At 47.0% G+C, this 71,003-nt stretch overlaps 4 protein-coding genes across 5 annotated transcripts; 1 reads left to right on the plus strand and 3 right to left on the minus strand.

Annotated features, from left to right (window-relative positions):
- Window positions 1-17,535: 17,535 nt before the first annotated feature.
- Window positions 17,536-30,373, minus strand: LOC131284933 (putative aminopeptidase W07G4.4). The gene is made up of 3 exons (XM_058313792.1): window positions 30,309-30,373; window positions 17,911-19,288; window positions 17,536-17,840 (listed from the first exon to the last, which is right to left on the minus strand). The coding sequence occupies exons 1-3, from the start codon at window positions 30,371-30,373 to the stop codon at window positions 17,673-17,675; spliced, it is 1,611 nt and encodes a 536-aa protein (XP_058169775.1). The 3' UTR covers window positions 17,536-17,672.
- Window positions 30,374-31,998: 1,625 nt separating this feature from the next.
- Window positions 31,999-33,196, minus strand: LOC131287382 (protein BCCIP homolog). Its single transcript, XM_058316426.1, has 3 exons — window positions 33,029-33,196; window positions 32,841-32,967; window positions 31,999-32,774 (listed from the first exon to the last, which is right to left on the minus strand). Exons 1-3 carry the CDS (start codon window positions 33,146-33,148, stop codon window positions 32,116-32,118), a joined length of 906 nt encoding a protein of 301 aa, XP_058172409.1. The 5' UTR covers window positions 33,149-33,196; the 3' UTR covers window positions 31,999-32,115.
- Window positions 33,197-33,552: 356 nt separating this feature from the next.
- LOC131289993 (T-complex protein 1 subunit zeta) lies at window positions 33,553-35,676 on the plus strand. Its single transcript, XM_058319369.1, has 2 exons — window positions 33,553-33,751; window positions 33,969-35,676. Exons 1-2 carry the CDS (start codon window positions 33,615-33,617, stop codon window positions 35,428-35,430), a joined length of 1,599 nt encoding a protein of 532 aa, XP_058175352.1. The 5' UTR covers window positions 33,553-33,614; the 3' UTR covers window positions 35,431-35,676.
- Window positions 35,677-35,753: 77 nt separating this feature from the next.
- On the minus strand, window positions 35,754-37,743 carry LOC131286860 (CDP-diacylglycerol--inositol 3-phosphatidyltransferase). Of its 2 annotated transcripts, none has more exons than XM_058315864.1 (4): window positions 37,645-37,743; window positions 37,414-37,548; window positions 37,013-37,166; window positions 35,754-36,930 (listed from the first exon to the last, which is right to left on the minus strand). In XM_058315864.1, exons 1-4 carry the CDS (start codon window positions 37,697-37,699, stop codon window positions 36,594-36,596), a joined length of 681 nt encoding a protein of 226 aa, XP_058171847.1. In that variant the 5' UTR covers window positions 37,700-37,743; the 3' UTR covers window positions 35,754-36,593. The 2 variants fall into 2 exon arrangements, with proteins under 2 accessions (XP_058171847.1, XP_058171848.1); XM_058315865.1 differs by having other exon boundaries at window positions 36,584-36,917.
- Window positions 37,744-71,003: the final 33,260 nt, after the last annotated feature.

A 71,003-nucleotide genomic window follows, 5' to 3' on the forward strand; every position in this document is an offset into this window, starting at 1 on the left:
GTATTTTTCCAAGAAAAGATTACATGCTCTCCAATCCAAAGAGCCAGCGGAATCCCTCAACGCACGTGCATTTCGAGTGGAACGCTGGACAAACAAAATCATAGCTCGTCGTTTCTGTCCAGTCAGTCCGTCCAACTCTGTTCGGCTGAGTCCGGGTGAGAAACGAAAACGAAAAAAGGTGCTTTTACAACACCACCCAGGCCCAGGTTCACTGTGTGTGAACAAAATTACATGAAATGGTAATTAACGCTTAACGCCGTCCACCTCCATCGCACCATCGGTTCCCAGTGGTCGGTGGCGACGATTAGAGGATGCTTTTTAAAAACTGTTTAACCGTTTCGTTTCGAGAGCGTAAGAAAGAACACTGAGGAAAAAAAGCAGGGGGGAACAAAAACTGTATGAAAATAAAGGGTGGAAGAAGCACCTTCGGGGTCGTTTTCCATTTTTCGATCGCCCTTCCGCCACATCGGAGGAGGGTTTCATAGACACCAATTTTCACGCACGTGCGTGCAACTTTCCCATTATTTCAATCATTTATCAGATAAACAAGCTTTCATCGGCCACGGTTATGTTCCACGGTGTCTAAATTAAATTAACGAATCACACACTGATTATCGTAAGATCGGTGTAATAGATTCTACAATTAAATCTGCTTGATGTAACAGTCAAATTTGTAATGATATTTCAATCATTTCCAACCCTCGAGCACAGACATAAAATCGATCGCAACAATGCAACGAATGAGTAAGTTTATTACTTTACCACTCGCCATCGGTTCCGATTGCTTGAGAGGACGATCACACAAAGCACCATCGCGTGGGCTCTAAAGTGCATTGGAACGATGAGTTACAACCGAACGGTCGATCGGTATCTACGGGTTCCCGAGGGATTGATGTTTTAAAGGCCATTACATGGACCACCAAGCACCAACCACCAGGGGTGGGGAGCATAGGAGAAGGCAGCAAGCGACGGGCGAGCATCATTTTCCGCTAGATGAAGATGTCAGCAGCAACCGGCACCGGGAGCCGTAATCAACCCTGGCGGTCGTCGGTGTTGTCGGTACCCGGCGTCAATGCGTTCGGGATCCCTTTATTTTTTTCTTTGCTTTTACAGCCCCCGTGTCGGCACTGGAGCTAATTAATTACCCTATATATTACTAAACTCCCCTTGGAAGGGAAGGGAGTGCCTCCCAGGCGTGGACCGTAACGTCGCGTTTAATGCCTTTTTGTTGGGGGGCGGAGGAGGCGGGTAAAAACATCGAATAAAATCGAAGCATAGATAATTCCTCGTGTACACGGAAGCGTAAAAGGGTGATGTAAAAGTGGAAAAATTGATTTACCGAAACCGAGAGGAACGTATTTGTTGTGCGTTAGGTGCTTTGATGACATATCAGCTTTTCAAAACGCACCGATACCTTTCTTCATATCGATCTCGTTCGAGCGCGGCGGTGCAATATCCGGTTCCCGCTCGTGACACATCGAACGCCGAAACACGCGCTCACGATAAAGTTCCCTGAACCCTGAAGCATCGGAACCCGCGATTCCCATGGGCTCGAAGATGTCGAACCGATGTCTCAACACGCCACATTCCGCACCGGAGGAACACACCCATAAATCTCGCCTCTGTCACCGACGCACACCGAGGCGGCAAGGGGGGAAAACTGTGCTCGCAACAACACTAAGCCGATAACAACGCAGCGCCGAGACAGCAGCGTTACAAAATGCTCGATCGACGCGAAAGGGATCGAGCCTGAACGCGCAATACACAAACTAGTACATAAATGCAACCGGCGACGTCTCAATGATCGCATCAGTGCATCGTAATCATGGTTGTCGTTTTGTTTTAGCATTTTCTTTATGCTGCTTTCCCCTCCCCTTCCGATTGTGCTCTCCCTGTGTCATCTGCACGTCATCATCGTTTTTGCTCGCTTCCGACGGAGATGCATCAAAAACACATATTGCATTGATGAGTACCCTCGACTCCCCCCCACTTTCGGCTCTCCTCTCGATGGCAACAATTCTCATTTTCTCGCCTCTTATTTATATCGCCAGCCCCAGCCGGTTCCACACCCGGGTTCCGGAGCAAAACAACAACAAACCGGCGGTGGGGCAGACGGGGGAAAAGGCACTCGCACACTTCCCGGCCCGGGTTATGCTGGCACCGACGCTGCAGCATAACAGCGGAAACCCGACCAGGCCCCCGCCGCTCCGGGCTGCACGTGTACTGCAGCTCCTGGTCGGCGCGTCCAACCCCAAGGTCTACACGCAGCTGATCTGCGAGCATCAACAGCACTCCCTTCGCTTCTTTCGTTCTCTTTCCCCCTCTCAAACTCGCTCTCTTTCTCTCTTTCTTGCCTGCTCCTGGCAAAGGTGTTATTGACCTTTAATCAAGATCTATTAATTAATGATAAAAGTCGTGGTGTGCTTTTCTCACCAACAAACACAAACACACACAGAGCAACGCTTAACCCTTGGTGCAGGTCGGCTCGAAGACACACACTACATAGAAAGAAAGAAGAAAAAAAAACTGCGCACGCACCACGACATCATAGGACACAGATGCACGCAATGCTGCACCCCTTCCAGTGCTCCGTCGGCGGCTCTCCACCACCGTGGCTGCGGAGATGAAATAAAGAACCCGAAGCGATCGACTGCATCTCGAACGCCTCCCCCTCCCCCGGGGAAGGGGGAGAGGAGGAGGGGAAGGAAGGAAAAATCATAGGTTATGCTGCGAGGGACTAGGGGCTCGAGTAGACGGACAGAGTTAATGAAAGAGAGCGACAGTTCGAGAGAACCAGTCCGAGCGACGACATCGACGAGCGATCATCGTCAACCGCGGCGAAACTCCACCATACCCAGCGTCTCCATCGATCGATCGATCCGATCCGATCATCCTCAGAAGGGGAGAAGTGAGGCAAATCGGGGAGCGAAGATCTACCGACGATGGAGCCTCTATTGGGGAGGGAAACATGTATCAAGATTCTATTACCAACTTCCCTTTTGCCACTAACCATTAGTATTAACTGGAGGGAGAGCTGATGTGGGGGTGTCGGTGGGGGGGGGGGAGTACTTGCGACGATCGGAGGTAGATCGCAGACGGATGGAATCTAGGAATTTGTGAAATGGGCGCCTCCGCCCTTTTGTGCTCCACGTTCTTTCTCGTCCCACGTCGTTTGAAATCGAAACGGTTTTTCTTTTATGCTGAGCTGATTGAAAAGCGTTATGATATTGAAAAGGGAAAGAAACATACATTTTCCTCTTGATTAAATAAGCAGATTTTAACATATAATTATGTAAAACAATTACTTAAAATTAGGGAAGAAAATAGACATGAAGTAAACGATTAAACAACATTGTACAAGAAGTAAACTATCTATATATATAAAATTCTTGTGTCACGGTGTTAGTGTTTCAACTCCTCCTAAACGGCTGTACCGATTTTAATCAAACTTTGCACACACGTTTCCTAGGCATGAGAAAAAGTTGTTAACTATATCTCACGTCTGGGAACTACATACATTTTGAATTAATAACGTTTTTCTATCGTCATAAGTTGGTTTGTTTGTTTACATTCAACAATGACAAGTGTAATCTCAATATGCAAGTACAAACGGTCACATCAGCATGCCTTTTTACAGAGCTTGATGAGTTTATTTCGAACAAATTGTTTCTTTGTAAATTTTTCGAACAAATTGTTTCTTTGTAAAAATAATCTTTGTGCTTTGTCGGTAATAATAAACAATTTTGTTTAATTTTCGTATCTACTGCATATGGGAATGCAAACGTCAAAGAAAAGTTTTAAAATGTTGTTAAAATACAAACTTTGGCTGGATTTGATATCACATATTTTCAACGAGCTAATTTGCAACTCCCATGAAGCTGTATGTTTTACGACAGCATTTTTGAAATCTTTGATTTTTACAGAACATGGCGCCTATAGAATAAACAATCAAAATATGTAGTTAAAAACCAAATATGTTCAACTATTGCATGGCGTTCAAAAAATGTTTAACCGAGCCAGCTAGTAATATAACTACGTTCAACACTGAAACGATTTAATTTAAAAGAGGAATGATTTTATTTGCTTGTCCATCAGCGAAGCAACATCGAGAAATCATTTTGGCAAATGAAACAACACTGGACTTTCACCCGATCGCGCCATCGATTACTAACACTTTTCTCTTGCCCTCCCGAAGCGGTTTCCGATGCTTCCGGTTCCGTCGCCCGCCAACCGGTTCGCTTTTATTAAATCGTTTTATGCTTCCGTAATCGATCGCGAGCGGCCCTCGGGGTGCCGATGGTACTTTCCCGGTCGAAAACCTTCCCTTGGGAAGGGCCGCGAAAGTTCCGCACCTACGCGAAGCTGTCCAACGGAAACGATCGAGTTCCGAAACGACGTTTGGATCGCGCAGAGGAGGATTTTTAAATCAACGATTTGAACCGATTCGTGAGGGTAATTTGGGAGATGATGATGGATATGGAAGTGAAAATGTCGTCCGAACCCGGAAGCACAGTTAAATAGTATGATGAATAAGAACCAGTTCATATTATGGTTACAGGTAATTGGTTTCGTTCAAAAACTATGAAACGCAATAAACTTTCCGAACTTGCTTCAGGTGAGCTTCTGCCGATTGGAATAATAAATTTAAACGAAATGTAAATGTAAAAACGTCCACAGGGAGAGCGTCATAAAAATATGAAATCATCTCGCTTTTGAAGAAATGCAAAGTTTGCCGGGTTTGTAACTGGCGCAGCCAAAAGATCGACCATTCGCCCGGGGGATGCGACCGTCAACCGACTCGGTCCGCCCGATTACACCACCATCAAACGTCATCCCCCTTTGTAAGCGGAACGTCTCATTTGGAGGGTAATAATTTGACATGCGGAAACATTGAACCGGAGTGAAAAGTTCAAAGGACTTTCGCCACGGTGCATTGAACCCGCCACCGGGCCCCAAATCCCGGCCGTCCGGTGCTGCTTTCGCCACTTCCCGTTCCCGTTCCCTCCCCGTCCATGCATTTTGGAACTGCAGCGACGGAATGTCTTTCCCCCTTTTTTGGGGCGCGCTGTTTCGGCTGCAACATTTCGGCAGCATTATGTTTGCCTTTCTCGCCCAACTCGCTTCCCTTTTTTTTTACACACACACACACACACAAATACTCAAAGGGAAACACCCTTTCGGTCGGACCTTTGCGTCCTTCGTCGACGCAGCCCGTTTTGGCCGCCGTGCCATTATCGACGAGAAAGAGAGAGTAATTTATAATTACCGTCCGCCACCGATGACACCGAGAAATGGGCAGAGGGAAGAGCAGAGAGGGCGGGGGTTGGGGGACACGTAGATTGAATATTTCCGTCCAGAGTTCGTCCCAAACCGCAAAAGCAAACAAACGCACGGCGAGCGCAGCGTAATGATCATTCGCGCAAAGGTCGGGTTCGCCTTGGTATGGGTAATTGCAAGGCATGCAAACGCACCCCAACGGATGGCGGCAGCCAACAGGCTCCGACCCCAAAAACAAGAACGAACCCTCCACCTCGAATACAATCCAGAACAAGAAAAAAAAGTTGCCAAACTCAATTTGGGACCTCTTAATTGGTACGCAAAGAACTTTCCACTTTTCGGCGCGCTTGTGGTCGTGCAAGTGCGTTTTCTTTCGTCATATGGTCCGCGACGTCCCCCGGCCAGCAATTGCGCTGCGTTCTGGCTCTTGGCTGGTCGTTCTTCTCTGCCCCTTGCCCCCTGACCCCCTATTGAAGGCACACTGAAGAAAAAAAAAATGGCCAGCGGTTCACTTATTCTGATTATATTTCAATTTGGGTTCTCCCCGCGATCTCGCTACGAGTTGCTAAAAATAACGAAAAACGAACCGAAGGAGTTGGGCATAAATGGCCACACACAGATACACACACACACTGGTGGGAAGCAGGAAAAAATACACACCAAAAACATGACCAAACGTTGAGTTCTTTCACCGCGGAGAAAGGCGGCGAAAAAAATGTACAAAGTAGAATCTTTCAAACCATCCCAATGGGCCTGGGGGTGTGCATAAAACGTGGCAGATGGGGGGAGAGAGGGCAACGTATAGGTAGAGCGAGCGATACGGCGAGATGAGAAAAGAGGGGAAAACGGGCGGCGGTTAGGTGGTAAAACAAAGTAAATGGCCAATGTCCGGGACAGTGCTTTCCATCTCGTTGATTGCCAAAATGGAAGAGGGTAACGCTGATGGACATCAGAAAAAAGGCCTAGCGTTCAATAAGAAGCTTTACTTACCCTCTTACCAAGGAATAATAATGGGTTTTCCAAACGGGATGTTAATCAACGATAATAGAATGTTGGAAAACTTAAACAACGACTGATTGAATTTGACCAAACAATTTTAACTGAAATTCAAATCAAAACTGTTATTGCCATTTCTACAATTTTGAGTGTTTTTCTACGACAAATCAATCATATCTATCAAGGGTTGTTTCTTGTGCGTCACTCGTCGGATGCAAAAAGGCGGAAGATAAAATCGCAACACTTTTCCCACCCGGTGTCCCGGAGAGCTCGCGAACGAACTGCGTCGGAACGGACCCAGAACAGAGGGCCACGCGGAAATTGCGAACGAAAAAGTACGCCAGCACCCCAAGCGAGTACGCATGACGTTCGGCGGGTAACCTAAAACGGGTAAAAACAGAAAGAAAGACTAAGAGAGGTAAAAAAAAACAAAACGGCTTGCTGGAATACAAACGAGCTTCATAAAGAAATGTATCTCTTTTCCATTTACATACTTTCCCCACCGATGTGGCGAAAGCGAGCAAAGGAAGGGAGGGTGGGGTGGGGGTTGAGATCGAGCCTCCGCACCCTTTCGCGGAAGGCGCGGTGGATCTGCGAAAGCAGAATTGTTCCTTTCGCCAAGGTAGATGCGTGCGTGTGTGTGTGTGTGTCAGTGTGGGTTTGTGTGAAAGGGCCGGAAAAACAGTGCTCAAATCCCCGTGGGCCAAATTCGCTTCTGACCCGAAGAGCTTTGCCCAAGAGAGAGAGAGAGAGAGGGAGAAAGAGAGACACACGATCGCGAAAGTCGCAGCATGTGAGGCGAAAAATGAATATCAAATTGAACAAGTTTGAAACAAACGAAACATAAAAAAAAACGAATCAGCAAACACAAACCAAACAAAATAAAAAAAAAAACAGCACACACAGAATCTTCTCACTCACCTCACCGACGAGATTCTTACACCGATCCGAGAGCTGCTCACGGAGAAATGCGAACGTTGCACGGCAAACCAACGTCGACGATCGCGGCGAATGGGGCGCAAAGGGCGCGGGGAGGAAGGGGTGGCGATGAAGTGTTATAAAATTTATGCTCCCCCTCTTGGCCGCGGATGTGGCGAGGGGCTGGCGCCGTGAGCGGGCGCGCGCGCGGGGAGGATTGCTCTCGGGACGCGCGAACGGCGAGAACGGGCGGAAGAAAGAAAGAAGTGGGTAAAAAAGAATCAACGACTGCGCGGTCATTGCACCGCGTGACGTCATCGGTTCAATGGCAAATTCTGACCCACATCTGGGGGCCACCGTTCCCGCCCCAGGACCCCCCCCCCTCCCTTTCCTCTTCGAACCGCGACCCATCGACCGTCCGCCACTCGTCCAGCGACGAGGCGAAAGGTACTCTTTCTCTCGCTCCCCCCTCCCCCCCACCAAAAACAAGAGAACTCACCCGATCTACGGAGTTCGCGGGATCGCGAGATCGTGCACTCACGCATCGTGGAGCTCCGCGTGGAGCATCCATAAAGGCCGCGCTCACCAGCGTGATGGAAAGCGCGCGGGATCGCGAATCTTCTCTCGCTCTCTCCGCGCTTCGGAGACCAACACTCGGAACGACGATCGGTTGTCGCGATCGCGGATTCGATACAATCTCCATCATCTTCGCACGGCTCGCGGTCGCGCAATTTTTCCCCTTTTTCCGTGCGTGTGCTGGGAAAGCGGGTGGCAGTGAAAAGGGCGCCGGTGCGCGAACGAAAAGGCTCCCGCTGATGCGTGCGTGGCTCCCTTTAGCAAAATCAGCTGAGTTTGCTTGCCGTGTGGAGGCTGTGTTGGAAAAGGGGCGATGCTTTAACGATCCACACGGAATGGTAGGATGGAAATGTGGAAAGCGAAACAGAGGACCACGAAGAAAGAGAGCGAGAGGGAAAGAGCTGACACTGGGAGACCTTTGACAGCCAGCATCCCGGAAACGTTTTATGATTGATCGCTGCTGGGCGGCACGGAATGATTTCAGCGGCAAAGAAATTGCTGATCTCTTCGTTAACCAACCCCAACATTGGCTACAATGACGATCAAACGGACAAAAGCGGGCAATGGTAACAAAAAATCAGACACACTAGAGTGTACAAAATCGAAGGAGAATTGAGAATACATTGTTTATCGTGTTTTGTTCGAAGCGTGTTGTTAATAAAACTTTGATGAACGAAACAGAAAAAAGAGACCGTTGGTCTTTCTGAATTTCTAAAACTATATATTACTAGCTTGAACGCCGAAGAAGGGTTTGAGAAAAGAATTATGGTTTTAAGTCTTTACTGGAGAGTGGTGTTATAATTTAATAGTTACAATAACAGCATCCTTAATATGGTTGATATTTCATCGATTTCCCCGTGTTGTATTAACCTGTTGTTGTGTAAATTAGAGTAATATACCATGACATATGTATACATGCTTGTTTTGTTTTGTGCTAGTAAAACTGAGTTTCAAATGTAATTTAGAAGATTTTATCAAAAAATTGTAATCAACCAAACCATCAACTACATCTGCAGTTCTTAAACATAATCTGTGGAAAGGTTCAGAATCGACGGATCAGTAGTGGTCGAGTTTTTAGTCTGCACAAAACTCCATACATTGCATTGCATTGTGTGCACAAAACTCCAAAACTAAAATATATTATAGATTTTCTGATATTAAAATTATGCACTACAGATGAGTATTTCCTCTATTGATTACTTCTGATGATTAATTAAGTTAAATCATATTCGATATGTGGTCAATTTTACTAAAATTAATACAGATTACCCGATTCCACATGTCATTGCCTCAACATTGTTGTGCTTGAACATTATTGAGCGATTCTAATACCTTCACGGAGTGAAAATCATTTCCAAAGCAAACAACTTAAATTAAAATACTTTTAGTTGCAATAGAACAAATATTGCCCGAATTACAGAAGATGCTCTTTTTAAATTGATTTGGAATATTGGCACAAGGCCTTTTACCGAAGAGAGTTTCTGTGACCGAAAGACGGTGTATTATAGATTTACAAGGAACACAACTACCACAAAAAATAATATTATATGACTTAAATATAAATTCATGAATTGTTGCATTGCCTTGTCGTATGAGAGAAAAAAAAGTTCAGACCTTTTCTGATACATTTGTTGATGAAAATCTCAAAGTCAGAAGCTTGTCAAAACTTGATGCTCCCATCGTTCTGCCTTCGCTCGCGAGAATGCGCGATACAAAACGCTGCAAACAAGCATCTACATATTCCAACAACCGTGATTGATTTATTGGTAATGGCTGCCGTCGGCGGGAAGGGGAGGCAAACGAGCTGGACGTGGAATGATCATACGGTAGAGAGCATATCACAATAATTACACCCGCCTTCGGTGTTTCCCGGACGCTTCCAGCCAGCCGCGTGGCGAGTAAGACATCCGATTCGCCACGCGGACGGTGCCTAACGATCCTAAAATAGCAGTTTGCGGTGGAAAACGATGCGGCCGATTAAATTGCCCTTCATTTTCCCAGCCCATGTCGCCGCGGCCGCAAAAGCCTTAAACAGCTAATGAGCATTTGCTCAGCGCTTGTTAGGGTATGAATGGCGACGGACTGTCACTGACGGACCGTGAAATTGGGAGCGAACTTTTTTTCCGTTGGGAAATATTCAAATTTTATTACATTTTTATGAAACATTCGCAGGGCGCGAGGCAGGTTGGGGTGGGAATTTAAAAACCCGTATTCCGGTATTAAAATGTTGCTGCCACGATTTCCACTCCAGGAATGGCCCATTAGGAGCACAACTTTCGTAGCTCCCTTTGGAGGAACCATTTGTGCGATTCCGTACGATAAACTGATCATCATCCGCGTGTCAAAAACTACAGAAGAAAGAACGAAGCGAGACACAGCCGTGACGCGTGTACGCATCCCCAATGGTTTCGATCGTACCCTCGGCTCCTCTTCTATTTCACTCTTTGTTTGATTTGCTTCTGCTCTTCCCGGGCGGCCTCTTCTCCTTCTTAACCCCTCCACCAACCTCTCGGTGGCACGCTCCATCCATCCAAACGATCGCCGCGGACAGGTTCTGGGCCGGGAATGGCTACGCACTTGCTCCTCCTTCGCCCGCCTCCCCCCACGCCCGCTTCGCAAACTCCGCGGTTCCCCCACTGGGCGGTCAAACTCAGCTGGTTGGAGCTGTGTCGAGATCCCCGAACCAGGGATCTGGTGTGGCAACTCCAAACGAAAAATTTCGGCACACCCGGCCACTTTAACCCTCCCCTGCCTCTGCCCCTCGGACCGGGGAGTTCCGCGGGCCCTCCTCTGTCCTCGTGCCATCGGCGACGTGATTTTTCAGCCCTTCTTTGCCTTCAGGGCAACCCTCAGGCGACTCCACCGTCTCCCATCTCGCTCTTTCGTTCCCCATTCACTTCCATCGCTCTCGGCCTCTCTACTTTTCTTTCACTCTTTCTCTCCTACTCTCTCTCTCTTTCCAACGGGACAGTGAAAGGGGGGATGCTTCCGAGATGCGGGTGGGAGGGAAGGCGCGTAAACGCTCTATGCGTGAACCGATGCTCTTCGCGCCGGCGTGCCAGCGGTCAATGCCCTCACGCGCGCGTCAAAAAAGTAGACAACGTTTCGATACACTTTGGCTACACCCCTTCCCTTCCCCGCCGTCCCTCCGCCCGGTTCCAGCTCTTTCGGGAGCTCTGGGAGCGCGTGCGCCAACGGGGGCCGCCCAGCGAGCATCGATTATTAGCATAAAAATCGATCGACGGCACGACACGGCCAAAGCAGCCCGGGTCTGGGCGTACATCGATCGCTCCCCCCACCCATCCCCCCAGCGGAAGTGCAACATGGAATCCGGCTTAGATCATCGCCTGTCGCTGCACTCATTGCAATGCACGATGGCTAACACTTCCTGGCTTTCTGGCGTTTGGGTTTACTCCATCAATTAGTTCGATAACAAGCATGGAAAAAAGTGGAAAATAACCGTGGACTCTCGCAGACCGGATCGAGTACAAGTAATGTATTGGTTTTGGAAACTTATTTCTGTAAACAAATTACCCTTCAACTCCCGTTGTCTAAACTCAATTTTTCATAATAAAAGTTGTTGAATAAAAAAAAATAAATTTCCTAAATCGATAATTTTATAAATTATAAATTAGAAATTTTACGGCCTAGCCGTTCAAACTAAAACTCAAAAATAATTAAGTGGTTGGTAAAGTAAATCAAGAAAATACCATTTTACGGTTCTATTTGACATAAAACTACCGGATCCGGTTTCACATAAAACTACCGGATCCAAAATTTGTCAATAAATGTATCAACATTATTATTATTTAACAAGACTGGGAAATGTTTGATAAAAAAGTTGAATGAGAAAAGAAAAAAATGCCGTAAATTACTGATAGCAGCAATCACAACGAGCAATTAAAAAGTGGTGAACAAGGATTTAAAAACACATCAAACGACCGAAAGTAAAATTAGAAACCAATAACATCAAAAAAACCCATAACGGAGCGGCCACGATTACAAGAAGTTCGTAAGCCGTTGACTTGTTGGTGAGGTAATAACACGCGTGCTTATTGGCATAAGCGAAACGAGATGCAGCGGATAAGTGCATGAAGAAGCTACAGCGGCGTCGTCATCGGATAAACCTGCCGCAAGGTTAGGCGAGCTGGACGGAACGAGGCAAACACGCACCACGATGTGCAGATCCTTCCGCGTGCCACGGACGACCTGCTTTCGCACAGCATAACGACGGGTGGTGAGAAGTGGTCAAAGGGGGGGGGGAGGCTGGGTATTACATAACAGCGCATCGGGAGTCGTTGCATGTGGAGGGGAGGGGGATGCAACCGATCTACCGAAAGGATTCTCGCAGTGAAACCAACCCGAGTGCTCCTCCAGTCCATATATGTGCGCCAGGGCAGGCTGTTATCGCGATGGACACTCTCGCGGCACTCAGTCGGGGCAGCCTCCCCGGTGCAATCCCCGGTGGCTCCATCCGCGATCCAGCTGGCTCGCTGGAGCCTCATCTGAGTGGCTTTAAATCGCTGGCGCGCGCATCTCGTTTGCGCTGCATTCGCCTTCCCTCTCTCTCACTTTGCCCCACGAAAGAGTCGCACTATGTGTGAGTGTGAGGGAGAAGGGGGGAGGGGGGGGTAGATTGGTTGGAACAAGCGGGGGAAAAGCGAAAGAGAGAGAGAGATGAACGGGAACGCACGAAACGGAGCATTTTCCGCGGGCGACTTCCAGAAAACCAGAACCCGAACGCCGACCGGCCTCGGAGGTGAATGCACTCCCGCCGCCCAGCGTGGTGGGCCCCCGATGTTAGTAGGTCACTGCTAGTGCCGGTCAATGCCCCGCATCGTTTTTTTTTTCTTTTCTTTCTTCCCGAGCTGGCCAGCGGCGTTTCGCGAGCCGCGCTGCTAGTTTTTCCTTCCCTAGAAGTTCGGTTGGCGGGTGGGGGGCGGGTGGGTTTTCTGCGTTCCTCCGCATTCGACGACGATTCGATTCGGTTTCTCATCATTCTCGCGGGACGCGAACCGTGCGGTTCTATTTTCTCCCACCCCCTCCATCCATAGCATTACGCGCCTGCGACGTGCGATTCCACTCCTGTCCCGGATATGCTCCCGGAATGGGTGGAACAAAAAAAAAAAGAAAGGACGGCAGGAAAACAGCGGGGCAGCGGGGGTTTGCGACCCGGGCGAAATCGAACCGGGGATGAAAAAGCAACGTTCCGTACGTTTTTTCGCGATCGCTATCTATAATACATTTCATGCATCCTGCATCATTCGTCTTCGTACACACATATGTCCCAACACAGCTTCGGCGGGAAGGGAGGAGGGAAATTAAAGATGGCCACCCCCCCGGGGAAGGAAGCTGCTGTCGCTGGGGGTTTTCATTGTGTTTTGGTTTTTGCTGCCGGCGAGCGGATGCATGACGATCGCTGGATGTCCGCTCGGAGTCAAATTTCCTAGCGTTCTAATGCTGCTCTCGACGAGACGATGCTCCGATCGGCTGCTGTTGCTTGCAAGATGATGCTTGAACCGGTGGCGATCTTGGAAACTGGCTCGATTGACTTTTTCCGCTTGGGATTTTTTTTAGTATTTTTGCCCCTCGCTCCTATGATACTCTCTTCTCCAAGTGCTCCCGAGGACAAAAAAGAAGATCCATTCTTCCGCTAGATGGCTATAAAACGGTTTTAGATGTTTTTTACTCCCATCAAACGTTCGTCTATGATTCCTCTCAATTTCATTCCAGTTTTTTGTCCCCTAGCAACGCAACCGTTGATCGTGATCGGTAGCGGTCGGATTTTGCAGAAACATTATCCGTTTTTAAAATGCCTCGATTTTTTGTCGCTTCGCCAACCAAAACCGTTACCGGGTCTTAGCGTGATGCCCGCTAAGCTCAACCCCTTGGGGTGTCAGTTGTTCGGGATGAAATTGAGCGTCAAAATGGTCGGCGATTAGTGGAATCCGGAGTCCGGAAGGAAATCCGTTTTGGGGAAGCCCAGTTTCGGGCTCGGCTTCAACGAACGAACCTGTCACACGCGATTAGTCAGATGTGCCGAAAGAGCAGGCATGTCACAACAGATGTCCTTCCCGCTCCCCTTCCCGGTGGCCGGCCGGAAGACCGATGTAACCGGAACCTAATCGACGGTGGTCAACGTGAAAATTGTAATTGACGAAACAGTACGATTTTCTGGATCATTTGCGAAGCATGGATCGGATGCCATATTGGAAGCGGATGAAAAGCGGGCGATCGTTCATGATCGGAGTGTGGAGTAATATTTAATTTCTGAACCAATTCTCAGTAAGTCCGATGGAGATTTGATGTGATAAATTTTTGGTAGGTTTAAAAAATCTTTATGTTCCTTGCGAAAGTATTTCCAATTTTCCGCCAATAAAAAGGAAATTTTATCCGAGCGAAAGAGATCTCGTTGCAATCTAATCGGCTAGCAAGAATTTCTAATGCGCTGGCGGGATGCATTAACCTCCCGGCCATTCCACGGGTTATTGACTAGAACCGATGGACAATTTCCCAGCGTCCACCAAGCTCCCTCTCTCAGCCTCGCGCAGACTTCCTTCAGGACGCAGCGATCGCCGACCAACGCCATAAAGCAACAATGTCTATAATCATCTCGTTTTGCCATAAATTTATTGATATTAAAACAGCCACGTAGTTCCCGTCTCGCACCCTCTCTCCATCCCCGCCGACGGAGGCACAGAGTTCTGTGACCGCAAAGGGTTGGACCGGTATCGGCGAGCTTCAGTACCTGGCTTCGGCAGCAGCAGCAACAACATCGACGCAACAGCTTCCGCATACAATATTTCAAACTCTCTTCCAGTTCGAAGGCAGAAGGTAGAGCCGGGGCCTCAAGAAGCCATCGAGCCTCCCGGGGGCCGTCCGGAAAGGGTCGCTGGTTCTACCAAGCGACACATCGACCGGTCGTCGCCTCGGTAGAGAGTCGTCGCCAAACGCGGGAAGACCGCTGTTCGGGTTCGAATCGGTCGATCGTGCTGTGCGGGGAACCTGTGGCCCTTTGCTTTACTTCCCTCCCCAACCGTCACGGGGCGAGTTTTTGTTCTCTGCATTCGCTCTTTAATTAAAATTATACCCATCTACGGATCGCTAGCCCTAACACAAACACACACACACACACACACACACTTCTGCTGAGGTATGATCAGTCCGGTTCGGTGTGATCGTCGATCACGACGACGGAGGCGAAGGCGAACACAATCTCGTCGCACCGTCGCTTCCCCGTTCCCTGGCGGGAGCAGCAGAAGAGAGAAGATGTTTGCATCTTTCATCCGTGCATTCCCATCAGGCCCGTTCGCCCGTTAGAATGCCCTCTCCGGGAACATCGACATCGAACCTTTTATGGAGCTCGTTCCCCCCCTTCGTCGGCACGATGTCCAAGGCGCATCGGATCTTGAGAGGGGGGTAGGGGAATGTTACATAATTCTAGTCCCTCCCAACGCCTTCTTCCGCCTCACGGGCTCTGGGTGGGAGTCGCTATCATACATCATCCGGCCCTACCATTAGAACGTACCCCGGTACGTTCTTTGTTTTGGACGAGTTCGTCGCACTTTTGCACCACCACACCTCCTCACCCGATGCACTTTCCCAGCGTGGAAGTATGCGGGTGGTGGGGGGGGGGGGGGAGTGGGGATAAATCATTAGCGAAAGCAGGATGCGAAGGGTGTCTATGGACGATGGAACCGGAATCACGACAACGACCGCGATGATTCCGAACAGATCCTAGCCAGAGATCGATCGAGCAACGAAGATCGCCCTCCTCCACATATGAACCGAGCTTCTTAAGGATAGTTCGCTTCTTTTTCCGGCCCAGCGAAGGGCATTGGCTGGCCTACATAAAGCGGACGAACACAACTGACGCTCCCACGGTTCGGAACCAGTTTCTTGCCTGCTCCTCCCAGTTGCCTGTTCCTCTCCCAAGCGGAAGGGTACACGACAGAACCGTGCAAAAGTAACGTTATTCCCACCCGCGTTTCCTATACTCTTTCGTTCTTGCGGTGGGACCGATGGTCGTGGACCACGCCCGACCGATCGGCCGACCCTGCGCAATGCAATGCGGAAATGCACGCGAAATCCCAGGGCAATAGTCGACAGGGTCTTTGACGGCAGGGACGGAAGAAGGTTCACGCTCGCCAGCATCAACGGAGCTCGCGGTTCGTGGCTTGTGCTGTTGAACTCTTTCGTTCGACTGGGGTCAACCGGTGACAATCGGTGAGAGTTGTGGAGGAGGGGCACACCACTAACGAGCGCATTAGAAAGCTAAACCCGGAACGAGGGACGCCTACGCCGACGCTTCCCATACGGGACACTCAGTTGCAATGTAAATGTCAATGTACTTTACGGCGACCGGAGAGAAATCCTGAAACCCGCGGGATGACCATCACTCCCGGATGGATATCGTACGCCGGTGGGACAGTTTTGGGTCTGTTGCCCTAAAGCTCTTTGTTGTTCCTTTCCCGTGGAACCCCACACAGATGGGAGGCAGAAATATAACTTTCCGGCACTGAAGAAAGCACTGAAAAGAAAAGTACAACATAAAACATCTCACAACTAAAGCACTTCCTCCAGCTCCATTCCAACTGTACCTTACCGACCGTCGTCGACGTCGTCCATACCGCCACCCCTCACGAGCCCCCAAACTATCCGAGGGGTGTTTGTTGAAATGTTTTATTTCTGCTTTCCATTCGCGAGGTTCAATTTCCGCGTTCAATGAACCTTGCAGCGATGTTGCACCACTTTCACCGCAATACCAGCAGCAACGGCAGCAGCCATACTGGCCACAACGGGTACCGGGCGCGAGAGGGTGCGAGTGAGACAGCAGATGATTTCCGCTCCGCGATTTTGGTGTCTCCTAACGGAATCAGACCGACTGATGTTGCCCGATGCTGCTCTGAGCCCCGCGCACAGCATGATGATATTGTACTCTATTTCATTATACCATTTCATACTCTCTTTTTTGTTGTGCTTCCCACTTCGGGCCTCTCTTACGGCAACAACGCGGAAGGGGGCAGATGCATAACACCGTCCTGCTACAGGTCAGCTACCCACCAACCGTACGGGTGTCACTGATCCGACCACATCTTTCACATGGTACAGGAACGACCACGACATTACTCCCACGACGCTAGACGCACCCCTTGGGAGAAATGGTACGGGGTCCGACCATCCACGAGTCATGCAGCAGCAGAAGGAGGCGCAGATTACCCTTTGTTTGGCTCGCAGCACGCTCGTTCCGTTGCTTTTCCCTTTCCGGTGGGAGGCAGCAGCACAACCGCAGTCGTCATGGCTCGCGTGTGTAACCTTTCCTCAGAGTCTCCATCAGAGGAAACCGTTAGATTGGAGCGCCAAGATAGGTTACCGAAGAAGAACACTCTCGGGCGAAGAACGGACGCTGAACGGAAATGGTACAGAACAAGAATTCTGCTGAATGCGGAAATTGTCATCTAGCGGCGTCGATGGTGGGAAACGCTCGGCGGAGACTCTCCGCGGGTCGATTACCGGTTGGCGTAGCAACGAGATTTGCTGATTGGGGCTGGGGCGGGGAGCCACTTTAGAACCGTTGGAAAGAAAAGTTCAAGAGGTCGTTGCACGCTCGCGAGTGGAAATAAAACATGTCTTGCTAGATTTGCGATTGAACTTCCCGGTTGAACTACGGTTTGTGAGATTCTAAGCGTGTGATAACATGGAAAGAGCAGACATCAAAGCTTGTTTTGTAAAAACCAACACCATGATAGATTCATTTATTTCATTCCAGATCACACCCATCATCAACTGGGTTACAACACTGGGGGACAACTGGCCGTAAACGTGATGTATCTTATGCTCCTCCTCTTTGAGTAGGGAAACTCCTGCCAAATACTGCAACACACGGGACGGCAAAGGATTCGTCCTCACTGAAGGTGAGTGCGGACGAGCGCCAAGATGGGCGAACCAGTTGGCGTATGTGGAACATCTCCAGCACTGCCGGCGATGTCCAGATGTGAATACTTGATCGGAGTGGCGTTTTCTCGCCCGCACTGGTCCAACCCGGAGGCCAGGATCAAGAATGCCGCCGGTCCCTAAGATTTGTGTTAAAAGGACACCGTTAATAATAGTCCCAATTCTCCTATATTGAGGTTAGAAATTTACCTGATGACCCCGAGGCGTGCGGCTCGATGGGAGATTGTTCGCCTGCAGGATATCCTCGCCAATGCCTTTTCCCTTGTGGAAGTCAAAGTCTTCCTTGCGGAGGATGGAAATTTCGAACGGATCGCCAATGTTCTCACCCTCGCGCTGCAGCGTGAGCCCATGGTCGGCCGTCCGTGCCGGACCATTGTCCATAACGATCGCACTATTACCCACGGCCAGCACGGCATGACCCGTCAGCGTCGCAATGGTGTACAGATGCGGCTCGGGCAGTTTCTCGTACAGCACGCGCTCCTTCATCTCGCACAGTGCGTCCGCCATCGCCATGCGACCCTCGGCGTCGGTGTTACCGACCCGGATGCGCTGCTTAGCCCGCGACGTTATAATCTCATCGGACACGTAACACTCCTCCCCAACCGAGTTGCGCACCATGCACATGACGCCGACCACGTGCACGTCAGACGGTTTCCGCAGTTCCACCACCTTCATGAAGCCCGCCACCGCGGCTGCCCCGCACTTGTCGCGGCTCATGCCCGCCATAATACCCCCGGCCTTGATGTCGGCACCGCCAGTGTCGTAGGTGACACCCTTGCCCACCAGCATCACCGTCTTGCGGGCCGGATTTGGCGGTTTGTACTCGAGGAAGATGATCCGCCCGGCGTGACGCTTGACCGTACCGGCCGCCCGATTGACCGCCTGGAAGAGTGGGTACTCGCGCTCGAACACAGCCGGATCGTCGACGATTTTCACCTTAATCGTGCCCGAACTGAACGCCTTCTGCACGTATTCGGCGACACGGGGCGGTGCCATCCGTTCCGGATCTCCATCGCCGATGTCGCGCGCTACAAACCGTCCGGCCTCGAGCATGAGGGCCGATTGTAGCCACGCATCTGCACTAGCAACGTTCGGCAGATACACTCCGAGACTCTGCACACCATGGCCCTTCCCGGCGGTGGCGCGGACCTCCAGCGGTTGGTACAGCTGATGGAGCGCCCCAAGCAAAGCCACCAGCGGAGCATCCACAAAGCGCTCACTCGATTTCGGCAGCACCAGCAGGGGCGTCTTGGAGCCAGCTTTTATCGCACGGCCAACGGCAGCCTGGGCAGCCTCCGCATATCGGCGCACATCGTCGTAATCGGTCAGATGGCCCACAGGGCTGTACACGACGCGCCTGTTGAGCTCTATACAACGAAAACAGCTCAGTTCCGACTCGAACGCCTTATCGAAAGACTTCTGCTGGGTAAACAGTTGACTCAGTGCGGGTGACACCTCGTTCAGCTCCGAAGCGCTTCCATCGAGAACGCAGATCGCATCGTAACCCTCGGAATCGAGCACGCTTCGCTCGACCCTACTCAACAGCTTCACCCGGCAGGGAAGATGGCTACGTCCATAAAGAAGGAGGAACCGAAGAAACAAATGAGTCATGGCAGAAATGTATTTGCATGCTACGGAACTTCTTCAGTAAAATAATAATAACGGGGGTTTTCAACTAACCACGGGGGACTAAACTACTTGTTAGAATTATATACATCTTATAAACATTATATAAATCAAGAATTATCAAAACAAATTTCTGTCAATTATTTGGGTAATCGGGACTTTTGTTAGATAATACAATTATGAAGGAACATCGAGACAAAATGAACTTGTTTTCGTTATTTAAAGTTGCTAATAAAATAACTTATTTTTAACGAGTTGAAATCTGTAATGCAAACTTGTTTCTACTGGAAAGCTGTGAATTTGGGATCCACGGATTATCCATTCTCACAAAAATAAAACTCTTGTTCTCTCTAAAGTTCTCTCTTGTTTCTCTATTTTCTACCCAAGTATACTTGTTTATTTGTTCAACACAATTCAACTGCTTACGTTATCAAAACGACAATAGTAATTATGCAAAATAATCATTTCATTTATAGTCAAAACAAAAATTTTCTGCTAAGTCAACTCAAATAATACCACAATCCCTCACTTCATGAAGAACTAGAATATTTTAACCTCAGTTGGGATTGTCCATTCTGCAACCGTTGTCTCGTCCTACAACCCGGAGGGATTCTTTTACACCGTACAGACAGAGTGTACAAAAACACCCTCACCCGGTGCTTACGTTCACCCGCAGGGAAGGAACGAGTCGTGCCGCAGGTTCGAGAATCTAGGTCAACGGGAACCGAAGTGACCGAAGTTCAAGGAGCCCGAGCGAAAGAAGAAAACCTTCGACGGTGCAACGGTACAATGTTCAACGTCAGCAAAAGAGTGCGGCCGGTCTCGGAGGATGACACTCAGGGGAACTACACCAGAACAAACCCGCCGTCGATCCTGCCCGCCCTCCGAGTGACTTTCTACCCCCATCTTCACCCACGACTGGGGGGGGAGATCATTGTGTAAAGAGATCTTCCACTCTCAAGTGTTTCATTTCTTCGCTACCTTCTGGCCTTTCGAGCGGCGGCAAACCGCGCATTGCATTGCGCGCATCTTCCATCTGATCGTTCGTGTGCGTGTGTGTGTGTGTATGTGTGTACGTACCGCGGGTTGTGTCCCTCGCACCGAGAAGGTTCGCGCATTAAGAAACCCACCGACAACGAAGACACCTGAGCCAGTGCTGTGGGGCCACAGATTAAGTTGGTAGTTGAAGACCGGGCCACCGCTTCCCAAACGGTGGAACTCCGACTCGAATATAAAGAAACCCTCCCTTCACCTCCCCATCTGTTCTTCCGCTCGCAGGGTTCTCCGCTCCGGCACTTAAATAGCCTTAAATCGACGATTCGCTTCCGTATCTTCTGCCCGATCCTTCCAACGCGCCTCGCGCTATCTCTCTGCCTCCATTCCACCACTTGTTGTTCTCCTCTCGCCGATCATTCCTAAGATCCGCGACCGTTTCGCCATAAAAATGAACCAAGAAGGTGGAGGGAAAAAAAAACACATACCACCGTGCGTCCCTTTCAACTTCACCATGGATTCCCACTGCTCTCCTCCTACCAATCCCCCGACGCCGTCGATCGACGCCCGAATCGGTCAAAGCGAACGAGAGAAACAGAAAAACTAGGTTAGGAATATCTTCTGCTAAGTCTCCCCCTCCCCCCATCGTGCTTCCTCTTCGCGGGTTGCTTCCCCACCGCGTGCCGCGTGTCTCGTGACGTTCGTCGTGGTTCTTTGGATGCGTTTCTCCACCACCAATAAAAATAAAAAATAAAACTTATACCAGACGCGTCATGAGCGTACATTTGCTGTAAAGAAGAAGGGACAGAGTAGGTAGTGGGGGAGGGTTGAAGGGGGCCCAACTCAGAATAGCGGTTCGAGGTGGCCGCGAGATACACGGAGTACACGAACGGGGTGAGCGGAAACGAGAAAGAGCGAAGGGAACGGCGCAGTGGTGGATAGAACGACTGCCGCTGCCCAAAGGCCAGACGAAGTGGTGGCCGCGATGTTTAACGGTAAATTTGATGATTTTACCGCGTTTGCGTTCCTCCACTTCGCGTGGTGGAACGTTTTGTCCATCGTAATCTCGACGATACGTACGCTAATCTTAGATGTAAGTTTTTCTCAGCAATACGTTCCGAGTGACGATTGTATGGAGGTGATCTTTCAACCTAGCGATCGATTTCCAGATTGCTGTACAGAATTCAAATAATATAAACCTTGCATGAACTAGCTTAACAATTTAAATTACCCAATATTTCACAACCAAAAACAAAGAATTACCCGCTTGAATGAGGATTTTTAAACTCAATGCATTGGATTACCATCTCCATGCAGTGAATTTCAATGAACCCCGACAAACGCAAATAAGATGTGCCAAACGACACATAACCGGGGTTCTTCCAGAGACACGTTCGACGTTCGTTAAAAAAAGGTATACACGCAGCAAACTCCCTGGTGCAAGCCAATTAACCTAAATTTAAGATGTGCCCCCCACTCACCGCAAACCTTCCAGACTGACCCCAAAAGGAGAAACCATATAATTTTTTGGTCCCATCTTCTATCTGGCGGTTTTGAGAAAGTTCTGCCGGACAGACGAAATTCACGTCACGAAAGTGGGTCACAACATGTTTGGGCCGTGAAGTGGATCCTGGTTGATTTGGTTGTAATAAACGACAAATAAAACCAAAAACAAAAAACAATCGAATGTAATGCGCCTGATGCTTGGTGAATAATGATCTTCTTGTTTCAAATCCAGAATCGTAAAACGAACGACGTATGTGTAAAGAAAGCGAGTTCGTTGTCTGGTAAAATAAATAAACAAAGGTGCTAAGTCTATATTTACCAGCAATAAACAAAATGTTAATACGCGCCAATGCTCGTACTCGATTTGTAAACAAATACTTTGATAAGAAGGGTATGTCGTAGTTCGAATTCTTTTTGGGTCTTTAATGAAGGTATGAATAAGTAAGCTTACATAGACGATTTGGTCGCTTTTATTGAAAAAAAAAACTTGAATGAAAATTGTTTTATATGCTGGTGATAAATATCGACAGAAAAGATAAGTGCGAAGACTCAATTGAGTAAATATACGAACTATGCGTATTTTAATCAAAACTAGGTAAAACGGCCCGGTTACACGGCCCAGTTACAGGTCCCAGTTCCAGGGCCCGTTGGCAGGTCCTAGTAACACGGCCCGTTTACAGGGCCCGGTAACACGGCCCGTTTACAGGGCCAGGTTACAGTGCACGTTTACAGGGCCCGTTTACAGGACCCGTTTATCGGACCCGTTGACTGGACCCGGTCACAGGGCCCGGTAACACGGCCCGTTTACAGGGCCCGGTAAACGGCGGTAACACGGCCAGTTTACAGGTCCCGGTTACAGGGCCCAGTGACTGATCCCGGTTACAGGGCCCGATAACACGACCAATTTGCAGGTCCCGTTTACAGGGCCCGGTAACGCGGCCCGTTTACATGGCCCGATAATACGGCCAATTTACAGGTCCCGGCTACAGGGCCAACCCTTATGGATGTAGTTTTATTATTAATTTTTTTAAATTTATTCTGCGTTGGTTATTTTCATCTCGTTGCCACCTTTCCCAAGAGTAAAAGTAATGTTCGATTCGAAATTGTCCCCAAAATCACGAAAACGTTTCATTTCCTTTTGTATGCCCAGAGAAAACGGAAACTATTTCAGTAAGATGGTGCAAACATCATCACGCATAGGGTACATGGTGTACACGGTGGTGCAAACATTATCACGCATACGGTATTTGGTTTCCCTTAGCAACAGCATAGCGGTTAAGGGGAAATTCCGACGCTGTAAAGGGGAACCTAACGCGTCAGCACAGTGCATCTCATTTTCGCCCTCCCATCGCTCGCTCATTTCTCGCTACTAGGTAAAACGGCCCGGTTACACGGCCCACTTGCAGAACCCGTTTACAGAGCCCTGTAACACGGCCAATTTACAGGGCCCGGTAAACGGCGGTAAGACGGCCCTTTTACAGGGTCCAGTAACACAGCCCGTTTACAGAGCCCGGTAGCACGGCCTGTTTACAGGGCCCGGTAACACGGTCCGGTAACACGGCCCGTTGACTGGTCCCGGTTACAGGGCCCGGTAACACGGCCCGTTTACAGGGCCAGGTTACAGTGCACGTTTATAGGGCCCGGTACCAGGGCTCGTTTACAGGGCCCGGTAAAACGGCCCGGTTACAGGGCCCGGTAACACGGCCCGTTTGCAGGGCCCGGTAACACGGCCCGTTTACATGGCCCGGTTACATTGCCCATTTACAGGACCCGTTTACAGGACCCGTTTACAGAGCCAGGTAACCCGGCCAATTTACAGAACACCGTTACATGGCCTGGTAACACGGCCCGGTAACACGGCCCGTTTTCAGGGCCCGGTAATACGGCCCGTTTTCAGGGCCCGGTAACACGGCCCGTTTTCTGGGCCCGGTATACGGCCCGTTAACAGGACCCCGTTACACGGCCCGGTAACAGGGCCCAACCTTATGGAAGTAGTTTTATTATTAATTTTATTCTGCGTTGGTTATTTTTATCTCGTTGCCACCTTTCCCAACATAAATGCAATGTTCGATTCGAAATTGTCCCCAAAATCACGAAAACGTTTCATTTCCTTTTGTATGCCCAGAGAAAACGGAAACTATTTTTGTACGATGGTGCAAACATTATTACGCATACGGTAAATGGGGTACACGGTGGTGCAAACATCATCACGCATACGGTATTTGGTTTCCCTTAGCAACAGCATAGCGGTTAAGGGGAAATTCCGACGCTGTAAAGGGGAACCTGACGCGTCAGCACAGTGCATCTCACTTTCGCCCTCCCATCGCTCGCTCACTTCTTGCTATTGCTATCTAATGCCAACGTCACCTTTAAGCGCAATTTTAGAGTGGACTAGGTAAAACGGCCCGGTTACACGGCCCAGTTACAGGGCCCGTTTACAGGGCCAGGTTACAGTGCCCGTTTACAGGTCCCAGTTACAGGGCCCGTTGACAGGTCCCGGTGACAGGGCCCGTTTACGGGGCCCGTTGACTGGACCCGGTTACAGGGTCCGGTAAAACGGCCCGGTTACAGGGCCCGGTAACACGGCCCGTTTGCAGGGCCCGGTAACACGGCCCGTTTACAGGTCCCGGTTCCAGGGCCCGTTGACTGATCCCGGTTACAGGGCCCGGTAACACGAACAATTTACAGGTCCCGGTTACAGAGCCCGTTTACAGGACCAAATTACCACGGCCTGGTAACACGGCCCGTTTATAGGGCCCGGTAACACGGCCCGTTTACAGGGCCCGGCAAACGGCGGTAACACGGCCCGTTTACATGGCCCGGTAATACAGCCAATTTACAGGTCCCGGCTTCAGGGCCAAAGCTTATGGATGTAGTTTTATTGTTGATTTTATTCTACGTCGGTCATTTTCATCACGTGAAGCACAACCTTTCCGAAGAGTAAATGCAATGTTCGATTCGAAATAATCCCCAAAATCATGAAAACGTTTCATTTCCTTCCTATTACAAACTTTGAATGAAACTGTGAAGCAGATTTCCGCTTTGCTTTGTTTTATTTTCCAGCCAAGTAACCATCGATTATCAATGTAACCATCGATTACCAAAAAAAAATGTTTCCCCTCCATCCTGCATCCGTAGTATCCTTAGCGACAGCACAGCGTTAAGGGGAAATTCCGACGCTTAGGGGAAATTCCTACGCTTAGGGGAAATTCCTACGCTTAGGGGAAATTCCTACGCGGTAGGGGAAATTTCTACGCGTAGAAATTGTCTGCATCTCACTTTCACCCTCCCTTCACTCGCTTTCCACGGTATTGCTATCTAATGCCAACGTCACCTCTAACTGTAATTTAAGAGGGCGACTAGGTAAAACGGCCCGGTTACACGGCCCAGTTACAGATCCCGGTTCCAGGGCCCGTTGACAGGTCCCGGTAACACGGCCCGTTTACAGGGCCAGGTTACAGTGCACGTTTACAGGACCCGTTGACTGGACCCGGTCACAGGGCCCGGTAACACGGCCCTTTTACAGGGCCCAGTAACACAGCCCGTTTACAGAGCCCGGTAGCACGGCCTGTTTACAGGGCCCAGTAACACAGCCCGTTGACTGGTCCCGGTTACAGAGCCCGGTAACACGGCCCGTTTACAGGGCCCGGCAAACGGCGGTAACACGGCCCGTTTACATGGCCCGGTAATACAGCCAATTTACAGGTCCCGGCTGCAGGGCCAAAGCTTATGGATGTAGTTTTATTGTTGATTTTATTCTACGTCGGTCATTTTCATCACGTGAAGCACAACCTTTCCGAAGAGTAAATGCAATGTTCGATTCGAAATTGTACCCAAAATCACGAAAACATTTCATTTCCTTCCTATTACAAACTTTAAATGAAACTGTGAAGCAGATTTCCGCTTTGCTTTGTTTTATTTTCCAGCCAAGTAACCATCGATTATCAATGTAACCATCGATTACCAAAAAAAAATGTTTCCCCTCCATCCTGCATCCGTAGTATCCTTAGCGACAGCACAGCGTTAAGGGGAAATTCCGACGCTTAGGGGAAATTCCTACGCTTAGGGGAAATTCCTACGCGGTAGGGGAAATTTCTACGCGTAGAAATTGTCTGCATCTCACTTTCGCCCTCCCTACGCTCGCCTTTCACGCTATTGCTATCTAATGCCAACGTCACGTCTAACTGTAATTTAAGAGGGCGACTAGGTAAAACGGCCCGGTTACACGGCCCAGTTACAGGGCCCGTTTACAGGGCCAGGTTACAGTGCCCGTTTACAGGTCCCAGTTACAGGGCCCGTTGACAGGTCCCGGTGACAGGGCCCGTTTACGGGGCCCGTTGACTGGACCCGGTTACAGGGCCCGGTAAAACGGCCCGGTTACAGGGCCCGGTAACACGGCCCGTTTGCAGGGCCCGGTAACACGGCCCGTTTACAGGTCCCGGTTCCAGGGCCCGTTGACTGATCCCGGTTACAGGGCCCGGTAACACGAACAATTTACAGGTCCCGGTTACAGAGCCCGTTTACAGGACCAAATTACCACGGCCTGGTAACACGGCCCGTTTATAGGGCCCGGTAACACGGCCCGTTTACAGGGCCCGGCAAACGGCGGTAACACGGCCCGTTTACATGGCCCGGTAATACAGCCAATTTACAGGTCCCGGCTTCAGGGCCAAAGCTTATGGATGTAGTTTTATTGTTGATTTTATTCTACGTCGGTCATTTTCATCACGTGAAGCACAACCTTTCCGAAGAGTAAATGCAATGTTCGATTCGAAATAATCCCCAAAATCATGAAAACGTTTCATTTCCTTCCTATTACAAACTTTAAATGAAACTGTGAAGCAGATTTCCGCTTTGCTTTGTTTTATTTTCCAGCCAAGTAACCATCGATTATCAATGTAACCATCGATTACCAAAAAAAAATGTTTCCCCTCCATCCTGCATCCGTAGTATCCTTAGCGACAGCACAGCGTTAAGGGGAAATTCCGACGCTTAGGGGAAATTCCGACGCTTAGGGGAAATTTCGACGCTGTAGGGGAAATTTCTACGCGTAGAAATTGTTTGCATCTCACTTTCACCCTCCCTTCGTTCGCCTTCCACGCTATTGCTATCTAATGCCAACGTCACGTCTAACTGTAATTTAAGAGGGCGACTAGGTAAAACGGCCCGGTTACACGGCCCAGTTACAGGGCCCGTTTACAGGGCCAGGTTACAGTGCCCGTTTACAGGTCCCAGTTACAGGGCCCGTTGACAGGTCCCGGTGACAGGGCCCGTTTACGGGGCCCGTTGACTGGACCCGGTTACAGGGCCCGGTAAAACGGCCCGGTTACAGGGCCCGGTAACACGGCCCGTTTGCAGGGCCCGGTAACACGGCCCGTTTACAGGTCCCGGTTCCAGGGCCCGTTGACTGATCCCGGTTACAGGGCCCGGTAACACGAACAATTTACAGGTCCCGGTTACAGAACCCGTTTACAGGACCAAATTACCACAGCCTGGTAACACGGCCCGTTTATAGGGCCCGGTAACACGGCCCGTTTACAGGGCCCGGCAAACGGCGGTAACACGGCCCGTTTACATGGCCCGGTAATACGGCCAATTTACAGGTCCCGGCTTCAAGGCCAAAGCTTATGGATGTAGTATTATTGTTTATTCTACGTTGGTCATTTTCATCACGTGAAGCACAACCTTTCCGAAGAGTAAATGCAATGTTCGATTCGAAATAATCCCCAAAATCATGAAAACGTTTCATTTCCTTCCTATTACAAACTTTGAATGAAACTGTGTAGCAGATTTCCGCTTTGCTTTGTTTTATTTTCCAGCAAAGTAACCATCGATAATCAATGTAACCATCGATTACCAAAAAAAATGTTTCCCCTCCATCCTGCATCCGTAGTATCCTTAGCGACAGCACAGCGTTAGGGGGAAATTCCGACGCTTAGGGGAAATTCCTACGCTTAGGGGAAATTCCTACGCTTAGGGGAAATTTCTACGCGTAGAAATTGTTTGCATCTCACTTTCACCCTCCCTTCACTCGCTTTCCACGGTATTGCTATCTAATGCCAACGTCACGTCTAACTGTAATTTAAGAGGGCGACTAGGTAAAACGGCCCGGTTACACGGCCCAGTTACAGGGCCCGTTTACAGGGCCAGGTTACAGTGCCCGTTTACAGGTCCCAGTTACAGGGCCCGTTGACAGGTCCCGGTGACAGGGCCCGTTTACGGGGCCCGTTGACTGGACCCGGTTACAGGGCCCGGTAAAACGGCCCGGTTACAGGGCCCGGTAACACGGCCCGTTTGCAGGGCCCGGTAACACGGCCCGTTTACAGGTCCCGGTTCCAGGGCCCGTTGACTGATCCCGGTTACAGGGCCCGGTAACACGAACAATTTACAGGTCCCGGTTACAGAACCCGTTTACAGGACCAAATTACCACAGCCTGGTAACACGGCCCGTTTATAGGGCCCGGTAACACGGCCCGTTTACAGGGCCCGGCAAACGGCGGTAACACGGCCCGTTTACATGGCCCGGTAATACGGCCAATTTACAGGTCCCGGCTTCAAGGCCAAAGCTTATGGATGTAGTATTATTGTTTATTCTACGTTGGTCATTTTCATCACGTGAAGCACAACCTTTCCGAAGAGTAAATGCAATGTTCGATTCGAAATAATCCCCAAAATCATGAAAACGTTTCATTTCCTTCCTATTACAAACTTTGAATGAAACTGTGTAGCAGATTTCCGCTTTGCTTTGTTTTATTTTCCAGCAAAGTAACCATCGATAATCAATGTAACCATCGATTACCAAAAAAAATGTTTCCCCTCCATCCTGCATCCGTAGTATCCTTAGCGACAGCACAGCGTTAGGGGGAAATTCCGACGCTTAGGGGAAATTCCTACGCTTAGGGGAAATTCCTACGCTTAGGGGAAATTTCTACGCGTAGAAATTGTTTGCATCTCACTTTCACCCTCCCTTCACTCGCTTTCCACGGTATTGCTATCTAATGCCAACGTCACGTCTAACTGTAATTTAAGAGGGCGACTAGGTAAAACGGCCCGGTTACACGGCCCAGTTACAGGGTCCGTTTACAGGGCCAGGTTACAGTGCCCGTTTACAGGGCCCGGCAACACGAACAATTTACAGGGCCCGTTTGCATTGCCCGTTGACAGGTCCCGGTTACAGGGCCCGGTAACACAGTCAATTTACATGGCCCGGTTACAGTGCCCGTTGACAGGTCCCGGTTACAGGACCCAATTACAGGACTCGATTACAGCGCCCGTTTAAAGGGCCCGGTAACACGGCCCGGTTACAGGGCCCGGTAACACGGCCCGTTTATATGGCCCGGTTAAAGGGCCCGGTAACACGGCCCGTTTAAATGGCCCGGTTACATGGCCCGGTAACACGTCCAATTTGCAGATCCCGGTTACAGAGCCCGTTGACAGGACCCGTTTACAGGGCCCGGTAACATGGCCCGTTTACATGGCCCGGTAATACGGCCAATTTACAGGTCCCGGCTACAGGGCCAAACCTTATGGATGTAGTTTTATTGTTGATTTTATTCTGCGTAGGGCATTTTCATCACGTGAAGCACAACCTTTCCGAAGAGTAAATGCAATGTCCGATTCGAAATTGTCCCCAAAATCACGAAAACGTTTCATTTCCTTCCTATTACAAACATTGAATGAAACTGTGCAACAGATTTCCGCTTTGCTTTGTTTTATTTTCCAGCAAAGTAACCATCGATAATCAATGTAACCATCGATTACCAAAAACAAAATGTTTCCCTTCCATCCTGCATCCATAGTATCCTTAGCGACAGCAAAGCGTTTAAGGGGAAATTCCGACGCTGTAGGGGAACCTAACGCGTAGAAATTGTCTGCATCTCACTTTCGCGCTCCCTTCACTCGCTTTCAATGCTATTGCTATCTAAGCTCATGGCATGGTGTAACAGTAATTTGAGAGTGGATTCTGCAATCATGTATTGACGATCAAATGTACATATAACCATTATTTTGATAGTTTAGGAAATAATCATTAGAGTAGCATACAAAATACCGTTTTTGTGCGATGTTATATAATTTGTATTACATAGCAAAAACGACCCACGTGATACCAAGACCCTAACGGGAGAAAATAACAAACATCCCCCATACGAACGTACCACATTAAATTCTCGCAACTATCAATCATTCTATATCCCGTAATCGCAATCAATCATCACTCATCAGATGGTTTATCAGCTACACCGAATAATATCCAACATGATGGCCAAAAGTCCGCCCCACGATGGTGGTGGGTCGTTGACCGACCATACCAGCTGTGAGACCCCCACGAGCGGGGGGAGAGCTAGCGAAACGATCCAGCTGTCCGGCTTTACTTTCCCCTGGCGAATAATGTTTGGCAGGCAGGGTAACGACCGGCCTGGGATCATCTTTTCGGCGAAATTGAACGTCCTCCCTTAATCTACCTCAACTTCTGTACGCACTCCGCGCGAGTAGCGGCCGGTACTCCGAGCACCGTTACCGAGTACATTTCGGTTAACGGAGAATTTACGAAATTGCGGAGCTGCCGCGTGGTCTCCGGTGCTCGCTGGCTGCATCAAACGGATGGGGGAGTGCTCCGAGCAGCGGATCGGAGGGTTTAAAGCAAGCACATTATTTCGCGATTAATTTGGCCAGATAGCCGACGCGTTCTTGAAGTGGCTTAGCAACAGCGAGATACTTTACGCATGTTTCGGCACTTGAGAGGATGGTTTAGCAGTAAAAATTGCTTATCTCGTCAAACTCTAGCCATCCTTACACGCCGGACGTAAGTTCGGCTTTAACGATCCTCTACTGTGCGTCTTTTCAATACTCATAGCCATCTGTTTGACTAATATATCCCATTATCCTCCTTCAGAGCCAGGCTCGTAGAATCTCTTCATTCATAACCCACAAGTAAGTTGTTAAGTCTACTGGCAGATAAGTTGAATATTACAATAAACATTAAACATTAAAACAACTTACCTTTCAACGCTCATAGTTACACCACTCTCCGCTTCGATGTTGTTGGAGACCTCCGCTGACACCAAGCTGGGCACCACAATCGCACCGTCAGTATTCAACGGGCGTCAACACTCCACTGTATTTCTTGTAATCTACAAACTGGAGTCCCGGCCGTCCAGCTGTCCGGAAGAGATAATGAAGAATGAATGGCAGCGTTAGAAGATTGATAGCGATGGCCGCGCAAGTGTCCCGATCCAGTTGCTATCACAAAGTAAACAATTGCAAACGCCCCTTCATGCTTCTTATAAAGATTTGTTCGTGGTAAATGACCCACTTGTTCATTCTCGCCGCCTGGATCCTTTTACCATCGGTTGCATGATCTAGGGTTATTTCATTGGTATATTTTATTCGACGCAACACGTAATGGTTTCAAGAACACGTCGTCACCACCATCGTGCACCTAAAATGACACGAACAGCTGATAGAACCTCGAGCATCGGCAAACACGATCAGGTGTGAGTCAAGATTTCTTTTGTTAAGCGAGGGCAAAGTTAAACTAAATGCCCTGAAACGTAATTCATAAGGGCACTTACTCATTCCTTCCGCGACGTACTCCATTTTGAAGCAGCAAGTTGGCGATGCAAAAAATCGTATGACCTTTTCATGTTTTAGTTTTTAATTTCGTAAATAAAGTAAAAACGGTTCTACTCAACGCATTGTGCATCATCATTGTAAAATATGAAAATTAATTGATTTAAAATGTTCAACTGTACTACATTCAAATATTTTGTTTTACTTTGCATTGAAGGGTTAACAAGAATTGCATCTGCCGACGTCATTTTAAGTGAGGTTACGTTTATCCATCGAGGATAAATTACATCTTTTGCGGTCAATAAACTCTCCATAAAGATTTAATCTTGAAACATACCTTACCTAGAACCGTGCGAGATGGTAGATGCGGTATCTTTTCGGCTGATTTTGCACTTTCTTCACAATTTACAAACGAAAACTGGATACACTCGAGCGTACGAAACGAACAAGCAAAATCTGCTGACTGGCGAACTCGCGGTGTCAAATAACCAAAACAATAAACAGGCTTGCTTTGCTTGCTTTTTTCTTTCGACATCTGTCAAGCAGACTAGGAAAAAAGGAAAAAATGTGATTTCTGCGAAAACATTCAAATCGAGAGGAACTTTCGTTTATTTCGTTTTACAGCACAGATTAGACACACTCACTAAAATAGTTTGCACGCGGAGAAAAGATGAAATGAAAAATGCATACACTGCTGCCTTACTTGGCGGTGACCGATGCGACCAGATTCTTTATGGTCGACACGATGCCGGGTAGTTTGCTCGCCTCGATTAGAAGCACCTTGCGGAATGGTTGCAGTTCATCGTCCTTCTTCTGCCACTGACCAGCCAGAGCGGTCGTCGTTTCCTTCTGTACGGAGTAATCGAAGCTTGCACAAGAGTCCTTGATGAAGTATTCCTCTTCGTCGTTGCTGTAGATCACCTCGGCCGATTTGTCCCCGGCGGCCGCTTGCTGATAGTATTTCACGAACATCAGGTAGTAGTCGAAAGTGTAGGGCATACCTTTCGAGCGGGCGCGCTCCATTTCGTTGAGTAGATTTTCGCACATCGGTACGCAAACGGCGGCCGGAATGTTGATAAATCGTTCGTTCAACAGCAAACCCGTCGTTTTCGATCCGCCTTCCAGGGCCTCGCGGAACTGTTGAATTACCAGTTCGGTTGCATACTTTTCTGCCTTTTCGAACAGCATTTTCTTCAGCTGGCGGACGCAAGTCAAGTCCTGCTTGTTGGATAAATTGATTACGGACGTCACACCAAACACCACCTGGCTGGGATCTTCCATATCCGTATCATCGTCCTCGTCGTCTTCATCACCATCGTTGTAGGTTTGCTTTAGGACACTTCCCACGTAGTTTTGACCTGAAACCGATTTAAATTACATTCTTCTTCTTCCGATCTCCGACCAAGACCTCGCAGCATGCATACCAATGATAACTCCCGCCATCTCGGCCAGATCGATGTGCGCTTTCACAAACAGTTGGCCAAGCAATTGCTTTATGCCATCCAGATCCGGATCAATGGGATTTCGGCCCTCGAAGTCAACGGTAATTCCCTGCAAAGAGTACCGATTGTTCAAAATGTTTCGTACCATGCACCACGCGGATTCGACTTACTTCGTCACCCTCGTAAACTTCATCGTTTTCGTCATCACTCGATTCTTCACTGCCGCTCTTGGTGTCCATACGACGTTCATCGTCCTCTTCGGCCTCTACTTTTACCTTTTTGCTGGTCATTTTGCTAATTTTCTGAGAAAATGTACCACTAATATGCTTTATTTACAAACGAAATGAAAACACGCGTGGTTTTTGTCGGAGAAAATTTAGGCAAAGTAAACAAACCGCGAGTTGAATACTTCACCACGGAGAGACCGGGTTATCTATTCGGAAGTATATTATAATTGAGTTATTTACAAACATGACCTAAACCTGATCTAAACATGGGCTTAACTTGCAAGTTTAACGATAAAATTGTTGTAAAAACTTTATTTTACTTCAAATACCATTCAAGCATTTGATTTCTAAAAATTAACTAATAAAAACTACAATAAAATGTAAACTACAAGAAACTTCTTTGTCGCCAAATGTCAAAACTGTCAAAATATTCAGTTCACCATTTCCACTTTCCAAAAGCGGTGTTCTTTTTTCATCGGTCGGGTGGTTCGAGAAGGTTTTCGTCGAAAAATAATTGTAAATTACAGAAATGGCATCCATTAGTTTGTTGAATCCGAAGGCTGAGTTTGCCCGTGCTGCCCAAGCGCTGGCGGTCAACATAACCGCTGCGAAAGGCATTCATGATGTGATGAAAACGAACCTCGGACCGAAGGGAACGATGAAAATGTGAGTAGATCGAGATGTAAATTGGGAATGCACAACTGCTCGCAAGAAACCGCATTGAATGAATTCCATCAATGAAAGAGCCTCTTGTGGTTGTTTCTTCTGAAAAAGGGTCACGTAAACGATCCTTTTGCCTTCGATTGAGCCAGATGGCGAGTGGTATAGAATGAAAATTTATACATGACTCACCTGACCCTTTCTAACCTCACTTTCTGCGTAGGTTGGTCTCCGGTGCCGGCGACATCAAAATCACCAAGGACGGCAATGTTTTGCTGCACGAGATGCAAATCACGCACCCGACGGCTTCGCTGATCGCTCGGGCCAGCACCGCCCAGGATGATGTTACCGGAGACGGAACCACTTCGATCGTGCTGATCATTGGTGAGCTGCTGAAGCAGGCAGATCTGTACATCGCCGACGGTCTGCATCCGCGCATCGTTGCCGACGGTTTCGATCAGGCTCGCCAGCAGGCACTGGAGATCCTGGAACAGATTGCGCACCCGATCGAAGTGAACCGGGAGAATTTGCTCAACATTGCACGCACGTCACTGCGAACGAAGGTTCATCCGGACCTGGCCGATCTGCTGACGGACGTTTGTGTTGATGCCGTTCTGGCCATCCGCACGGAAGGTAAACCGGTCGATCTGCACATGGTGGAGCTGATGGAGATGCAGCACAAGTCCGCAACGGACACGCAGCTGGTGAAGGGTATCGTGATGGATCATGGCGCTCGCCACCCGGACATGCCGAAACGCGTCGAAAACGCGTTCATTCTGACGTGCAACGTGTCGATGGAGTACGAAAAGTCCGAAGTGAACTCGGGCTTCTTCTACAAGACGGCGGAGGAACGCGAAAAGTTTGTGCTGGCCGAGCGCGAGTTCATCGAGGATCGCGTCAAGAAGGTGATCGAGCTGAAGCGCAAGGTGTGCCCCGAAGGTTCGAACAAAACGTTCGTGGTCATCAACCAGAAGGGCATCGACCCGATGTCGCTGGACATGCTGGCCAAGGAAGGCATTATGGGGCTTCGACGGGCGAAGCGTCGTAACATGGAGCGTTTGGCCCTTGCCTGCGGTGGTATCGCTATGAACTCCTTCGACAACATGGACGAGTCGTGTCTCGGCTATGCGGGACTGGTTTACGAGCACGTGCTCGGTGAAAACAAGTACACGTTTGTGGAGGAGTGCAAGAACCCGCTCTCGGTGACGATTCTCATGAAGGGCCCGAACCGACACTCGCTGGCGCAGATTAAGGACGCGATCCGAGATGGACTGCGCTCGATTAACAATGCGGTGGAGGACAAGAAGCTGGTCCCGGGGGCTGGTGCGTTCGAGGTGCGTGTGCACAACAAGCTGCGCGAGTACGCCAAGGGCGTGAAGGGCAAGACCCGGCTCGCGATTCAGGCGTACGCGGACGCAATGCTCGTCGTCCCGAAGGTGTTGGCTGTGAACAGCGGTTACGATGCACAGGACACCATCGTGCGCCTGCAGGAGGAGGGTCTGTTGAATGAGGAACCGATCGGACTGGACCTGTCCACCGGAGAACCGATGAAGCCGGTCGATATGGGCATCTTCGACAACTACATCGTCAAGAAACAGATTCTCAACTCCTCCACCATCATCGCGGTCAACATCCTGCTTGTGGACGAAATCATGCGTGCCGGCATGAGTAGTCTTAAGGGTTAAACGCCTTACTCGTGAGAGACCGGGCGAGCAAAGCGCGCCCCTTTCCCTACGCTACCCTCCCGCTTAATTCGAGCGTCGTTTGATGTGTCTTGCGTATCGTATTTCATTTAACATTGTTCATTTAAATATGCTCTAAACCACACACACTACTTACCCTTAACAGTTTAAATGCGGTGCATTGTATTCGATAACCACACTCGCAGTAATAAACGCACCATGCTTCATTTTGTCTTGTACAAGATAACTAAAAAACCAGGTGGCATTATGGCGATTTGAAAGAAAACGCAACGCGAACGCGGGCGGTCATTGATTGGAGAGAGGTTATTTATTATTATTCTTAGACACGGGGGGTTTCAATCACATCGAAACATTAAGGACTACTACTCCAACTCTCTCTATTTCCGCTAGATGATGATTTATGTTTTTTGCAAAATATCTGTACTTGAGTCGACGGCATTACAATATCCATGAGTAAGTCTCGATTCTACAACATCTATTCTACGCAAAATACCATCGATACGACGAGCAGTGTGCCCTACAATAATAAATATAGGTTTGTTTTTACTCTTCATTTGAAAGCAACCACAAGCTACCGCCATTAGGGATAGGGTTTTCCTTTAGTTCGAAAATATGATACTTTCTATGGGAAGAGAGGGGGAGGAAGTCAATTCAATATGTCTCACACAGGTGTCACCTGGAATGTGCCGTGCAATTGTGTTTTGTCCTTTCTTGACTCCTCTTCTCCACTCGTTATCGTTCTAGCAACGACGTGTTGCAATTCAGGTGCGGTGAATCCTTTTTTATCAGCAAAGGGTTTATAAAGTTCAGCTACTTTTTGTCTACGCCACTTAAATACACAGGTTAAACACATAAAATTGTCCCATTTTCGTCCTTTGGCATGGTTAATGGATAGCAGTGAATAGTAGAAGTAGGTTAACGACACGATTTGAACGTTTTTTCCCCCTTTTAAACACTGCCCGCTCTAGTGTACCACTATGGCTACGGTTGCCATGGGGAGAGAGATGCTTTGATCCATGTTCTTTTCTGGCAATTAAATGTTCGTTAAATGTAACAGCAGTTTAATTAGTACGCGATCCTACTTGAACCGGGAAGTGTGTGCTGTTTCCGTTTTTTCCATTTCCAACCTGGGTGCAGTGCACGCCTTATTGCGGTTTCTTGTTCGACTCGCGCTCCCGTTGGGCAGCCCTCTCGGCGACATCGATCACACCGATATTGCAGCTCGCCACAAATCCGTGGATAACCGAGATGCCCGTTTTCACGACCGCCACCGGGAAGGACACGATTGCCAGCAGCTTGAACGAAGAGAAGCCGAGCAGCAGCGGACCCGGGGTGAAGTGCAGCAGGTACAGCGCGGCGTAGAACAGCTCGTTGAACAGACACATGAAGCCAAGCACGGTGCGGTTGGTGTAGTAGACGCGCATAATTGGATTGCCGGACATGTCGATGAACTTGTGGGACGTTTTTCCCTGCAGGACGGTGCTGGAAGAGAACAGGTGGGTTTGAAAATCGATTTTATGCAACCGTCTAATCCCACAGCGAATCGCCGCAGGGATTTGCTTACGTGTGCAGGTAGAACCAGTGGCAGGCCACATCGATCGCCATCGAAAGCTGGAACCAAAACATGTACTTCGGGTAGAAGTAGCTCAGCGTCACCAGGAGGCCGCATGTTCCGCATCGGTCCGTTAGCTGATCGAGCATGGCGCCAAACTTTGTCGCTGTTAGGTGAAAAAAGAAAAAAAAAACCCTATTAGCTATCACTCTTATCATCGACACTTGTATCATCGTGTTTGTGCGGATAAGATATCCGGTCAGTATAATCCAGATAATGAGGTTCATCGATTCACCACTGTTATGCAACCGCAACGATGATTGCCACGCAACTTAATCCCAAATTGTATCGATTTTTATTCCGCTTCCGGGGAGCCAAGTGCTTTTCCGCATTGGCAGTTCCGCAACACTTACACTGATTAAAATGCCGCGCCGCATGTCCATCGAGGGCATCAAGGAGCACGCTGATAATGTAGCACCAACTTGCGATCACGTAGTCCGTGGGCATATAGTAGAAAGAAACGATAGCCAGCACGATCCGTGCGTAACCTACAGGAGGATTAAGTAAACAAACACGCGAAAAAATGTTATGCTTATAGTTCCACCCTCACTTGGAATGCGAACAGCTTAAATCACCATACTTACCGATAATGTTTGGTACGAATAGGTAAATGTTTTCCTGCTCTCTCTTGACTTCCATCGTGATCAATTTGACCGTGGGCTGAACTTGCTGGGAAACGTTTTTCACCTTTTCACGGTGGAACTGCGCGGTAGATTTCCCTGCTTCGTGGTCGGTTGACAAGCAAATGTTTAATGAATAGGGTTTTGCAATGTTTACGCTAGATGGAAGTAAAAGAGGGGGGTGGAAAGAGCGGGGATGATAACGAAACTGACAGCAGTAGTGTTGGGTCCTATGAATCTTTCGACGAGATTCATTCACGTGAATCTTTTACGGAAGATTAATTAAGAATCATTCATGAATCTCTAGGGATTCATAAATCTTTAAAGACTCATGTATTCTTAGGGAATTCCTAGAGATTCATGAGTCCCTGAATATTAATGAATCCCTGAAGATTCATGAATCCCTAGAGATTCATTATTTCCTAAAGATTCATTAACATTCATGAATCCCTTAAGATTAATGAATCTTTCGTTCAGCGACATACATTACACAGATACATTAATTTTGTTGAAAGATTCACTCCGATTCATAAACCTGAATCTGAATTACACAACTCTAGACAGCTGCGTAGGCTGAAACCAAGGTTAGTTGTACAAGCTGCATGGAAGCACCTTGGTTAGAATTTGAACAAACCGTTGGCATGACCATGTTGTTTATAATTTTTTAGTTTCTCACCTGATCTGATTAATAGACCTCTCAAATGAAAAGTCTTTTTGAAAAAATAAGCTTTGTACACTACATAATGTCCCGCAGATTTAGGTTTTGATAAAAATAAAAAATAAATAAAAAATTAGTATCGACTATCTAGTCCTAGACATGAAGTTGAGAGATAACATATTGTTAAGATACATCGCTTATTTCAAAGTAACACTTTTTCATCGTTTTGATATAGTTTTTATAGTTTTAGTTATACTAATTTGATTTAAACTAGTTAAAACTCTAACTCAAAGGACTTTATTTGACACAAATTCGTAAGACTTGTTTCGAATATTACTTGCTTGGTAACTACATGACAACAATCGATACATTTGCAACACCTACCAAATATCATAGGAAATGCATTAACGCAAATCTCTGTCAAAATAATGGATTCATGCTTGTTCTATCTCACCATCCTCCACGCATGGTGTTGGATGTGATCATGTTCCACAGAATAAACTGACGGTGCCGGATGGATGGATCGTTCAACATTCAATTAGTGCATATTATTCCACAGCCCTGTTGAAGGCTTGTGGTTATGCTCCATCGAGCGTCGAGCGAGGCGTGGGTAGCCAGTCGGAACCATCGGTAAGCATTGATTAATGGCCTCGGGAATCCGTTGCTCGCCCCAGCAGAGCAGCTGATTGCTGGAAAGGATTTAGTCAATGGAAAGACGCTTCCACGCTCGTTTGGGCATCTTTACAGAGCGAATGTGTAGGTTTTCTGCTAAATAGATGAAATGAAGTACACAAACGCCATGGGGGAGTGTGCAAATGTAAGCCGTGGGTTATTTTTTGACTTGAAAGCAAATTTTATCATGGTAATTCCATGAATAACCAGGGGAGTCAAACTGAATTTATTGGCTTTTGGGGTGGTTGTTAACAACTTCTCAATTTGCTTTAAATACTTTGAAAAGCCTACATCTGGTTGGAAATATAACGATTAGAAGCAAATTTACACCTACTAGTATGCATGACTCTGATGTAGAGCGATGTAAAAACGCAACATAAAAAAAGTACGAAAAACCGTTTCCTAACACTCATCGTGTAACGTGCTTCAGCCACCGCTTCCATCACTGTCCTGTTGAAGTAATGCCAAATAATCCCCGCTTTATTTATCTTCTATCGGCACTAGCAATTTTTTTTTCTTTACCATTCGTAATCGGCATTTTGGGGTCATGATGCTTTTTTGCCATCACTTTCATTGCCTACGTTTTGTATTCGATTTTCCGGCTTGCGGCCAAAAACCCAACGCTCGGAAAGTTTTGCAAACCACGCGCGAAGGGTCGATAAAAAATTCCGATTTATCGACGTCGGGGTTTTCCGCTCCCAAGAGGTGACCACGGGGACGTGGTTTGGGTATGGGATATTTTATCTTTCCCGTTTGTTCAAATAAAAATATCAATCTCTAACCGCAACAGGACGCATGGACGGCATGCTTGAGGCGGGAAAGTATCGACAGTACTCACGCACGCACGCACGGTACACAAATATTGTATCCACTGTTTCCTTCCGCTCGCAAGTCCCGCGCGCTCGCATGCATAGGGGATGCTTTGTTTTGCATAAATCGTCCAAATAGATGCGTACGCCATGTGAGTACAAGTTGGTGGAAAGCGAAAGAAAAACGTGGGAAAAAATACATAGATTGAATTCAAAAGCGAGTAAGGGCGAGTAAGGGAAACGTGGATGTGGACGGTGGACGGATTTCCATGACCTGGCCCAACGATTCCGGTCGGTCCGCAATGTCCGTGGTATTGTCCTGTTCGGTGGGTGTTCCGTAGAAAAGCCGCGTTTTCCGGCCGAGGGCAGAGAGCGCATTGCCAGCAGCCAAAGCCACCGGGGCAGGGGAAAAATGGGTGGCCAACTGTTCGAAAGGGGAAATGGCACACGCTGCGCTGACGCACAAGCGCCGATATCGTTCGAGGCAGGTTGGAGAAATGGCACCCAGGATTTCGGTTTCGTCGATTCCGGTGAGTTCCGTGCCCGGTGTGTTCGCGCCCGATCGGAATGTCGCAATGTCACCTAAAGTTTTGGCCACCGATGAGCGCGGCCTTTTCGGGCGGCCTGCTGATGATGTATTTCGTCGGAGCGTCAGCAATTCGGAGGGTTTGCTGCAGCTGGCGCGCGCAAGGACTCGACCACTCTTTCAAGGTTACGACGATGGCAGTCGCGTTCGCCATATTCTGTCCGTATCAGTTGTTGCAAATGTAGACGGGGGGGCATTTGTCACACACCGGTGGAAGAGCGGCGTTTGGGTTTTGTCACGTTTGCGTGCCACAAGGTCCTGCCCGCCCGGCGGTGGCAGGGTGGGGAAAGTGAAACGTGGAACTGGCATGGCTCATCCTAGACACACGACGAAAAACGTTCACCATTTTCGACCGGAAACACGTATTCCAACCCGCCACTACTATTACATCGATAAACCCGGGCTGCGATCGGCCCAACGGGAACGGGGGGTCGCAGTCCGGCGAGGCAGAGGATTTTAAAATCCGCAATGCAGCACAATGTGATTGTCCTGGTTAAGGACTCGTCCCGGTTTCTGGTCCCGGTTCGGTGAGCGCATCCTGGAAACGAGGGGGGAGGCGACCGGTTGGGGAAAACCTCTCACCGAACCACAAGATGTCGGCAAACGGTACTGGCCTTCATTTACATCGCACCGGCCATCAGGCCTGCACGCTGGAGGTGATGATCAATCTTCTCGACCGAATCCCAAAAGTGCCACATGGCCGACCCTTCCCCCACCCCGGAAAGGAAGGAACGTGGAAGGAACTGGGGGCCCAACTCTTGGGAATCGAATTAGATTCACTTGTGTCCATACCGGTTTTCACACTTGCCGACTTGCCTTTCAAGCTGCTGGGCCGATGCGTTTTCGAGTGCGGAAGGAAGGCAAAGGCCTAGGGGACAAACTATTTCATAAATTAGAAAATGCAATTTTCATGCATTTGTTAACAAGAGAGCACGTACCGGTCGGCTTCGAGGGCATATGGACCCCACGCCGTTTTCCATTTGCAGCCCGTTTTTCCCCCCGACGCAAGTGCTGATACATTTTCCGCTCGGTATGTATGAATGAAGGGCTTTTGAGAAATCATTTTACACGTTTTTCATTTCAGTTTCCAAGCAAGATAAATGTCCCGTGGAAAAGTGAAGAGTTCTTCAAGTAAATTAATTTGTTTGCTTTAGTAATTTTGTATCAACAGATTCATTAATTGACACTAGAGTACATTGCTTTGGAATCATGCTTGAATGCTTTTTAGCGGTCATTTTGACAGCTTCGTCGCTGTTGAAGATTTTTCTAATGCGTACACGATCACTTTTTAGTATATTAGTTGACAATCTTTTAACGTTTTATAATTGTTTGGTGTACTACTTCATCGCTCCGTAAACCGCTGCATCGTAGATGTAAAAAAAAGATAGAATTTCACTGAATTTATTTTTTTCTTAACTTTTGTTTTTTCAAAAAGTATCATGTAAATTAAGAAAAATGAAACGCTTTTATTCTAAGGCACATTTGAAAAATAATTTCACATTTTTAAGGTTAACAAATGACGCCACAAATTGATCTTGAAGATATGGTTTTTAGAATTTTCCATGTGTTGCTTCCGTCCAAATCGTTATGCAGGATGCGTTACTATGGAAATTGACATTATTTTCGATGTTTGAGGCCCATTTATAGCATCATTTTTTATCGCAAAATATGACTTTATTTTTAAACGTTGTTTGATGTACTTTGTTTCTAGTGCACACTTTTTCCTGGATTTGCGTTATACATTTTGAATTAAATTCTTTAACGCTCTCACACTCTTTTACATCTTCAATGCATTTTCAGCAAATAGCAAAAGATTGTAAAACTCAAGATACTGTAGTTCTACCCGGATAAAATAGGGTTAATCAGCTAGTTTTGAATAAATAAAAGCAGAAAAAACACAAATTCGAATGAAATGATGATGATGAAGCGGTGCAACGAAAAACCAAAAATGTCAGAAGATAGTTAACAAATATACTAAAAAGTAACCGCTGAAAAAAATCTGAAAAATGACCGCAAGAAATCGTTCCAGAGATAGTCAAGTTGGTTCTCGGAGCTAGTCGTACCGAAAAATCTGAAATTATTTTAGATGTAGCTTTGGAGCCTTTTTTTGGTTGAAATATTCAGCCATTTTCGAGATATTAAAATCGAAAATAGAGTTACGGTCAAAATTACTGCTGTTTGGATTCTAGTGTTATAATAATCCATAGTAAATAGAATTGGAAAAAATCGAAAAACTAAATCCCAAAATGATCCACTATAAGTAGTAGTTTAATTTCATGCGTTTGTAACTCCAGCGAAACTTTATCTATCTTTTCTCTTCTCCGCCCTCTGGACCCCGTTCCGTTGGAAAATGTGAAATCTTTTGCAAATCCGTTTTCTGCGGTTAGTATCCCGCTCCGGTTGCAGCCGCCGGAACGGAAACAACGGGATCCGGCACGCTGGTTGAGCGATGTTTAACTAACTCGATAACGAGCGAATGATAGCGTGCCAGTCTCCCACGGGTGTTAGCGACCGCAGAGACGCATCGCACGGCAGCATCGGAAAGCAAGAGACAAGAGGTTGAGGGAAGCTTGGCCGAAACCACCCTGTGTTTGTGTTCCCTGCATGGCGGGCGGGAAGTGGGCCGGGACTGTGGGGAAAGGGATTTATGCTTCCACCCAGATGAATTCAAAATGAAGTGCAAACCGTCACTGTTGGATGCTGCTGTGCTGCTTTTGCCCCGCGTGCACGTATTAAACGCCGGTGCGAGTTTTTTCCGTAATCCACTCACTTCGGAAAGTTGACGTACCGACGCTGGATGATGGAACGGCGTTAAATACTGCTAAGTAGCTCTCGCCGGTGGAAGTTTCGCGATGGTAAAAGTGTTAAGTGGAGTTAGCAAACACTTCGGGTGACACATAAATCCGAGGCCGTGTTTGTTCATGACTCATTTAAAAGGGGAATTCTTTCCGCTGGTGTTACATTTTGAACCGCTTTCCATTTTGTGTGTCTATCACGTTCACTTTTGTCTTGTGTCAACATTCACTCTCGTTAATTTACTGCCAGTCGAACGAACCTGTCGGTATCGTTTGTTCTCCGGCAATGTTTATTGATTTCTTATCAATACGAAAGTCACTTTATAATGCATGAGGATCTCTGGGCGAGATTGTTCGACACATAAATTTCCCCCTCGCTCGGTAAAAGGTAAGAGTCAAGTAAGAACCAGTTTTACCGTATCGTCTGGTTCTCTCGGTGGCTCGAACCCGGGTGAATCAAACTTCCCAGCACTCCAAACACAACATTTAATTATGCATACGCTGCTTTGCATACACCCGCCAAGATCATCCACGTCCGCAGCCGCCTTGAAAGGTAAGTGAAACTTACCAGGATTACCTGCCAGGGATGGTGGAACCGAAGCTACCTAACACAAAAGTTAGTAGATGGGAAAATTCTGTACCGTTCCTGTAGCTTGCTTTTTTTTGCCTCCAAAGTGACTTCCTGTTTGTGAAAAGCACCGAACCGAGCGCCGTACGAGCACACTAACGTCTTTGCGGACGCGATGCAGCAGAATTGGGCCCCCGAGGGACTGAAGAACGACACTTTGAGCACACACACACACACGCGGTAAACATTTGTGCAGCATGCAAAGTAGCGCCCGGGTTCCGATTTTAATTTCTTCCGTTCGGTGCATCGGGGCTTGGAGTTGCGCTATTCCGCGGAGAAAGCGAACCACAATCAAAACCACGGAACGTTTTGTGGGGAACAAGAACCCGGGAATGGGTGGTCCGTGGGAAAGGTAGCGAACGGTGACCTTCGTACATGGTTGTCAGGGTTGTCATTAGCTGCACTTCGGGTGCATTCGCTCGTACTGATTCGCATAAAGAGGCTTGTGTGTTGCAGCAGCATGCTGTCAGTAAAGTTGTTTAATGGAGGGAATGAAAAGTGGTTATTATTTGACGAAAGTGTCTACACAGGGGTAGCAGGAGGTAGATCCTGCCTCATATGAAGAAGCACAATTTAAATAACGTAAGCTATAAAGCTTCATGACTTGTAGAAATGGAATTCTAGCATCTTAAAACCATCCAAACGCGGAAAGTGCATGGAAAATCGTGCAATTTACGGTATCTTTCCAAAGAATCGGTCTACAAAGCTGGAAACAAAAAGGGCTGCAACATGCCGGCCGGTCCGAAACCGCACGGAATGTCGATGGAAGAAATACTGCCTCCGTCCTCTGCCCTTTCTCCGTCCCTTCGTTCACCTTCTGCTCATTACTCCTTTGCCGTTAATAGCGCTTTATGGTTTTCGAGCCATAACTAACTATAAAACTACGCGTTGCGAGTTCTGAACTTCCCCCCCCCCCCCCCCCGAGCACCCCGCCCCCAGCTGCGATCGCATGGTGTCGATAAAGCCGTGCCAGCTCTCGTGCCAGACGTAATGGTTCCAGTTTTATAGCCCGTATGATTATAACTCGATTAAGATGGCATTATGCTCCCGATGCTGGCTGAATGTTCTGTGTAAAGCGTCGGTTGGGGTCGGGTTTTTTTCTTCCCTTTTATACTCTTACACAAACACTTACACACACACATGAGCCAATCGTAAGTTCCATCGGCAAGGAACGGGACGATCGGTGCAGTTTGATTACGGAAAGGATTGTGAATATAATCCGTTCTCAAGCGGCGCATTTATGGGTAATTTAATGAAAGTTCCTCGACCAGGGGGTGAGGGTGTGGGACTTTTCCGGGTGGTTTTCGCTGCTCCTGCGATGATCTCCCACCGACCCAGCTGGCCATTGCTGTTTGTGGCCCAAGTAAAGTAAAGCAGATAAAGTGGTGCGCATTGTTTGTTTGCACGAAAACTGAATGAAAAACAAGCATAAATCTTCCCATTGGCAACGCGGACCGGTCTGTATGTGTTCCGGTCGTTACTGGCTGGCAAACGGCTTGATGTACTTTAAATGATTGTTACAACGCCGGATTAAGCGGTGCAACCGGAACACAGCCGGGATCGCAACAATGGCGACTCCACTTAGCTGATCCCTGGGCTCGGCTTGCCAAGCTTCATCCGGATCATCAAAGGAAAATAAATTCATTTCACCACGGTAAGCCACGGAATCAAGCGGTTTCGATTGCAAATCCTAAGCATCGTCCCACGTGCCCACTCTCTCCCTCCCCTCTTCTCCCAGTTCACTTCCTGCTCAAGTCGGGCAAATTGAAAAGTAATTTCACCGAAAGAAATTGTACCGTAATTCCCGCTTGATTGGATTACTGTCATGTTGGCTGACTTTGCGACAACGTAAAGCGTCGAACGACGTACCGTACCGGCAGACCATGCACCCAGGAAGGACCGATCCCATCCACGAGCGTGTGTGTGCGTGTGTATGTCACGGTGCATGCAGTTCCTGGTCTGGAATGGGCGAAGGAAAAACATGGAACGGAATCCGTCTTCCCATGGGGCCCATGTGGAACCGTTCCAGCCGTTTTTCGCTCGTGGTGTGGCCTCGGTTTGGCAACGTGCTGCCCGGCTGATAGACATGGTTGCAATGTCGCCGCAATGGCCTGGAATTTGATTTATGACATGCTGTCACACATTTCATGTGTCTGATGCACTTTCGAACCAATTACTGGATGTTGCTGGAGCTTTGCGGAACGGGCGAAGTAAACAACAATTTGTTTCTCGAGTCTTTTTGAGAAGCGTTTGAAGAAGTTGTTGCAATCGACAGCGTTGAGTTGTTGCATGGCAAAAAAAAAACAAGAGTTAAATGAAAAGGATATGCTTATGGTTGCAATTTCCGGTAACGGCGAGTTGGGGGAGTTTAAATATTTTTTTTTTCTCGTTTCAATAATTTCCCCATAACTGAACATCCTATTGATCGGGCTCGATATAGAACCCGTGCAACATGCTCCAACACTGTAGTCCGCTGCATCGATGCACGGTCTTTTCTCGGCGTACGTGAATCCTTGGCACGGCGAGCCTTTCCGACACAGGGAAACGGTAGAAAGAGCAATCCGAGGGGATAGAAAAACCCGGAAAAAGGCTCACTCACAACAACGGCCCGGCATGCAACTGCATCCGGAAAGCGTATCTCGACCTTTCCCTCCTCGAAAAGAAAGGGACGACAAAGGGTCGAAGAAAGAGGTGGGCGATTGAAAGCATTTCGCATTCGAAGCCATGCTCAGGGCTTAGCCCTTAGCCGGTTGGATAGGGTGGATCTTTGTGGGGAAAGCGCGTCGGTTGGTCGGAAGGCTATTTTTGGATCCACTATTCGTTCTCCGGTGGAAAACGGGTGGTCCAGGACGGTTGAAAAAAACGGCGAAAGGGGGAAAAATCGATCGCTTCGGCAAGCATCCAAAGTCTGAAATCTTCTCCGGAGAGCTGGCGACTAAACACCGAAAACTTAACTTCATTTAGCGAAGGTGGAGGGACGCGCCCGGGGGAAGGGTAGGTTAAACGGGGGCAGATTAGAAGCCGGGTGAATCGATACGGAGCGTAATTTGAGCTTCGGAGTTGCAGAATATCTCTGTGGGACGGGAGAAGGAAACTCGGGAAAGAAAATCCATCGAGTGTTTGTTGCTGCTGCGAAAATGAATCTTCTCTCCAGCGGTCGTCTGTTGTTTTCGGTGTGCTAGAAGGGGGTGACTTTTCCCCCGGTTCCTTTTCAGAGAACACCCCTCCCCCTTCCCCCCATCGAACCTTACCTTCATCTTCATCCCCACCAACGTGCCCCATTTTTGCTCGCCTTTTGTTTCGCCTTTCGCCTCGGTTAAGTTGCAGAAATATTGGCCAGCCAAGCCACTCTGGGCACGAAAATGACACCGGAGCTAGCCCATTACGAGCTCCCGCCTAGAGCCGCTCGGTTTTGTGTGTGCGCCCCTTGTTCGATGGTGTATTTGTGTCCTCCTTGTGTGAGGAGTCTATTTATTTGCTTCTGTTGTTTACCGCCGTAACTAACCTCGTCTACGGCGCCGTGGCGTAACACTCCTGTTGCTTCAAAGGATCGGATGTTGCCATTTTGTTTTTGTGTCTGCCTGGTGCCGTGGTGGGTTTGGCTCGACCGCACTCCCATTTGTGGCTGCCGTGAAGGGTTGAGTGAGTTTGCCGTTCGCCAAATCTAAGTATCTACCGGGAGCGTATAATTTCGTAGCTTTCGGCTTCGTGCTGGACACTTTCACCTCGCACCACAATACAGAAAGTCAACCATCAGAACCGGAGGTGTGGGTGTGGGTTATTGCTCGACGTACAACTTTCACAAGGGTGACAATTCTCCTTCTTTATTTTCTTCTGCATACTTGTTTTGTGCTTGTAGTTTTCGATTAATGGTCTTGGGTTTCCCCTTTTTTTCTTCACTCCAATCTCAGCTGAAGGAAGCTTTCAATGGGTTTCCTAAAGGAAGCATAGTTTTTTTCCGATTGGGAAAATAAGTTGTTTCCGTAGTAAGAGATACTTTTTTCAAAGTGAATCCTTTCTTTTCAAACTCAACCTTCCCAGACGGAACGGGATGATACGGACAGGGTTCTCGATCTTCATTTTTAGACGTTCAAAACACGTGCCACTTTGCCAAAAAAGAAACGAAACTGATCCATTAGTGTAAACGTAACACGGTTGGCTGAAAGTGTCGTAACGCGAATCCCTGAATACCATACGGCGGCTTGCTTTCCGCCGGCAAATGGAACTGGTGTTATTTGGTAACCGGTTTCCCTTTTCTTGTTCGTTCCTACATCCAACCATTTCGTCCTTCGTCAGTAAATGTATGCAAATTGACGAATGTATCATTTCGGCTGCCGGCAGTGATGGAATTATGTAATTCAATTCGAAAGCCGTTTCGCAATGGGCGGGCGAGTTCGAAACGAAACCTGCAGATGATAAAATAAAAAAAACTGGCGCCGATCGGTATCGCCATTATCCACGTCCTCGGAGCAAATCAGCAGCAGATAGAGCGAGCTTTTTTTTATCGGAAGTTGATTAAATTTGCCAACGACTGGCCATAGTTGAATACTAATGGGGACCCCTTTGGAGTCGCCAGTGAGTGGAGATGTTTTTGACGTGTTTTTATTGAATCATTTAAAACACGAATGAAAGAAAACTACTGAGTGTTGAATCACTTGACTTAGCTGCCAGGCAAAAAGCATATTTCACATCGCTTGTTGTTGAGTGGATCGGTTCAGAGTGTGAAGTAATCCTATTTCCACACGTACGTTCCACACATTGTACATAAGTACAGTCTCTTACAACAAGTCTAAAAAAGAAGATGTTGGTACTTTAGAAACAGTTCCAAAATAAGCCATTTATCTGTAAGATGCCATTTTTATTGCTAGAAAGGTCCCGATGTATGCATAATTTCGCTAACAAGTATGTTATAAATTCATTGTTGGTAATAGAATGTTCATCTCTTTTTTAACGAATTGAGTTTGAATTGGAAGTACTTCCAGCTTTTTTAGGAATCTTTTCGATATAATTTTACTTTAACTTGCTCTAGAACATGTTAGTTAAATGCCTAAATCATAAATTCATTGTTCTTCATAGAATGTTCATGTTTTTTTCAACGATTTGAATTTAAACTGGAAGTACTTCGAGCATGTTTAGGAATCTTTTCGATATCATTTTCTTTTCACTAACTCTGGAACATGTTAGATAAATGTTAAAATTATAAATTCACTGTTCGTAATAGAATGTTCATCTTTTTTTCAACGATTTGAATTTGAACTGGAGGTACTTTGAGCGTGTTTTGGATTTTTTTTTTCATTTTATTTTCACTAACGCTAGAACATGTTAGATAAATGCTTAAATTATGAATTCACAAATCGCCGTATAATTTTCATCTCTTTTTTAACGAATTCAATTTGAACTGGAAGTACTTCGAGCATGTTTAGGATTCGTCATTCATTTTATATTCACTAACTTTAGAACTTGTTAGCTCAGTGTTTGTTCTTATGTTTTTCCTATTTATGTATCCCAAAACTATTCGTGGGAAAAATTTAAAAGAAAAACTCCTACATTCAGCGAAATGCTGTTTTTTACAGGTGCCAGTAAAGAAAAGGAAAACATATTCAACCGAAATGAAAACATTGATTTCAAAAACATACCCCTAAGCTGGCCATGCTCAAGATCATGGAAAGAAGGCAAGACGCCTTCGCGTCCATCCCTCCTCTTCTCTCGGGCAGCAAGGTGCTGAAAGGAGAATTTACTGCAAACGAAGCTCACCGGAGTCGGTGCGCAAGTGTCTGTTCACATAAAATTGTATTGTTATCACAGCAACTCCTCGGGCCTCCCTTTCGGCACTATCTCGGTCTGCCTTCCAACACCCGCAACCCATTTCCGTTTCGGACGCACGGAAGGACAAAATCAAGCGACGGAACTTGGAATCTACCGAAAATTTATTGTCTCACTGGATTCCTAGCGTTCGGCTCGTGCTACTCCCTGGGTCCGGGGTTTTTGGATAGCATTTGCATACGGCAAGCCATCAGTATTCCGGGGCCGCAGTGAAACAGTTTAGTTCAGTGCTTGCGCACTTTCCCAGAGAATGGCGCGGTGGGGAAGGACGTGGGTGGTAACGGAACCTCGACGAGTGATTGTAATAAATCTCCGTGAGTATCTTCTCCCCGGTCGCACTGGCGTTTGGCCACGATGTATGCACGATGCTACGGCGGGTGGCAAGTGTGTGTGTCCGGGAGTTCGTTCACCGGTGGTTGCACTTCGCGGAGGGTGGGGGCGGTGTGGGCGCACTGAACATGCTCGGGGCGACGTGCCTTGCGTGCGCTCGGTACGTGGAAACGCTAAGGATCATCAACATTAAAAAGCATGAGCATCTGCACGAACTTGTCGCTCGCTCGAGATGGCGGTAAGGCACGTTCACTTATACGTTTGCAGGATCGTCACCGAGCGATGGCGTCGTTTGTTCTCTTGTGCCGGGTTTTTCCCTTTTCCACCGGCGACTTCCTGCCGGTGCCCCGCGGCACCGCGCGTGAGTGGTCGGAAAACGGTTTAAATATTTAATGATTATATTTAAGTCGAGTACGACACATGCCGGGTGGAAAAAGGGAAGGACGGAAATGAAAAAGTGAGCAAGAGAAGGAGAGAGAGTAGTAAAAAAAAAATGAAAAGACAGTCTCGGATGGAACTGCCTGCGGGGACGCGGGTTCACAGCGGATCCGTCGGTCAGTGGTCCCGTGGAATGTCAACGAACAAACGTAGGTTCCGTTGGTTCCGTAGATTGGCAAGGAGCGCCCCGGGCTGCATCTTCGCATCTTTCACGAGTGACGCTCAGCTTTAGAGGACCTGGTGCCACTCCTTCACCGTCCCGGCCCGCCGGCTAAATGGTGTCCTAGATAACCCCGGTGACGGGCCGGGCCCGGGACGTTTTCCGGGCAGGTCGAAAAGAGCCGGATGCTATTCAATCAAGCCCTCTCTCGCTCGCTCCCGCCAGCAAATGTTTTGTTCCATTTTCAATTTCCCGAGCAACAATTGCCGTTTCCGCATTCCGGTTGCGCAGTGAAGCGGCAGCGTTTTTTGTCACCAACACACACACACAGAAATAGGACACGGACATTGGGAAGGGTTGGATCGATGTGCGGTTAGTTTGGACACTGGTTTGTACGGGGGTTTTGTTTTGCCGTGCAGAAACATTCTCCAAAGTCGGGCACAATCATGGCTGGGACCAAAACGAAAGTGTTGTTTATTAGATTCATTAACGGAATAGCATCTAATAAATTAGAGCGAATTCAACAAACCACGAAGCATGAGCGAAATAAATAAAAGAAATTTGGCTTTCAAGCGGCAGAGTATTGCGTTTTTGCTACCACTTTGAACAGTGCTATTTTTCATTCAACGTCCGCAGGTTTTGTGAGACATGGTTAAACGTTTCGTGTGCTAGTTTCCTATAGGTTTTAGGATTTTTGTTTTTTTTTTTCAAATGGCAAAGGTTTCGGATAAAATCATTCAAGTGTGTTATTTTTTGTGTTTTGTGTGCTGCTTTATATCAGACTAACCTTGTTGAAATATAACGACTTTAACTCTTGATACAAGAGTGAAAAATAAATATCAAAAATAATCTTTTATTACAAAAATGTTACCGTTAGAAAAATGCAGTAAATAACTCATTACAGGCGTTGTCAGCAAACTTTATTTTGAAAGCGTATGATTTGGCCTCTAACGCACTTTGTTTTGAAATAGCTCGTCGAATTCTGTCTCTAACGCATCTGCCTTTGTCGCTAACGAATCTAGATTTGTTTCATGTCAAAACCAGGAAATAAACAAAGCAATTGAATGCTGCATTTTAAAACTTCAAGAATAATTGACATTATTATTTTTGAATGCTTTAAAGCTATTCTTATGGAATTTAAAATGATTTTCCGTACAGTTTTTTAGATGTGCATGCATATGCACATCAACTAAGAAGTCGGCATTGTGGTGTTTAACTCGGTGGCATAATCGTACTTGCTTGGCTCAATCAATGTCACTTGACAGCAAAATAGAATACTGAATGTAGCACTAAAGTAAAATTATCTTAAATTATCTAAAGTATTAAGTTTGAAAAGAATAAGATAAACATATTTCTCCTATGAAACTTGAACAACATGATACGATTATCTAGTCAATAAAAACTGATCCATTGATCGTGAGAGATGAGAAACTTCAGATAAACTTCTTTCGGTAATAAAAAAGTTTCCTATTGTGTTTTGTACTGTTTCCGCCGAATGTGAACTCGAACCGAAAACCCAGCGGAGCCATAAAGAACCAAAACGAAATTAAAGATTGCTAATGGAAGCCTCCCACTGGGCTTGCGAAGAGGTTCACGAAATGTTGCCTGCCGATTGTAGTGACCGAGAAAACGAACCCGCCCTTCCCCGTGTGTGGAAACCGTGTTGGTAATTGAAATTAAATAAAATTACCCGGAAATTATTGATAAACAACGACGCTATCTCGAGCTGCGCTCATTTGGCGCAGCGCAATGCTATCGCATCCGTTGAGGACGTGTTTTCGCCCGCCCGTTTCGAAAAAACACCGGAACATCCGGAGGGCATCGACGCGAATTTGCGGAACGTGGAGCGTCGAGTGGCGGGAGCCAACTTTTTCTCATCTCTCGGGACGCGGGCCGTGGGAAAGGAAAATGTTTTTCTTATCCGTGCAGCGAAATGAAGATACATTTGGACCGCCGCCTGCGAGGTTGGATTACGTTCGTGATTGTTTCGCCGGATAATTATCCGGGCTTGTTGTTATTCTGCAGGCATCAAAAGACGAATCAGCGCACCGGATAAGATGCCGCCGTGTCCCCCTGTGGAGGGTAGACCTAGCGCATGGTTGCGGTGTGGTGTGCTGCTGTGTTGTTAGGCTCCTTCCGGATCCGGGGTTATCCTAGGTTTCGCTCCGTTCTCCTTTTTTGCTTTCGTTCTATCGTCCCTTCTCGACCGAGGGGTTGCCGTGCCTTAGCTTGTATCACACTGTGGGACCGAATAAAACCGATCGTTCGTGCCGTGGTTGAACCCGAAAATCTGCAAGCAATCTTCAATCCTCCACCACCACCACCACCACCATCACCATTAGCAGATGTCCCGGAAGGGCTCGTCTTCTTTCGTCTTTTCGAAGCGAAATGGCGTGCCCGGAGTAGATTACCTTCTAAAGTGGCGGAAAAATTGTTGGCAACTGGAACGTGATCATGACCGGCTCCTTCATTTCTCGTGAAAAACATTTTGCCCTTCCCTCCCCACCGCGGAAAAAACAGGCTTGCGAAAAGGTAGCGAAATAAAACATACATGTAGCCCCCCCACACACACACTCATATCCTTTCCTTGTGAGTTTCTTTTTCCCGTTCCTGCACGAGAAAAGAAAGCGCCTGCACGTGTTTTTTGTATGTGTGTTCGGAGCAATAACAGTGCACAATAATGGTTATCATTGGGAGGCATTGCTGGAACTGGCCGCTACGTGCCGTACGGTTCGAGCGGCACCGATTGGGTTTGGAGTTTTTTCCCCCCCCGTACTCGCTCGAGCCATTCCTAATTCCGGGCGGTGCAATTCCGGACCGTTTTGTTATGAGCTAGTGAAAGCAATTTAACCAATCGCTTTCAGATGTTCGGAATTGGATCAGCGTTTAGGGGCCGAACGAGCAAGACGCTCCCGATAGAGATAAAATAAAACAAAATAAAACCAAACAGTTGTACGATAAACAATCAGTTCAAATCGCATTAAGCGAAGGCGTTGGCGTGGCAGATTAGCGACAACTTGGAAAATGCAACTTCACATGAAATCACCGCTTCTTTTTTCCAACCCAATCCTCTTTTTCTTTCCTTTCCTAGAAACCTCCCGCCGCAATGCGGGTCAAATTCGTCTTCCGGGCGATTCGGAACGGAAAAGCGTATGGCGGCCGGTGAAGCATGCAATCCCGTAGTGTGACATCTTTTTTCACTCCCCAGCCAAGAGAGGAGGAGCGGGGACGGGACAAATAAATAAACAAACGACGAATGACGTCCCTAATGGATTGTGAAGGTGGAAGATGGGGGAGGGAAACCCATCCCACGCCCAGCGGGACACGAAACGAGTCGCGTAATCCATTGTGTGTGCAGGTAAGGAAACAAGCTAGCAAATGTGTGCTTTCTCGTGAGTGTGTGTGAGAGAGAGGGATGGACGATGAATGCGTAACCCGGGGGGGAAGTTTTCCACGCGATGGCTACGGCGCTCGGTCACGAAAAAATATTTTCCCCATCAGGTGCTTTTCCGCTTCGAGTAGTTTGGTTAATCTGTTTGCGTTCGGTTATTAAATCATCCTTCAAGCGGTGAGCTCCCCGGGTGTGGAACGGAACGGTAGTGGACAGGGTGGAAGAAAGCAACGCGTCCGTCCGTGCCATCTTCGTCGGAAGGAAGGCCGTGCCGTGTGTTTGTATGCGAAGGAGTGGAGAAAACCAAACGGAGCCCTGCACCGAATGGACCGCTTTCCAGCTGACGAGTTCCAACTGGGCGAGTAAAAAAAAAAAACGGTGGTAAATCATGCACAGTGGAGTGGAACGGATTTTTCCGAATTTTCCCCTTTCCGCTCTGATTGATGAGCGGTGATTTGTGCCGCCCGGTGGCGGGCGTCCCGCTTTGGCACTATTTGTTTTGCCCAATCGAGGGTGTGCCCCTCCAATCGATGCTCGCTTCTCGTCCACTCGGTGTCGTCTGGTTGTCTGTGTGGTTGTTGTTTTGGCTCCGGCTCGGCGTTTGTGCTGAAGCATGTCTGGCGATGTCTTGTGACCGAAACCCGGCACCGGTGGCGGTGCATGAGAAAAGGCCATTCAACATAATGGCACGTTTTCACTTGGCTCAATTTGCCCACCCGGAGGGGGACCCAAAATCGCCCACACGAATCCGAATGTGGACAGTGGTTGATCGGAAGCATCGATGTTGTCGAACGAAACCGAACTCGAGTGGGTCTCCGGTTCCCTTCCGGCGAAGTGGGTGCGATGGGGTGGGCGTGAAACCGCGATTTGCTTTTACAATGTCAATTGAGACTGTCGATTGTTTGAGTGACACAAATCACGGTACTTGAGGGCACAACTATCGTCGGCTGCCAACAAGAGGATGCCGTTGAAAGGCTAATGAGTTTGGATTGATTGCGATGCATAATGGAGCTTGTGGGGGTGGAAAAGGAAAGCAGCTGGGATTTCAGTGCAGCGCCAGAAGCCCTTGGGTTTCCAGCGGGAAGGTTAGCTGCTGTTGCAACATGCCAATCGTACGCTGATGTTATAAAATAAGTTGTCCTAATTGGTTGCTTTGTTTGAGTGCCATCAAACTCAATTATGGAGACAATTGAGTCATAATTCCATCTAAACTGTTTACCTGTTTATTGTTAGTAATGGCGCAAACTTATCTTGTGATCATTTGGTTGTTTAATTAGTGTAATGGTAGCAATGTTTGGACATTCATTAATTGCTATGATGTAATGCCTAATTGAGAATCTTATTAGCGAAGGACTGTCCGTGTATTAACAAAAGTTGTAATTATACTTTTTAAAAAGGAGTTTAAAATTCGAAAAATTAAATGAATAACTTCATACGTTTGCTAAAATGCCAATAAGATTAACAAAACTTCCAATATAAATTACATTAATAAGCTATCGGAAAAAATCGTCAACTGTTTTTGTTTTGTGGCTTGTAACAAATGTTATTTTTCATAGCACCTAGCGTTCAAATATTTTATAAAGTCCTATTCTGGTAGTCGAATTGAGCATCAAACCTCTTATTTCAATGGGTGAGTCGAACTTTTGAAAATGTTCGATAGTATCTAAATGTTCATTGTTTATTTCAAACGAATTTTTGAATGTGTTCGATAGTAGCTAAATGTTCATTGTTTATTTTAATCGTCGTTTTCATTGCAATGAGAAATAGGCTCTGTCGATCGAAATGATACTCGATTCGACTTTCAGAATTAGCTCCATATTGTTGCTCTTATTATAATTTTGTTGAAATGTGAAATTGTTTATCGAGCAAAGAGAGTAACAACCGATGTTCCAATTAAACCATTCTCAGAATAAATTCAAAATGAAAGCTCCTTTGAACAAATTTTAGAACAAGCCGCTCCTTTTTTAAAAACGTGTGTTTCATTCGTTCCAAAATAGATATTCCACAACGATGTCTCGTTGATTAACAAAAAACGATGCAAAATGAATACGATCAAAACAAATTTTGAAACCATTCGACCATGTTCTCCACAAGCTGTGACAATGGATCGTGGTAAATATTTTTCCCAACGCTAACACCGATGCCAATGTTTCCCGGCCCTCGTGTCGCTGGTCAGTACCGTTCCCCTGCCTCGTTGCCTTGTTAAACAGCGCTTCAGCAACAAATCGATGGCATCGCCAGCGCTGGCAGTGACCTCGGGCGGTTCGCTCGACACCTGGTGGACATCGGCGTGCGGTTCGAAAATCGTGCCATTGCATTTGAATAAATTTTACCCTCGTTTTTGCACATTCACACCATCGATGGAGGCGCCCGGTGGGTTGAGTGGTTTACGGGGCGGCCGATGGAGGCGCCCGGTGGTTGACAAGGTTTGTCTCGGTCGGTCGCACGCTCGGACGTGCACTTCGCTAGATGCACCGGTCGGTTGGGCGGTCGGTCGGATGGGATGGTTGGCGGTTCGTTCGATTTGTGCTGTTTTACGAGCGCATCGATACGGGCTGACACTATTAGCGTCGGATGCAACCGACACAACATGTTTTCATTTCGTTCTGCTGTGCTGCACCGTTTGGGGGAGATGGGCGGTGAGAGGCAGGCGTGGAAGACGGGATTGAAGGCGGGTCCTTGCTTTCATCAAATATTTACCGTATTGTGGTTTTGAACCTGTTATGCTGTTTTTCAGCAGATGAAAGCGAGGATAAAGCTAATATTGCTTCACGAAAATGGCCTCGGGAATGTCGTTATTTCCCTCGGAAAATATGTGTAAACTAATCGATTCATTTAAGCACTTTTCTAGGAACGCTTTAAAGTTACCGTAGTGCAGATTCCAGAAGGAATACCATGGAGCTTTAATAAACTAATAAATTCCAAACGAGTCATTAAATTGTAACGCTCGATTGCTCTGATTCCATCGAATGATGTTGTGATACGGAAAACGCCTATCAGATTTAATGATTTATTAATTGGTGTTTCCGAGGAAATGAAATGTGGAGGGTTCTGTAAGGAATGATAAGGCTTCTATATTTACCTTTAAAAATATTTTCAATATCATACATGATATTTAATAATGTTGTTCACTTCTTCAACAACTCTTAAATTGTGCTTGAGGTAGTCCCTTTAACATTGTCGTAACCATAATGATGCCGGCAACTTGCAACCGGAACTTCGCCATATGTCATCCGGTCGGGCATCTTACGGACGGTTCGTTATTGAAATTTTCGTCATGCTCGGCCACATCCCGTCGTGTCCGTATCGATCAGGCGACAGCGGACGTCACACTTTCACCGAACTTGGATTGCCCGGAGTAACTTTTTCAATTTAACTTCCGAGCAATTTCGTCTGCCCCACGCCTTCTGTCATATTCATTCTCCGTCCTTCGACTCCCGTCGGCGAATTTAATATTCGGTTGCGCACGGTGGATGTGTGGTGGACAGAAAATTCTATAATCATCTCGAAAAATCACGCATGACGAATGGGAAAGATGCATGAATTCGAAAAGTCGTGCCTCGGCGACGGTGGAAAGCATCATTTTCCACACCGTGTCGGGGGTTAAAAATGAAAGTTTTGCGTCACGTTTTCAGCGAGCAACGCGGTGTTTATCGGATACGATGATCGTCACCCATGCACAGATAAACCTCGTCGAATCGGTGGAGGAAAAATGACGGAAAATGAGCTTTTATTCAATTTCCTACAATAATTCTACCAACCAAGCCTTGGGCATGAAAAGCGGGCGCCCAATTGCCGCCCTTCCCTGTGCTGGCCGTAACAAGTTTGCTTCGAAATTTATAACCAATCAATCAAAATCAATCAATCGGAGGGAAAATCATAACGAGTAACATTACTCTTCGCTTCTCGTCGTTCGAAACGGGGGAGGAGGATTTCCTAGGACCATGACAGGCACGCCGATGTACAAGGAAATGATCATTTCAACGCCAACGACGGGCGGTGCGTAAGTTGTCAGACCAACCGGTTTCACCAGGCAGCAGCAGCAGCAGCTTTTGCGTCCGTTAAGCAAAGTGTCGATGATGCGTAGCTGTCGTTTCCTGGAACGCGTTCCGTCGATTCAGTTTGTCGGTTTTGTAATCTCTTTCTCGCGCAGCTGGGAACGATGGGAGCCCTCGCCAGCCTTCCTGGAAATAAGATTGTTTAATTTGCGTCACGAGACAGTTTTCCAGTAACTTCCAACGGAGGAAAAACGATAAATTCATTAAACTGATAATTGATTCGTGGAACGGTAAGAAGGAATAGTAGTGATAATGCAATTTATTTAGAAATTTAATTAGAAAACATTTTATTCTAGGCGTACAATTGTATTAAAAATGTAAAAATTTCTATGCGAAAATGTGCTTTCAATCAGTTAGCTCTGGGAAATTTGTTGAAACAAAACAAAGGAAGAGAAGTATCAGTTTGAAACTAAAAATACTAAATGATAAAAAATACACAAACGGTATCAAAACTTGAGCAAAAAACCCAATTAGCAGAAGAAGAGTCTAGCGTAGCAAAAGACAGGAACAAGGTTAATGTAGTGACAGTGGTTTCAGCGACCTCCTTTAAACCGCACCATAGTCAACTAAAACCATTCACCACCAACGGGTGCCATTTTTTATCATTTCGCGAAGCTTACCTTGGTGCTGCATTCTGCTTACAATGTTAACCGCTTTCGCTGCATCGACCTTGCAGATGTAACGAGGGCAGCGAACGTTCAAGAAAGCTCTTGATGCATTCAAGAAGCTAAAGCAAAACTGGGGCACCCAAAGTGGAACGAAAAGAGCGATAGAAAGCGCACATAATGCCATGCAGAAAATTCAATCCCATTACAATAATAAACAAAGAAGCTGCTGAAAGAAACATGAGCGTAGTTTAAGGGTGTCTTTGGCATGGGAAGGTAGGTTTGCGCTGCACAATCTGGTTGCCAAAACCGAAGTTTGTTTGCATAATTACACACGAGAGAAAAATGGTCTCCTGGTTTGTTTTTGGGATAGAAGTTTGCACATTTTGATGATTGTTTTAATTAATTCAACGAGTGCTGGAGGAAGCTCAAATTTATCTTTTCGATTTGGGAAAGGAAATAAAAAAGGGGTAAATATGCAAGTAGAACTATCTTGACAGGGCGTTCGGGCGAACCGAAACGATTGTTCCGTAGTTGTGTTTTTCTAATTTAAAACCCTCGAAGAATTGAAGCACGTCCGGTTGACGCACGTCGAGTACCGAATGCTGGGCCCCCGCTTCCAATCGAGCTCCGAAACCGTAATCCGCACCGAATCGGGCGCACCTCATCGGGATCGACACGGCCTCGGCGGTGGGACATAACTTTTACCGCTTTATTAGAATTGTCTTTTGTGGAAATTTGACTCTCGTGCTTACGTGCCCACGGGTGAGCCCTTCGGAAGGGCTTCCGACCTTTATGAGCCATTTCACGGTGGAATCGTAAAGGTGCACCACAGGCTCGTTTCGCACAGCCTCCCCCGTGCCATTCCGCTCACAGCTATACAACGCACTTCCATTTGGCGCCTGCCACTATCGTCGGCCACCGAAAAGCCACCGTCAAAAGGCAACTACATCGCCCGGGACGACCCGATGGACCGATAGCTGCCGATGGTAAAAGCCGATGATCATAATACAGCCGGGTCAAAGATCCGGCCGCGGCGAGCGTTTCAGGGCTTCCGAACTGTCCCAGTTCCGCCGGCTCAGTTCATTTTTCATGTACTTTCTCTCTCTTCACTCTTTTCTCTCATTTTCTCTTTCTCTCTCTACCGGTGTGCCTCCGAATGGGGCAAGTCAATATCGGTTACGCTGGAGATTTTTTACCTCCCAACTCCCAACGCCCCGGCGACGCCAGGCCCCGGAATCCGGAGTCCGAGTCCGAGATCGGTTCGGTTGGTCTTTGGAAAAGCTTCCGTATGAATAAAAAACTAGGCACTGTAAATTGCCCTCATCTAAAATTCATGCGGCTCGCTCGCAGTCTCGCTCGTTCGCGTTCAGGCCACGCCAAGCCATGGCCACGGAGTTTGTCTGTTTTTGGAGCAAGAGGGGACCTTGGTGGTCGGTCAGCTGTGCGAAGGCAAAGGTAGAGATGGGTGTTGAGCCAGGTTAGACAACTTATGGCCCGAGCGAGCGAACTTTAAAAGGGCTTGCGCCGGAGTTAGACGATGGCTTTTGGCTTCTTAACTGGAAACCTCCGAAAAACCCACCCAGGATTTGTACCGGTGTATTCGTCCAGTCGTTTGCTCTCTTCGGCCAGGTGGAATGGAGTCACCGGGACGATACCATTTGGAAATCAAATTGTATCTTTTCGTAGATACCGCCCGTTGTTGGGCAGCGGGAGGAAGGGATGAATGTGCGGCAGGGGTCGCAAACGGTACAGTGTGTACTTGAAATTTCTCTCATTGTTGTATTTTAGCAACAGAATATGTATTCGATGTTTATTCGAAGAACGTTTGGAGAGGAGCCATTGCAGAGTTGACATCGCTAAGTGCATTGCTTTGTCTTGAATAAATAAAAATTTTAAGTAAACTACAATGTTGGAAGTCCTAACTGTAAAATTGTAGTGCAATGGTCAATGTATCTTTAGTAATTTTGTATCATATGATATTTTAATTTTGTTGCTCTGTATAAGTGTGGCATGTGCATGTCAATGGTTTTATTTGTGTGTACAATGTTCAACAAGATAAAAACAAACATTAGATGTGGCTTTCGTATTTTCTTGATTTTATTTTTGTATAACACATAGGGTAAGTGCTCCCATAGTGGAGCTAGTACCAATAGTGGTTGTAGTGAAATAAAATCCTAGCCCTACGACGAAATAAATACTAAACAGATAAATGCTCCAGGATAAAATATTCTTTGATCTTCTGTGGAGTGGTCAAAAGGTAAACCATCCCATTCCGTATTAAATTAACGTTCTAAAATTAATATTTTCCAACCCGGATGTACTAATATGCTGGATTTTTAAAGAATTTATCAAGTATGCCATGATTTCCTTTAGGCTAAAAATTACTGCAAAATGCATTCGTCTATGAGCGTTTTATGAGTTTATGAGTGTAATGTGAACCATTTTGCCACTCTGTTTGAAATATGTTTAAAAAATAAGATATAATCAAAATACATTTAGTCTTTTCTTTTTTTTCTGTACTACCACCACTATTGATACAAGATACCACAACTTTCATCGGTAGGAACCAGAACCCCAATTAAAGGAACAACCAATTAGAAAGAAATATACACTTTTTTCGTGGTTTAAATTTTTTGTGGTTTACAGTGTCAGAAGAAAAGTCGTATTTCGATTATAATTGGTATAAATTTGTTAAATATTATGTTCTTGACAATTATAAATTATATCATATTTTTAGTTACACGACTATTGGTACCGTTACCCAATAACAAAGTAAAAGAATTAGAAAACTACTCTCGCTGCATGTCATAGGGTTTCCTGTAAAAAAATACATACTTCTGGGAACAATGTTAACGGCATCTAAAGCAAGTATCCCGTAATAAAAAGTAAGATGTTCCATTCGTTCACCCTCCCTCGCTTTTACACGTACAAAATAGAGAAAACAGTAGTACGTTTCGCTGCACTCATCAGTTGGATCGGTCCAAAAACACGCAGGTGTTCGCTGGAAGTGTAGGAAAATTTGATGAACGACGATAAAAGGTGAACGATGGTGGGCCGGCCGTAGCCCAGCGGGAGGGTAGCATGTACCTGCATGGGCCGGACAGTCCGTAGAACCGGGCGCATTTCATGCTCGGACCCGGCAGGAGCCTGCACCTAGTAATAAAGTGAAATTTATGACTTGTGGGCAGCGGCAGCCATACCCAGCGGGAGTAGAATGAGCTCCGGCACGGCATGGGAGTGATTTATCGATACTGGAACTCGATGGGGGAGGAAGGTGCTCGGACAGGGAGGATTGGGTTCTTTTGGAGCTTGCGAGAAGCGAAAAATCACAACGTTGGATGGAAATAGAAGAGCGAACTAGTGTAGTGCGTTTTGTTTGTGCTTACTGATCAAACGAAAACGCCAAGTGTGCCATTCCAGTATCGCCTTAGCGTTGTCAACACATGCAACGGTTTAAGTGAGTGTCACAATGAGAGTAAAAACGCGACTACAAACATCTTCCGCATGATCAGACGTTAACATCAAACGTAATTGTTCACTGCTGGCATTCAATACAATTAGTGCTCATTAGATTCCATGTTAACCTGCAATCAAACACTACAATTTCTCATCAGGATGATTTCCTTTAATCTAACGCTTCTTTTGATGAAGCCGACGTAATATGTTTCCATGTTTGAGACGGATTTCAAAACATCCAAGCATATCTTCTTTTGGAACTTAAGTTACAAATAAACTCGATTCGTTTTGTTTGCTTTAGTTCTGGGTTGGAAACGGCTCCGATAATGCAGTGGAAGGCGTAATTTGTTATTTCTAACCTCAGCTTGAAGCACCTAACCTCAGCAAAATGGTACCAGATGAGGGACAATGTTTGCTCACTCGATATCAGAGAGTTTAATGTGATCTCTTTGCCGGATAGTGTTTTGATTCATTTATAGCTTCTGTGCCAAACGAGCCTTAAATATCCACTCCTGATTCCTAAGCCTCTCGGTAAATACTCCCATACCGTACGGACGGAACCTAACACACTACCACGATAGTATAATCAATGTCGGTTCAAGATGCCCGTACGATTGGAGCTATGTGTTTCTTTCTCCTGCCATCATGATTCCACCGGAGCCGGTGAAGATATCAACCATCATTAGAAGCCTTGTAGTCGATGCTTTGTGCATTCTAATTGTACACATCCGGTGTTCGTACGAGCTAGGGGAAGCAATGGTAAGCCTTCCTATCGTCTACGAAAGTTAGCTCACACCGGTCGTGCTCCAGAACGACAACGATCTGCTTCCATCTGCTTAAGAACGAGTCGGTTTTGTATGAGTAATGAACTGTAGTATCGAGTTTCTACAGAATTGGTTTGGATCTTAGTTTTAGAGTTTGATTGGTTTCATTTACGTCGGGAAAACTAGTACTTCTTTGTGCTGGGAAATACGGCTTGAATGGTATTTTAGCTTAATCATCTATTTGTTTATTTGTTGAAAAGAAATGATTAATTTAACAAAAGGCTTATGCTCTATGATAAGAACTCTTTTCCATTGTCATTTACTTTGACAACTTGAGAAAATGGAACGTGGTTATGGTTTATTCCTTTCGTCTATTAATTGTGCATAAAGATTGCAGAACTGCAGCAAACGAGTTAATTAATTTATGAGTTTCTTTATTTTATTTTTAATACATTGTAAATTTGATAATTGGATAGAGAGTTGGTTGTTGTGTCAAAGAGATGTTTCCACACTTCTACCGAGCGAATCATTTCGCTGAATTAAATTACAAATTCCCATAGAAAAGAAAAGTTATTAATTAGTAATATAATGCACGAACTGCAAAATCCATTCGGTGTGCACAATTGTCAGTTAAGCTGGATGAGCTACTCCAGGGCAACTGCTATGCTTGGTTGATGCAATTGATTGAAAAACGTCACATCATTATCTTGTTGCATTCCACCTGGCCCTCGACCCGATTGGGGACATTTCATATCATTCCATTTTCCACCGTAAGGGAACGAACCGAGGGTCAAACTTATTTTTAACTGACCTGCTTTTCGGGGTTTTCCATCCGCTTCCATCCATCGTTGGCATTGTGATCTATTATTTGCCGGTACCTGGGACGTGGGGAAAAACCGGGAAAAACTAACGTACAATAATTGCAACTCTCGGGACGGGCGCGATGAATAATTGAGTGGCCGAAAGTGGCCGGAAGGGCCGCGGCGACATAACCCGTGACTTCTGCCCGATCAGGAGCGGAGATTTTCCCGGACCTTTTAGTGGCGTTTCTCAGTGTTCGGTCTCGTTTTCGGCCCGGTTTTGTTTCCCCACAAAGGAAGGTCACCACAAATAGGAGCCCAATCAAGTTAATAGTGCTACGGTGAGAGTGTTTTTCCTTTCATTTGTTTTTTTTTCCAACGACCCGGGGAAATTATTTTTATTTTCGCTTGTACCACTTTTCCCCGGCAAATGGTGCAATCGGTTATGCATAGTTCATGAGCTCCTCACTCTCCGGGCGCGGGATGGGCTGGACGTAAATTGAGTGGACAATTTGTTTCAAATTTTCATCGAGTTTGAAAAGATACCCTTATCAATCTGTGTGTGTGAGTGTGTGCCAAAGGCGAAGGGCGGATGGTCTATTATTGAGTGATCGAAATAATTTAACGACACCGGCCAAAAGTGTACGTTCCGAAACGAGTTTCCTTCGGGAGTCGAACGTTGATTTCGGTCGACCAAAGCAGGGAACGGGGCACGAAAGTCTTGCCCAAAATCCTGGCGGTATAAAGTTTTCCAACCTCGGTCTTTTAAAATTTTCCCCTCACACCCGGAGCGCTTTCCTACCTTCGCAAGGGGAGAGGATAGAATATGTTGTTTCGACCGTAAAATGAAACTTCCGCCAGTTACCTTCGGAAGGCGAATGACAAAGTTTTGCTCTGACTTCCGACCATCGCTTCGGTTTGTTTGTTTGGTTTGGTTCGGGACGGGGAAACGGTTGCAGTTTTCTTGGGTGTTTCTTATTATTGCCTCCGAGCTTTGCGATGAAGGAAAAGTTTGCTTTTTCGGAACTGGCAGTCGGTGTTGCATGTTGCAGGAATATGAGTTGTGTAAGTAACTGGATGGATAAAACTTTATTTGTTTCGTACCGATCACGGAAACGTTCGTCTTTTTTTTCTATTTCACATTCATAAAAATAAATTACGTGGTAGAAGCATGACATCGCAACTAGCGAAATTTACTAAATTTAGATAAATTCCGGTGTGCCACTAAAAGCAACCACCAGGCGGGAAATCAATACTTTTCTGCTTCACAGGAACGTGCTCAATCGTTCATACGAAATATGGACCGCCAACGCATGGATGTGTGAGTGTTTGCTTGTGCGCTTGCCATCAGCTTCCTTTCGTATTCTGACGTGTAAATGCGCAGCAAGACGATTGAATTTGTCCGGGGATTATTCAATTTCGGGGCTTCCAGCTACGCAGTGAGAAGGGTTCACTTAGGCGTGTCCGGTTGTCATGTGTCCGTCCGGGCGAATGGCGATGGCCCCGGGGTTTTCCACTGGAATTTCACCAATTTTCAATTGAATTAGTGCCTGGGATGTGCGGCACTTTTCATTGATTTTGTTTTTCCGCCCGAGCCGACGGGCGTCGGGAAGTGTCCGGAAATGCTTTCGCTTCGACTCTCCCGGGGGGGTTCCTTCAAACGGTTTTCCGATTGTTAGACGTTCGTTGGCAGCGTGTTCCGGGAAGCGGGAAGTTACGGGATGGAAATTCAATAAATTACTCCGATCATTTCGCTTCCTGAGCGTCCATTTAGCCGCATCGATGGTAAGTAAGGGATGGTATTGCTGGAAAATCTTCCTCTGAGCCTCTTTGATAATATGTTACTCCAATGCACAAACAATTTTCAACTCAATGATTGGTTCTCAATCTTCACAGATGCGTACATTTTCAGTTTTGCTCGCTCGAAAACCCGCTTGAAGTGGTTTGAAGTTTACAATCAAATCTTTTATTCATTGCCGCGTCGATGACGGGCCGCCAAAAGCCCAATAATGTCTCTAATAAATGTTTTGGCTCAGCCATGGTCACGTTCGGCTCGTATCGCGTTTGCTTCAGTGCGCCAATCTGCAATGCAGAATCCGCGACGACCATTACCATGGCCCCGGGTTGACAAAACATTCGTCTCGGCTTTCGGGAAAGAGTGGACGGTACAAATATAATTTCCTCGCAAATCAATCGTAAAACGAAAAACCTGAACGGTTTTATTTCAGCTGCACTAAGCGCGGCGAGCAGTCCAGCTAACGCCATAACTGATAAACGAGCCTCTTTTTCTCCCTCTCTCCCTCTCTCTTTCCTTCGCTACCAATCAGCTAAGCGTTTTCCCGGCCGGCCAAGTGCGCCCGGCTACGGCTCATTTGCAAACGGAAAGAAATCAACCGAATGAAAAGTAATTAAGCAATTAATAAATTATGGTAATTATTCTTCCACCGTCGTTCACCGCCGTGTGCCCCGGTGTCGTAACAGAATGTCTCAAAACCGGTGGGGGGGGGGGAGGGTCAATGGTGCGTGGAGAACATTCTTGGTAACTTGGTTAGTGGAACAGTGGTAGACCATTGGCAAACTTTCGAAACCGGGAGGCACGGCAAGTTCGAGCGCAGCTGGTTTCGGGTGGAAATTAAAAGCACTCTGCCATAATTATGGCAATCGATCTTTGCCCTTACCTTTCGGCTTTACGCTCGCCGCACGTTCGGGCGTCGCGCAAAGTTGGCGGTATCTTAAATAATTCCTTTGTAATGGCAATATCATTCATAATGCCAACCGGTTACACTACTTGCTATAAGCTGGAGTGATTTTTCCCGGGGAAGTTTTGTTAGAAAAATATTTCCGATGTTAATTTTCACTTCGTTTTCTTTCTGTTCAAACATTGAGAGCTGCTAAATTAATTCCAGTTGGTTTGCAGAATTTTCACATGCCCGAAAGCCGTCTATAATTTCTTGTATGTAAAATAAAAAAAAGGATACATTTGTTCGTATTAATTTCATCCTTTATCGACTCCCTCGATGTAATGTCCATTGATATCCGATGGACGCACGAATTGGTTGCTGCAAGTGACACTTACTGCGTGCACCGCTTCCTCCATTGTCCCCTTGACGGAAAGTTGACAACTTCATTATTTATGTGTCATTCACACGGCGGACGATTGCAAACACACGTATGCGCCCGTTTACGCACAATTCAGACGGACATGTGTGCATCGTGGTTTTATCATGCTGCGGCACCGTCGAACACAATCCGTCGGCTCACTTTCCCTGCAATCGTGCCCGGTGTATCGGTTTCGGGGTTTTCCACCGGCGGTTAGCATTGTCAACCGCACACCGTTTGACTACACGCAACCGTGTTTGGGAAGAAAAGTACGCCGCAAGATCGGCTAAAAGTTTGTTGAAGCTGTGCACATTCAAATGGCGGAAAACCACACTGAGCTTATCTGACGGATGGATCCCGGGTCAACATCTCCACCGGAGGGGTAAAACATCCGAAGGCCAAACCGAAACCCTTTTAGGCATGAACGTTCAAACACACACGCTTGTACATCCAAATCCAACCACTCGGTCGAGTGGTAAGGAAGCTAGTCACCTTGTTGTGCTGGAAAACACTACCAAGCGAAAAAAAAATGGCTGCTGGAAAACCTCGACCGGGAAACACGACATGGCCAGATGTGGAAGGAAATAAATAGAAAGTGAGGAGAAGAACGCGATGCAGACGACGCCACACGCGGACCGACCAGGTGGTGGTTGTGCAAGGGGCGGGGAGGGGGAGGGGGGAGGGAAACCGACGGACAGAAATTGTCTGCATTGCAGTAATTGCTCTCGTCGGTTGCGTCGGGACGCGGGGAACCTGCGGGAAACCATGACGCGAGACATGACGGAACGACGATGAAGCTTCAAAAATTTCGTTCCCGCGACCTGCCCTTTCCTCGCATGTATGTGTGTGTTTTTCTACCTCGCAAGCCGCCCCTCGTACCGCATCTTCGACGACTCAGGTTAACACGGAATCCAAAGTGGAACAGCGAGTGGAATCTCCTTCGGGAACACGTCCCATTACGCTCCGGTTGGTCACTTGATACCTCACGGCGCACCGGGAACGTTACTACAATTGGGAGTCCCGTACAAGTTGGTGGGTTCTGGGTCAGGAGCACGCGGTCGTTAGGAGCAGATTCACGCAAAGCTCAATCAACGAACGAATGGCCAAGGTGATGTTATTACTGAGTGTGCTTGCCATATTTTACAGCATATCGTGAGGCTTGACGGGGTTTTTCTTTAGTGTTTGCTTTGCGAGCTCATATGTATGCACTCTCGACGAATAAGGGATAAAGGATAACGAATTCAAAATAATGCGGAGTAAGTGGCTCAAAAAAAAAGGGAGATGGAGAATGCAGAAGTCTTTTCTTCAATCGTACGAATGCATGCATGAGGTAAGAAACCAGCTATAAAAACCGTATAGCGTTCCATGAGGACTATTGAGTTCATAATTAGCAGTTTTCAATTACCAATGGGACGGTTTAATTCTGCCTAAAAACAAAACATTAAAAGAACATTTGTTGGTCATGTCACATATAACAAGTTTGATTAAAAAAAATTAAATCTATTTTCACCTTGTGACGTCTATCAATTATATTTAATTAAACTTCAAAACAATATTTGTTAGTAATGTTAGATCCTTGAGGTTTGAATTTATTTTGTTTTTAATAAATCTAACGTGACTTTATGATATTTATAAATCATATTTTCAAGAGAAAAATATTTATTTTAAATGCTTAAAAATGGACCATGAGTAGATTTATTGATATGAAAGATTCTTCTTGCATGTTTTCAGTCTTTTGTTTCAAAATTGTAATATTATTATACTGTTGCAAATCAAAATCTAAAATTTATATTCATAATTAATTTAACCTCAAGTTAGACAATTACCTGCTATAATGTTTGTCCACAAGTTCATCATTTATATTTTATCATTTATATTCTATGGATTTTCTACTGTGCACAAATGTCATGTGCACAAATCAAAAACTTGTTTAAATTTGGCCTAAACAAATAACATTTCTTTCGTTTGATAGTTTAAATAATGGTTATTGGTTTCAGGTTGAAGGAAAACCATCAGTTTTGACCCGTCAATCACACTAAGAGGGCCCATTGTGCAGCATTATTTCCGCCGGAACCAGCACACACGGGTTCGTGAGCACGCGGTGAAGGAAGTAATGCTTCATAACATTATAACGTGCACGGTATGATTGCTAACGGCACACAATCGCGTGAACGCCAGTGCCGCGTCCCTTAGGAAACAACCAAAATATAAAAAAGTGGTAGCAAAATTGTAAAACAAAAACAACACCGGAATTCCGTAGCTTGATTTTCCTGCCCTAGGGGAGGAAAAGTGCAGCAACGTCGGCCGGTCTTCTTGCAACTCGAGCCGTCGCTTATTCTTCGCAACTCCACATCCTTGCCGGGGTTGAAGCCGGCGTGCGGTATCGGTACGGGCAAGGGTATCACCGGGGAGTGTTGGGGCCTCGGTGAGACGGTACCGAGAAGGATTCAGTTGCACTTTGCCCTCCCCTGGGTGCACTATATTTTAGCTCCTCGGTGGAGCAGCTTCGGGGTTGGGCTTGTTTTTTTTTCGTGGTCTTTCGATTGTTGCAAACGTTACCACACTTCGTTTGTATGCTTTTTCGCTTCCCCGCGTTGTTGTTTTGCAGTACCTCACCGGGCTTTCCTTCCCTCGGGAATTGACCTCTTACCGGGGGGAGGTCCGGGGAACGGGCGGGATTTGCGTTGCATTTTCGATTCGGGTTTCCGTGCGCAAGATGCGGCCAGAGTGCCGATGGTCGAAGAAGAATTTAACTGTTTCCGCATCCAGCGGCGACAGGACCGGAGCACAAAGCGATACCCGAATGCTGTGGTAGCCGGAAGGTTTGACTGTGGTGGTGGTGGTGGTGGCGAGAGGTAGAGTAATGGACACCCGGCCTCCAGCATCCCGCGGTTCCGGTAATGCGGCGCAAAGCGCGAAGGGAAAAGTGTTCGCTGAACAAAATTCCTGACAGCTTCATCGCGTGCTTACGGTGCTTCGGATTTACTTGGCAGCACAAAGGTAAGGCAAAAAAAAAGGATACCACAAACCGTAAATCTTTGCCCGGCGCTCGAGAAGTGCATCGGACTGCCCGCTCGCATCTCCGGCCATTCGAGATGCATGCAATTTATGCGCGACGGGCGATGGCGAACGGCCATTACATGGATTGCGGTTTCGCGCGGTTAAGTGTTTCCACACAATGTGCAAAACGATAAATGGTTTCAATGACATATTCATAAAGGAGGTGGCGATGGAGCGATGGTTTCACTTTGTCCCTGTTCCTTGTGCTCTTATGTGAGGATGTACCGGTGCTGGTGCTAAATTAGACGTAAAGGAGGGCGTCTTGAACAGCTCATACTTGAACGTTTCACACGCGCGCGGCGCAAAAATAGCTCGGGCACCCGCTGTGTGCAAGTTGTTCGCTGACGAAGGCTCTGGGGAATGAAAACGTAAAGTCATTTGCAGCTATTTAGCTTATCATGTTAGCAAAAGCTAGCGAAGGGTCTCAAGGTGCTCCGGTTCAAAGCTGCTGAAGAACGACACCGTAGACTAGACACGATTAGGCGGCGATAGGTAAAATGGGAAGTCGACCGAGCGTGATAGCGATGCTAACAACGCCCCAGACCCTTGGTCGAAGGATCAAGGGGAAAGGTAGCGCACGGGAGGGGGGGTGGGGGGTAGCAAAAAGAAACATGCAAATAATTCAGATTATTAGTGATGAATATTCATGGATCCATGTTTCATCCTTTTGCGAAATCCGGTCCAGTGTCTAGAACGTTTCCAGCTACATGCGATTGGGTATGTGTGTGTGTGTGTTTGTGCGAAGGGAAAGGCTCCCTTCAGTTGGAGCCCATTTTGGAGCGCGGATCGTCGATGGGAACCCGTTTCGAGCCGTTTTTGATGGCTGTCGATGAGCGCGCAGTTGAAAATTGCAAGCACGAGAGCAAACACTTTATCCGTCATGCTGTCGGTTTCGTTTGATGTGGGGAGAGGCCCAACCCGTGTCCGGCACGGGTGGGGTGGTAACCGGGCAGGAAGTACACCTTCATTCCGAATGAATGCCCAACCCCAACCCCACAGACACCGCTTGCGGCACGGAGCGTGGCAACATCTTATAAATAAATCTTATTTTGGTTCAATTTGCATAAATTTGCTCGATACTTCTTCTGCGAACATTCCGAGGCCACGATTGCGTGCTCCGTGTGTGCGTGTGTTTGTGTTTACGCGCTGTCTGTGGTTTGGTTTGGTTGTTTGTTTTCACCGCGTTCC

This window comes from Anopheles ziemanni, chromosome 3 (assembly GCF_943734765.1).
Source record: "Anopheles ziemanni chromosome 3, idAnoZiCoDA_A2_x.2, whole genome shotgun sequence".
In the NCBI taxonomy this organism is placed as follows: Eukaryota; Metazoa; Arthropoda; class Insecta; order Diptera; family Culicidae; genus Anopheles; species Anopheles ziemanni.

Excerpts from the sequence above, each read along its gene's own strand:
- LOC131284933 (XM_058313792.1), bottom strand. The coding sequence starts at position 30,373 with ATGTACTCGGTAACGGTGCTCGGAGTACCGGCCGCTACTCGCGCGGAG. Across the intron at positions 19,289-30,308 it reads GAGTGCGTACAGAAGTTGAG|CCATCTTCCCTGCCGGGTGA; the intron begins GTAGATTAAGGG and ends TTATGGACGTAG. Across the intron at positions 17,841-17,910 it reads GCACGCCTCGGGGTCATCAG|GGACCGGCGGCATTCTTGAT; the intron begins GTAAATTTCTAA and ends CACAAATCTTAG.
- LOC131287382 (XM_058316426.1), bottom strand. The coding sequence starts at position 33,148 with ATGACCAGCAAAAAGGTAAAAGTAGAGGCCGAAGAGGACGATGAACGT. Across the intron at positions 32,968-33,028 it reads AAGTTTACGAGGGTGACGAA|GGAATTACCGTTGACTTCGA; the intron begins GTAAGTCGAATC and ends TACTCTTTGCAG. Across the intron at positions 32,775-32,840 it reads GATGGCGGGAGTTATCATTG|GTCAAAACTACGTGGGAAGT; the intron begins GTATGCATGCTG and ends AATCGGTTTCAG.
- LOC131289993 (XM_058319369.1), top strand. The coding sequence starts at position 33,615 with ATGGCATCCATTAGTTTGTTGAATCCGAAGGCTGAGTTTGCCCGTGCT. Across the intron at positions 33,752-33,968 it reads CCGAAGGGAACGATGAAAAT|GTTGGTCTCCGGTGCCGGCG; the intron begins GTGAGTAGATCG and ends CTTTCTGCGTAG.
- LOC131286860 (XM_058315864.1), bottom strand. The coding sequence starts at position 37,699 with ATGGAAGTCAAGAGAGAGCAGGAAAACATTTACCTATTCGTACCAAAC. Across the intron at positions 37,549-37,644 it reads ATTCGTACCAAACATTATCG|GTTACGCACGGATCGTGCTG; the intron begins GTAAGTATGGTG and ends ATCCTCCTGTAG. Across the intron at positions 36,931-37,012 it reads CACTGGTTCTACCTGCACAC|CACCGTCCTGCAGGGAAAAA; the intron begins GTAAGCAAATCC and ends GTTCTCTTCCAG.